The sequence below is a fragment of the Vicia villosa genome, linkage group LG1, assembly GCF_029867415.1.
Source record: "Vicia villosa cultivar HV-30 ecotype Madison, WI linkage group LG1, Vvil1.0, whole genome shotgun sequence".
Taxonomy (NCBI): Eukaryota; Viridiplantae; Streptophyta; class Magnoliopsida; order Fabales; family Fabaceae; genus Vicia; species Vicia villosa.
Genome location: NC_081180.1, coordinates 225,522,338 through 225,594,426, shown reverse-complemented (window position 1 = coordinate 225,594,426; position 72,089 = coordinate 225,522,338). Strand labels below are relative to the sequence as shown.

The 72,089-nt window shown below is 36.9% G+C and overlaps 5 protein-coding genes across 5 annotated transcripts; 1 reads left to right on the top strand and 4 right to left on the bottom strand.

Moving 5' to 3' along the window:
• Positions 1–18,961: 18,961 nt before the first annotated feature.
• Positions 18,962–20,250, bottom strand: LOC131595918 (uncharacterized). The gene is made up of 2 exons (XM_058868451.1): positions 19,629–20,250; positions 18,962–19,545 (listed from the first exon to the last, which is right to left on the bottom strand). The coding sequence occupies exons 1-2, from the start codon at positions 20,248–20,250 to the stop codon at positions 18,962–18,964; spliced, it is 1,206 nt and encodes a 401-aa protein (XP_058724434.1).
• Positions 20,251–35,542: 15,292 nt separating this feature from the next.
• On the bottom strand, positions 35,543–37,039 carry LOC131595911 (uncharacterized). Its single transcript, XM_058868439.1, has 8 exons — positions 37,020–37,039; positions 36,787–36,943; positions 36,638–36,696; positions 36,320–36,440; positions 36,068–36,238; positions 35,930–35,971; positions 35,788–35,847; positions 35,543–35,707 (listed from the first exon to the last, which is right to left on the bottom strand). Exons 1-8 carry the CDS (start codon positions 37,037–37,039, stop codon positions 35,543–35,545), a joined length of 795 nt encoding a protein of 264 aa, XP_058724422.1.
• A 13,477-nt stretch (positions 37,040–50,516) lies between these two features.
• On the top strand, positions 50,517–55,598 carry LOC131644912 (leucine-rich repeat receptor protein kinase HPCA1-like). Its single transcript, XM_058915523.1, has 18 exons — positions 50,517–50,784; positions 50,916–51,036; positions 51,127–51,198; positions 51,307–51,381; positions 51,482–51,553; positions 51,650–51,814; positions 51,910–51,984; positions 52,086–52,157; positions 52,246–52,317; positions 52,415–52,483; positions 52,569–52,649; positions 52,826–52,963; positions 53,045–53,529; positions 53,617–53,763; positions 53,852–53,988; positions 54,143–54,362; positions 54,502–54,737; positions 54,831–55,598. The coding sequence occupies exons 1-18, from the start codon at positions 50,697–50,699 to the stop codon at positions 55,305–55,307; spliced, it is 2,802 nt and encodes a 933-aa protein (XP_058771506.1). The 5' UTR covers positions 50,517–50,696; the 3' UTR covers positions 55,308–55,598.
• Positions 55,599–64,018: 8,420 nt separating this feature from the next.
• LOC131644911 (ras-related protein RABA1f-like) lies at positions 64,019–65,700 on the bottom strand. Its single transcript, XM_058915522.1, has 2 exons — positions 65,216–65,700; positions 64,019–64,625 (listed from the first exon to the last, which is right to left on the bottom strand). Exons 1-2 carry the CDS (start codon positions 65,434–65,436, stop codon positions 64,193–64,195), a joined length of 654 nt encoding a protein of 217 aa, XP_058771505.1. The 5' UTR covers positions 65,437–65,700; the 3' UTR covers positions 64,019–64,192.
• Positions 65,701–69,560: 3,860 nt separating this feature from the next.
• On the bottom strand, positions 69,561–70,772 carry LOC131595888 (uncharacterized). The gene has a single exon (XM_058868413.1). It carries the CDS (start codon positions 70,770–70,772, stop codon positions 69,561–69,563), a length of 1,212 nt encoding a protein of 403 aa, XP_058724396.1.
• Between the last annotated feature and the right edge of the window lie 1,317 nt (positions 70,773–72,089).

Below are 72,089 nucleotides of genomic sequence, written 5' to 3'. Positions count from 1 at the left end.
TGAAAACGAGCAAGCAAAGCAATTAAGAGCCCATGGAAAACCATGGATGCAAAGGGTGCCTTACACCTTCCCTTTGCATAAATTACCCCCCGAACTTAGATTTCTTTAAAAAGGTTTTTTTCTGTTTCTTTTTGCCTTTCCGAATTTGTTTGGATAAAATAAAAGTCGGTGGCGACTCTTGCTTAACCGCGACATTTCGATCGCTAAAAAGTCAGTTCACCGTATTACAACCCTAATCCTAATTTATTATCATAATCCTAATTAAAATAAATAAATTAACTACATTAGCTATAATTGATTAACATTAACAATAATTAAATAATATATTAAATAAAACAATATAGAAAACCTGGGGATAATCTTGTGTGGTACACTCTTGATGGTATACCATGGAGATGCGTTCTGTGAAGCATTAGATCTGCATGTTGGCATGATCCTGTGGATGCGGGTAGAGGGCGTACCCTGGTCACGCATGAGAGAAGTGCATCGGATCCTCAAATAAACTATAACACGAAGTTGTAAAAAAATTAACCGACGCCAGTGGGGTTCGAACCCCTGTCTTTGTAGATGCTCACGCTGCCAATTGCCATGTGAGCGGGAGCTTTTTTAACGTTATGGTATGGATTCTAAACTTAAATATATAAAAAAAACGCGAATTGAAAAATAAAAAATAAAAAAAGAAAAGAAAAGAAGCACGCTCCCAGCTTCTTCATCTTCTTCGTTCTTTTTTCTGAAAAAAACAACAAACAATTGGCCACGGTTCTCCATGGTTTCTAAAGCCCCTGCAAATCCTCAAATTCACCAATACATAGTATCAATCCAAAATAAAGCCACGAATTAAGTCGAAATCATTCCCTAAGCATGAAGGAGCCCCTGGTTTTGTCCAATTTTGTCTAAATCCTAAAGCCCCAATTCGGAAGCTTTAAACCTTAACAATGGCATCGTGGCCTTCCTGCACTCAAAAACTCAATCAAGAAACCCAGATAGCTTCGAAACAACATCATAAACGTTAATTTATAGTCAGAATATGTTAGATATGCGTGAATGTTACAAATCAAAAAAATTGGAAAGAGGCCATAAAACCAGTCATGAGCTTTACGATTCCAAAGGTCATTCTTGTTTGTGAACGTCCGGAATGGTTCAGAGAGCCACGATAAATCGATTGACACCCCTAGAATGGCTTGAATTGATCAAATCCTCGGTCTCTCACTTGCTTGAATGTCGCGGTTTTGTTCTTGAACGAGGCTCCTCCGACTGCAAAAGACCATCCCCCCATGCCTTGCAATAGGTCCCATATATATATATATATATATATATATATATATATATATATATATATAAAAAATAGAACAATTAGGTTTCAAATTTTAATCAGAAATCTTGCTTTTCAATGCCAATATCCTTTGATTTGGAATCAAATCCAATCTTGCTATATTTTGATCCTCCTTCTATTTCTCAAACTCTTTTTCACGTTTCTTTTGGCATCCTTGATTTTTTACAAAGCTCCTTTTTTTATTTTAATAGCTTAATAATAACAATTAATAATAACAAATAATAAAATAATAATTACACTAATATAATATAATTAATAAATCCTAATGATAATCCTAAATGTTAACAATGATTAATTAGTAAAAATAGATAAAATTAATAATAAAAAAACAAATGTTAGTGTAAAAAAAAATGATAAAACCCTTGTTCTAATTGGGCCCAAGTGCTTGGGTCCCAAAATACCTATTATCCACACCTCTATTCCAATTTATAGGAGAATGGGTTTTAACAATAAGAATGTTAAACCCGACGACCCTTAATTTAGTTCCCTTGATAAATTACTTTACCGGAAATGATTGGACAAATTTCGGGGTATGACAGCTGCCCCTGTTCAATCTTCTTAAACCTGAAGAGTCGGATAGGTACGTCTGCCTATCGTGATCTAAAGGTAGAAGATGATTGAACACTGAAATGCCCTGAAATTTGCATTAGTTGAAAAAATTCAGCGGGAGATGGGCTTAAAGATGCCACCCAAGGTAAATACCCATCTCTTTTGAAGAATGTGAAGTAGATGCTTTCGAAAGGAACCACTTGCTTTAATTGCAGCATGGCCTAAAAAGGCAACCTGAATTTTATGCAATGTTATGATGCATGTAATGTATGATGCAGTGAGCTTCTCAAAATAAATGAGAGCGATGTATGTATATGCATTATGTATGAATGAGGTATGTAATTGAATGCTGCATGATTGTTAGTTATGTTAGTTGAAGTATGTTAGTAATTCTGAAAAGAAAGATAAAACCTTTGCGTGTTATTGATGATGTTTTGAAAGATATCACTGCCGAGGGACTAACGTGATAAGAAACCCAATTGAGAAACCCTTTTGTATATCCTTGTTGTAAAAATTCTTTGTAAAACCCTGTTTGCTTGGAAAAGCTCCTAGAAAGGATGGAATACGTCTTAAAGAAGACTGCCTGGAAAGGCTCCTGGAAAGGATGGAATATGTCTCAAGGAAGAATGCCTGGAAAGGTTCCTGAAAAGGATGGAATATGTCTTATAGAAGACTATCTACAAAGATTCCTGAAAAGGACTGATAATATTTATTTGATTGTAGAATGACCACTATGTGGTTGAAATGTGTTGATAACTCCGTGTAGAAAATCCTGATATGGGAAAATAAATCCCTGCACCAATAGGATCATTTGCTATGATTATAGCAAACTTACCTGCACCAATAGGATCATTTGCTAGGGTTATAGCAAACTCACTTGCACCATTAGGATCATTTTCTAGGGTTATAGCAAACTCACCTGCACCAATAGAATCATTTACGAGGGTTATCGCAAACTCACCTGCACCATTAGGATCATTTGCGAGGGTTATCGCAAACTCACCTGCACCAATAGGATCATTTGCGAGGGTTATCGCAAACTCACTTGCACCAATAGGATCACTTGTCCTGGTTCGGACGAGTTCACCTGTATAAGAAGAGATCATTTGCTATAGTTCTAGCAAACTTACCTGTGTGAAAAAGATTCACTTGCTATAGCGCTAGCAAGTTTATGCGCACAAAGTCTTTGACGGCATCCGTAGATGTATGAAGATGATGCTTGCGACTCGAGGGTCGGCAAGGAAATGATATGTTTAGAAACTCACGACTCGAGGGTCGGAAGACACACCTATCACAATACGAGGGTTGGAAACTCACGACACGTGGGTCGAAAACACTCCTATCACAACACGAGGGTTGGAAACTCACCTATTACAACACGAGGGTTGGAAAAATCACGACACGTGGGTCGGAAAATACACCTATCACAACACGAGGGTTGGATACTCATGACACGAGGGTCGGAACAATCACGACACGTGGGTCGGAAAATGGACTTTTGTAGTATTTGAATGTACTAGATGATATGCATGCTAATGCATATGTATAGTTTGTTTATAAGTGAAATGAACAGCAAGGTTGCTATCATCGGTAAGGTTACCGGGAAGCATCAATCAGGTGACTGGAGAGAATATCTCAATAAGGTTACTGGCATCGGTAAGGTTACCGGAAAACATCAATCAGGTGATTGGAAAATAAATCTCAGTAAGGTTACTGGCATCGGTAAGGTTACCGGAAAACATCAATCAGGTGATTGGAAAATAAATCTCAGTAGGGTTACTGGCATCGGTAAGGTTACCGGAAAACATCAATCAGGTGATTGGAAAATAAATCTCAGTAAGGTTACTGGCATCGGTAAGGTTACCGGGAAGCAGGTGGACAATGTAGCTTAGCACCAGAGTTTTGAATTGGATGTTTGGATGTATGGGATAATGCTTATGCTTATGCATATGTTGATTGATGTAATGTATGGAATGAAATAATGTCTTCTATAAGACTACCTGAAAAGGTTTCTGGCATGGATATGAAGATTTGTCTTAAAGAAGACTACCTGAAGAGGTTCTTGGAAAGAGATTGTCTTAAAGAAGCCTACCTAAAAAGGTTCTTAGAAGGGATCGTAAGATTTGTCTTAAAAAATATTACCTGAAAAGGTTCCTGGAAAGGATCGTGAGATTTGTCTTAAAGAAGACTACCTAAAAGGTATGGTGCAATGTATTAACCAATGTATGTAATGCATGACTTATGTATATTTGCATGATGCTCCAATGATAGGTTGTTGGCAACCAAAACGTATATAGCTCGCTGGAGTTGTAGGTTTGTTTGATAAGGTGGGGTGTGATGCTAGCGCGACTTTCCAATCTCTGTTTTTTTTGCATTTTGAAGATCGTGGTTAGGAGAAGATTTGTCCGTTGTTGTAAAGTGCGAGAACGCCTTTTCCTTATGTTGTGCGCCTTGCCCCAGTTTAGCCTTTTGAATTGCTCCACGCCTTTGAATTTTGAAGTTCTCCCCACCTTTAACCTTTCGAGGTTTTCCACACCTTTAACCCTTCGGGGTTCTCCACACCTTTAACCTTTGAATTATTCACCTTATGTAATTCTCCACACCTTCACCTTTTTCCTTTTGAATTTGAATTCTTCCCATGTTTGACATGCCCTTGATTGTGATTGCTTCGAGGTGTGCCCCAAGTCGATTGAACCTTAAGAAGGGTGCCCCTAGTAAATAGGATGTTTGATTGCATGCCCTTGTGATCCTTGAAATCTTGCCCCTGTTTAGGAGAACCCTCTAGATGTGGTTCCCCCATTTCAGAGTCTTTATTCGAAATGATCGCCTTTGATTAAACCAGTTTCGAGATCTCCTCGATGCTAAGTGTATATTCGTAGATGACGTTGTACCCTTTGAGAAGTAAATCCAATGCGATGAGTGTGCAATTTTTGAAATCGAAGTCCGTTATGAATTTAGGACTGGATGAATGCTTGAAGAAGCGTAGTGGTTAGAAATGGTTTCAACAAACTTAGGAGTCAGTGTAACAAATCCTGCTTAATATGCTTTCATAGTTAACCTCGCCTCAATTAGGACTTTTGAATGTTGTATCTTGGCCTGGTTCATGTTTTAAGAAACAATGGATATAAGGCTCAAATTTTATTTACCCCACCCCTTTCTCCTTGATGTTCTCCGAATCCTAAAAATTCGCCTAATCCAATGAATGTGCTTTGTTTGTAAGAGAATCGTTTCAGTTCCGATGTTGAGCAGAAGCCTTAGTAGAGATCCAAGCATTGATGGTAAACGTGTTGTAAAGATCCAAGCATTTATGAGAAGCTTTGATGATTTAGCAGTCACAAGATTATTCTTTGTGTTTCGCCTTTGTTTTGTTTTTATCCCTTATTTTTGCATGAACCAATTCCTTTGAATTTGATCCATCGGGATGCCCTAATTTTTGCCTAAGTCATTTTTCATTTTTACTTAGCGGGCGCTTTTCTCCTTTCTTTTTTTAATGCTCCTTTGGAAATATTGATCCTTGGATATTTGACTGTTGTGACTGCCATGTTGATTTTGAAAGCTTCGACTTTGATACGTCCTCGATCTTGAATGATATATTAAGGAAGAAGATGCTACGAATGTTATCTCCATTGCTTCCTCAATCTTTGATGAATGCGAGGAAGAAGATATGCTTGAACCTTTGCTTGGATTGACTGATTCTCTTGACAACCAAAATACACCATTGAATTAATTGAAATATACCCTGCCCCTGGTTAAAATCAAGGTTTATTTGAAAAGTAGAAACAATCTCCAACTCCTGGCTCGAGGGGGTGACGAGGGATTAACATCCTTATATCTCTATTGTTTGGGAATTGAAACAATGCATGTACATCCTCGGCTCGGTCTTACCTTGAAAGCATATGTTTAGCTGGACTTAGTTATTTGTATTCGTCATTCTCCCTTAAGTTTGTTAATAATCCTAACCGTGAAATTGATAATGGCACAGAAGTGCGTGAGTGGAAACTCATAGTAGTGAGTGAATGAATTGACTCCAAAACCTGCGTGGTCATCCCATTAGAATTGCTAATCCGAAGGTACAACTTTTATCCTGAGTGACACTTAGCGATCGTAGGGGTTGAAATTTTGACATGATAAACACCTATTAGTCCTAGGGACAATCTCCTTTGTAAATCCATTGATCTTGTTTTACTCATTAGCTCTTTAAACTTGTAGAAGTAAGGGCAACCTCGAATTTTCCTTGGGCACGTCGAACCTGTCGGAAATAATTGTAAGCGGTGGGTTTTCGTCGTATCAGAACTTCATGAGTTTCCTTTGACTGAACCTCTTTTTCCTTTTTTTTCTAAGGATAGCACCACACCATTCGTAACCTCCAGAGTTTGTAGATTGATAGAGAGAACTTATGACCCTTTTGCCCCTTGGTGTGGAGTTAACACACGTCGCCTTTTCTCCATCGTAGTTATGCATCTTTGTTCAGGATTTTGCCCCAGTTGGACTAATCCTTGCCCCCAGGCGAGCATCCTTGTAAATTTGATATGTTCTAAGACGAACCCCTTTATGACTAGATACCCCTTGAGTGTATCTAACTCTTTTGTTGAACTAATCCTTGCTCGATGATAACCTTTGTTGTATTTATGATCCTGTTACGACAAGGCATGGACACGTGGCTGGCACGGTGAAAGACATCCTTTTCTTTTCAACCTCATTCCCAATGATTTATCCCCTTTTCTCCATAGTTTATGATCCTTCGGCTAGCACGGTAAGTGTGGGTGCGGGTAAAGATAGAAATGCAAATGTATATGCGAATGTATGAAAGTGCGAATGCGTGGGTATGCGAGAGACTCCTTGTATTGTAACTCCGTGTATGCCATGCAGATATTTGACGTATAATCCTAGGGATAGCCTTCGAGGCAACATTAAACCCTATTGAAATTCTTGCGAGATAGATGTTACGACACGCCAATGGAAATCCCTTAGATTAGGGAATATGCAGAAGGTAGCGGGTGGTGACCGTTCAAGACAGTCACCAAATCTCATGGCCATCGAGAGGCCAATCGACGTGTACTTACGAAGTTGTCCCTCGTGGGAAGGTTCTCTATGCGGAACACAACCTATCTAAGGACGATAACGGACGAAGAGAAATCCCTACAGGCTAGGGACGAGAGATGTATAGATGGAAATCCAAACCCTACAAGTTAGAGGGTGCACGGGAATAAACACGGGTTGACCGTTCAAGACAGTTACCAGCTCTCATGGCCATCGCGAAGCCAATCAACGTGCATTAATGAGGATGTCCTTTAGGGGAAGGACGAAGTCATTGTAAAAACAAATGGACATAGAAGGAAATCCCTACAGGCTAGGGAGTTCGTAGGAGCAAGCACGAGGTGGCCGTTCAAGGCAGTAACTCGGACACATGGCCATCGAGAGGCCAATCGACGTATGCTAACGAATATGTCCTTCGAACGAAGGATGCAATTTTGGAAATAGAATCCTTATAGGCTAGGGACGAAAGATGTAAGCACGGGGTGACCGTTCTAGACAATCACTAGATCTCATGGTCATCGAGAGACCAATCAACGCGCATAAACGAAGATGTCCCTCGTGGGAAGGACACGTAGTTGTAAAAATACAAGGATATAAAAATAAAATCCCTACAAGCTAGGGAATGCATAGGCGGTGATATCCTTCGTGGGAAAGACGTGGTCTTAGAAATTAGAGTCCCTACAGGCTAGGGACCACGTAGGGATACCTGCAAAATTGAAACGCGTAGATATTTGAAGTATATAAATCGCAAACATATAAAGAGCATAGAAGCACAAAAGTCCTAGGTTCATAGGTTCGACGTAGCGGCTTAGGGTGCCTACCCTTCCCATTGGTATGTTCTAGAAGGTCTCATGGGGTCGTTCGTAGCCGCCGAGACTTTTTGTCTCTTTGGATTTTAGAACAACTCATTTATCCATGAGGTTCGAGTTTTAGGGGTAGGTTCCCAGAGAGATCAGCTAAATACCCAGTCCAGCCCTCAACAAGGTCGAGCCTCGTATCAGACCTTTCCGAATATTTAACACACTCTGAGTGGAATTATAATAAGACTCGTAGGCGATGTAGTTCCCCTCTGGTCATTATTATAATTCTCACGCTTAGGCTTAACAGCAATTTATATACAACCCAAAAACGCAATAAAATAACAAATGTTCAAATAATCAAATATTTAATTAAAATTGCTATAAACAAATTAAATTGTAAATAGATAAATAAAATTAAACAATTTAAATATTTATATAAAAACTATAAACCATGGAAATTGCAAATAAACATCTAAATAAAAATTTAAATATTAAATATAAAAGGAAAGAAATAAAACCTAAACCCTAATTTTGGCAAATTAGCCAAACCCTAAAAAAGTTCGCCAAAAACGTAAACCCTGCCAAAACCTAGGAACATAATAATTTACAGTTTTGTTATCACTATTCCCCAGCAGAGTCGCCAGCTGTAGCAACCTGCCCTAAAAATAAAGACTTAGAGTCGCCACCTATTCTGAAGGGCGAATAGGAAACCCTACGCAGTTTAGAGATCGGGGTAAGTTATTATAATCAGGTTGAGGGAAGGTGTTAGGCACCCTCAACCCTTTCATATTGGCTTTGAATCTAAGGGTCAAGTTTTATGGCTAAAAGTTAAGGTTAATAGCTAATGAAATGAAAAGGGTGAACGATATGATTTAAACCTGATTAGGATTTTAAGGGGGGAGACTCGCCTTGTTACCAAGTGCCTACGTACCTCCTTATGGAGGATCAGAGTCAACGCAGTTCGGGCACAGGGTTGTACGCCTTAGAATTGAATTTGATTTGTTATGGTTGGAAATTGTTTTAAAGGCTTTTTGAATGGCCTATCGCAGTTTTGAAATGCGAAGTTCGAAGGTATTTTGAATTACCTTATCGTAGTTTGAACATCGCAGTATTTGAAGAGGTGAATTTCTGTAGTGTCGTGGTTTAGTGTATTTTGAGATTTGGGCGTACAACCCTGATTTAATATGTCACCGTTAGTTGCAGTGATCAATAGGTTTGATCATTATAGTTAACGGATTAATGGGCATTGCTGGTTACTCGGATCGATAGATTGATCATCGTGGACAACAAATTAAATGTATTTTAATTTATGTATATTTTTATCTCTCGTCTAATGCGACTAATAGATTTAGTCGGGTCGAGGAGAGAATTTAAATAAAGGATTAATTAAATTATTTTATTGCTTTTATTCAGATATTTGATCAGTACGACATAGAGAGTCGACTAATTCGAAGGCAGGATGAAATAGATATTCATCTGCCAATTATCGTTAAAGGGGAAGTTAGAATTGATGTTTTTATTATTGGATTTGATTAATTAAATTAATCGATTATTAATCATTGCGACCAATAGGTTTAGTCGTAACGGGTAACAAATTAAATCCTAAAACTTCGGCCAAGTGGCCAATGGGATTGGGCGAACCCTAATGGACGAATAATCCTTTCTAGGGTTTTTGTTGTGATTCAAATAGTTAAAACTAATTAAATAAATTAATCGAATAATCGAATAATCGGGGAAAATAATAAACCTAAAACATAATATGACCCTAATCCTAATTTATTATCATAATCCTAATTAAAATAAATAAATTAACTACATTAGCTATAATTGATTAACATTAACAATAATTAAATAATATATTAAATAAAACAATATAGAAAACCTGGGGATAATCTTGTGTGGTACACTCTTGACGGTATACCATGGAGATGCGTTCTGTGAAGCATTAGATCTGCATGTTGGCATGATCCTGTGGATGCGGGTAGAGGGCGTACCCTGGTCACGCATGAGAGAAGTGCATCGGATCCTCAAATAAACTATAACACGAAGTTGTAAAAAAATTAACCGACGCCAGTGAGGTTCGAACCCCTGTCTTTGTAGATGCTCACGCAGCCAATTGCCATGTGAGCGGGAGCTTTTTTAACGTTATGGTATGGATTCTAAACTTAAATATATAAAAAAAACGCGAATTGAAAAATAAAAAATAAAAAAAGAAAAGAAAAGAAGCACGCTCCCAGCTTCTTCATCTTCTTCGTTCTTTTTTCTGAAAAAAACAACAAACCATTGGCCACGGTTCTCCATGGTTTCTAAAGCCCCTGCAAATCCTCAAATTCACCAATACATAATATCAATCCAAAATAAAGCCACGAATTAAGTCGAAATCATTCCCTAAGCATGAAGGAGCCCCTGGTTTTGTCCAATTTTGTCTAAATCCTAAAGCCCCAATTCGGAAGCTTTAAACCTTAACAATGGCATCGTGGCCTTCCTGCACTCAAAAACTCAATCAAGAAACCCAGATAGCTTCGAAACAACATCATAAACGTTAATTTATAGTCAGAATATGTTAGATATGCGTGAATGTTACAAATCAAAAAAATTGGAAAGAGGCCATAAAACCAGTCATGAGCTTTACGATTCCAAAGGTCATTCTTGTTTGTGAACGTCCGGAATGGTTCAGAGAGCCACGATAAATCGATTGACACCCCTAGAATGGCTTGAATTGATCAAATCCTCGGTCTCTCACTTGCTTGAATGTCGCGGTTTTGTTCTTGAACGAGGCTCCTCCGACTGCAAAAGACCATCCCCCCATGCCTTGCAATAGGTCCCATATATATATATATATATATATATATATATATATATATATAATAGAACAATTAGGTTTCAAATTTTAATCAGAAATCTTGCTTTTCAATGCCAATATCCTTTGATTTGGAATCAAATCCAATCTTGCTATATTTTGATCCTCCTTCTATTTCTCAAACTCTTTTTCACGTTTCTTTTAGCATCCTTGATTTTTTACAAAACTCCTTTTTTTATTTTAATAGCTTAATAATAACAATTAATAATAACAAATAATAAAATAATAATTACACTAATATAATATAATTAATAAATCCTAATGATAATCCTAAATGTTAACAATGATTAATTAGTAAAAATAGATAAAATTAATAATAAAAAAACAAATGTTAGTGTAAAAAAAATGATAAAACCCTTGTTCTAATTGGGCCCAAGTGCTTGGGTCCCAAAATACCTGTTATCCACACCTCTATTCCAATTTATAGGAGAATGGGTTTTAACAATAAGAATGTTAAACCCCACGACCCTTAATTTAGTTCCCTTGATAAATTAATTTACCGGAAATGATTGGACAAATTTCGGGGTATGACAATGATGATTATGCTTTGAGATCAAATCAAAAACTAGGGTTTGAAAAGCAGATGCAACGAAAGGGATGCACAAAAGAGAGAGAGAGAAAAAGAAGGAATGAAGGTGAAGCGGGTTATTTAAAAGATTTGAAAATAAAGAAATCATTATGCATTTGATAAGAAATGACATTAGGAGAGAGAACATGGTGAATGAAATGATTTAACACAGTTACCTAGATCGGCGTCTTTTCAATTGCACGCTTTTTACTAACCGTACATACACGTGTCCACCATCAGATAATAGATGACAGCTGTAAAAAATTTTGAATAGACTTTACGCCTTCTGATTCTGATCACTGCTTCTGATTGTCATTCTTAAGAAATGATCTGGTTCTGATAGGATCATCTTTCTTTCCAAGGATCACATCTTCTGAATGAGCTGAAGCAAGTCTAGGTGATCTTCTGACTGTTGGTTCTTCAGAAATCCTGAGATTCTCTAAAGATGCAGCAACTTGATCTTCTGATCCATTGTTCCGAGACTGCCAGCTTCTGCAGCTTGGCTTCTTGGTTCTACTGCTTCTGATATATCAATATCAAAATCTGCAAAATTCTCAAACTGCTTTGGTTTTTCAAGACCAAGCTTATCATCAAACCTGATATTGATTGATTCTTCTACAATCAATGTTTCAGTATTGTATACTCTGTAGCCTTTAGAGTGTTCAGAATATCCAAGAAGGAAACACTTTTGTGCTTTAGAATCAAACTTACCAAGATGATCTTTAGTATTCAGAATAAAACATACACATCCAAAAGGATGGAAATATGAAATGTTGGGCTTTCTGTTCTTCCACAATTCATAAGGAGTCTTATTTAGAATAGGTCTTATAGAGATTCTATTATGAATATAACATGCAGTGTTTATTGCTTATGCTCAGAAATGCTTAGCCATATTGGTTTCATTGATCATGGTTCTGGCCATTTCTTGTAGAGTCCTATTCTTTCGCTCTACAACTCCATTTTGCTGTGGAGTTCTAGGACAAGAGAAATCATGGGCAATACCATTTTCTTTGAAGAACTCCTCAAAGAATCTGTTCTCAAATTCGCCACCATGATCACTTCTGACCTTTATGATTTTGCACTCTTTCTCAGATTGGATCTGAGTGCAGAATTCAAAGAACACTGAATGAGACTCATCCTTGTGTTTCAAGAACTTTACCCATGTCCAGCGGCTTTAATCATCTACAATGACTAATCCATATTTCTTCCCTCTGACAGATGCTGTTTTGACTGGGCCAAACAAATCAATGTGCAAGAGTTCTAACGGCCTTGAGGAAGAAACAACATTCTTAGACTTGAATGCAGGTCTGGAGAACTTGCCCTTCTGACATGCTTCACAAAGAGCATCTGATTTGTATTTCAGATTTGGGATTCCTCTGACCAGATTTAGTTTGTTAATCTGAGAAATCTTTCTCAAACTAGCATGTCCTAATCTTCTGTGCCAGACCCATTGCTCCTCAGAAACAGACATAAGACAAGTCACCTTCTGCTTCTCAAGATCAGAAAGATCAATCTTATAGATGTTGTTCTTTCTCTTGCCTGTAAATAGGATTGAGCCATCCTTCTGGCTTACAGCCTTGCAAGACTTTTGATTGAAGATTATATCATAACCATTGTCACTTAATTGACTTATGGATAATAAGTTATGCGTTAATCCTTCTACAAGAAGTACATTAGTTATGGAAGGAGAGTTACCAAGACTTATGGTTCCAGAGCCAATGATTTTTCCCTTCTGATCTCCTCCAAACTTGACTTCTCCACCTGGTTTAAGCACCAGGTCTTGGAATGTAGACCTTCTTCCCGTCATGTGTCGCGAGCACCCAGAGTCCAGGTACCATGACATTTTGCTTTTTGTCCTCTTTGCCGCCAAGGATATCTGCAACAGAAATTATCTTCTCCTTAGGTACCCACAATTTCTTGGGTCCTTTCTTGTTAGTTCTCCTCAAGTTCTGATTGAACTTGGGTTTAGCAAAATATTTAACAGGAGGAACAGCATGATATTCTTTAGGTTTGTCAGCATGATATTTCTTAGGATGTGTCACATGCTTCTTGGTGTGAATAGTGTTAAACTTCTGTGCATGTGAAGTGAGCCTAATATCATATGCATGGCCATATTTGAACTGATCATACAATGGCTTGTATGTGATCTTCAGATCATCAATAGGTTCAAATTTATGTGAGGTATCACCCTCATAGCCAAAACCAAACCTTCTGTTTCCAGAAACACCATATATCATAGAAGCAAGATGACTTCTGCCAATACTTCTAGATAAGAACTTTCTGAAGCTCGAGTCATATTCTTTCAGAATATGATTCATGCTAGGAACGGATTTTTCTGTTTTAGAAGGAGATCCACTATCTTTGGATAGATTTAAAATTTTTTCCTTCAGTTCAGAATTTTCCACTTCCAGCTTCTTAGTTTCAAATTCAAACTGCTTCTTCAGCTTTTTGTATTTGATACTAAGATGAGCCTTGAGTTCCAGAAGTTCTGTTAAACTGGAAACTAACTCTTCTCTAGATAGTTCAGAAAATACCTCTTCAGAATCTGATTCTGATGTAGATTCTGATCCATCATCTTCTGTAGCCATCAGCGCGAAGTTGGCCTTCTCTCCTTCAGAGTCTGATTCTGATTCAGAATCATCCCATGTTGCCATAAGACCTTTCTTCTTATGAAACTTCTTCTTGGGATTCTCCTTCTGAAGTTTTGGACACTCGTTCTTGTAATGTCCAGGCTCATTGCACTCATAGCAGACAACCTTCTTCTTGTCAGATCTTCTGTCACCAGAAGATTCTCCTCGTTCAAATCTCTTTGAGCTTCTGAAGCCTCTGAACTTCCTTTGCTTGCTCTTCCAGAGTTGGTTTACCCTTCTGGAGATCATGGACAGTTCATCTTCTTCTTCAGATTCTGATTCTTCAGGATCTTCTTCTCTAGCCTGAAAAGCGTTAGTGCATTTTTTAACATTAGATTTTAATGCAATAGACTTACCTTTCTTCTGAGGATCGTTTGCATCCAGCTCTATTTCATGGCTTCTCAAGGCACTGATAAGCTCTTCCAAAGAAACTTCATTCAGATTCTTGGCAATCTTGAATGCAGTCACCATTGGACCCCATCTTCTGGGTAAGCTTCTGATAATCTTCTTTACATGATCAGCCTTGGTGTAGCCTTTATCCAGAACTCTCAATCCAGCAGTTAGAGTTTGAAATCTTGAGAACATCTTCTCAATATCTTCATCATCCTCCATCAGGCTTCATATTTCTGGATTAGAGCAAGAGCTTTAGTCTCCTTGACTTGAGCATTTCCCTCATGGGTCATTTTCAATGACTCATATATATCATGGGCAGTTTCCCTGTTAGATATCTTCTCATACTCAGCATGAGAGATAGCATTCAGCAAAACAGTCCTACATTTATGATGATTCTTGAAAAGCTTCTTTTGATCATCATCCATTTCTTGCCTGTAAGCCTTACGCCACTGGCTTTCACTGGATGTTTGTAACCATCCATCAGAAGATCCCATAATTCACCATCTAGACCAAGAAAGTAACTTTCCAGTTTATCTTTCCAGTATCCAAAGTTTTCACCATCAAATACTGGTGGTCTAGTATAACCATTGTTACCATTGTATTGCTCAGCAGAGCCAGATGTAAAAGCAGGTGGATCTATTGGAATTTCACCAGCCATCTTTTACTGAAGCGTTTTTCTCTTCCTGAATCTTTTCTAAACACGGTTAAGTGCTTGCACCTTAGAACCGGCGCTCTGATGCTAATTGAAGGATAGAAAAACACTTAGAAAGGGGGGTTTGAATAAGTGTAGTCTTAAAAACTTGAACGATAAAAACAAATTGCACAGTTATTTTTATCCTGGTTCGTTGTTAACTAAACTACTCCAGTCCACCCCCACGGAGTGATTTACCTCACCTGAGGATTTAATCCACTAATCGCAACAGATTACAATGGTTTTCCACTTAGCCCACGACTAAGTCTTCTAGAGTATCCTGATCACAACCTGATCACTCTAGGAACAAATTCTTAAACACAAGCTAAGACTTTCTTAGAGTATCCTGACCACCACGTGATCACTCTAATTACAACTGCTTAGACACAAGCTAAGACTTCCTAGAGTATCCTGATCAACACTTGATCACTCTAGTTACTTACAAATTAATGTAATCAATTCTAAGAGTATTACAAATGTTTCTGAAAAGCTATAATCACAACAGTGATATTTCTCTTAACGTTTAAGCTTATTCTCACTAATATATTACAACAGCAATGTAGTGAGCTTTGATGAAGATGAAGTTTCTGAGCTTTGAGTTGAACAGCGTTTCAGTAAGTTTTTCAGAATAAGTTCTTTCAGAATCGTTAACCTTGCTTCTCATCAGAACTTCATATTTATAGGCACTTGAGAAGATGACCGTTGGGAGCATTTAATGCTTTGCGTATTCCGTACAGCATTGCATTTAATGTTTCACGCTTTTGTCAACTACCTCGAGCCTTGTTCACGCTGTGTCTACTGACGTTGCCTTTAATAGCTTCCAACGTTCCTTTTGTCAGTCAGCGTAGCCTGCCACCTGTACTTTCTTCTGATCTGATGTTTGTGTATACAACGTTTGAATATCATCAGAGTCAAACAGCTTGGTGCAAAGCATCTTCTTGTCTTCTGACCTTGAAGTGCTTCTGAGCGTGATACCATGAGAACTTCAGTGCTTCTGCTTCTGAACTCAAGTTCTTCTGATGCTTCCATAGACCCATGTTCTGATTCTGCCTTGACCATCTTCTGATGTCTTGCCAGACCATGTTCTGATGTTGCATGCTGAACCTTCTGAGACAAAGCTTCTAAGCGCTGATTTGTGCATACTCTTTATATATTTCCTGAAAAGGAAATTGCAATGTATTAGAGTACCACATTATCTCACACAAAATTCATATCCTTGTTATCATCAAAACTAAGAATATTGATCAGAACAAATCTTGTTCTAACAGTTGTAAGAAACGCAGGGTTCGGTGATAAGTTTGAAGAACAAAATGTCACAGCCAAGAAGGTATCCTCTCCGAATGAGGTATGTGCATGTGTTACTGTTTATGTTGTTTGCAGACTTTATTATAAGATATTCATCCATTTAGAGGTCGCAATGTTGTTTTGATTCCAGTTCACCCGATCGGTTGGAGTTGCAAACACCATGGAAGCGGCTCACAGTTGAGAGGATACTGAGTGGGTCACATGAGAATGAGGATGTTATGGAGGAATGGAAGAAACAACATGAAAGATTGAATCGTGTTGAAGATGCTGGTAAAGTTTCTGTAGAGGCTGCTAGTGTTGTCGAAAATAAAGGGTAATCTTATAGTTTTTCTTTTTTTGCATTGAATTCCATTTAACCTCCACAAAATTGAATGTGTTTCCCAAATAATGTGTTACAACTTAGTTTAATGAATAGTTTGTATGTTATTGTGTTGAAGGAATGATGGAGATGGGATAGGAAGTTCTGTGGGATTATCAGATACTGCTGATTTGAATGAATACATAATGATATCTTCTGATAGTGAGAGATAAAGTTTATTTATAAGTGATAGGGAATATATTATAGTTATAGGTATACTGATGTTGTTGTGTTGGCATTGTGCTGTAAATGTGGTGTTAATTTCAGGGAAATGAGTCCTATACAGGAGGAGCTGGAAGAAGCGTACTGGACTCGTGAAGTTCATGATGTAAAGAAGTTTTGCTCAAATGTTATGGTAAGCAGTGTTCAAAGTCTATAGTTGTTGGCACAATGGTGTTATACACAGAAGTAATGTAACTGATATTATCTGTCAATGAGTGCAGCATATTCCTGCAGAAATAGTAGACAAATGTGGACTTGCTGGAATGTCAGAGATTACCCTCAATGATGTGGACAACGGGTACCCATACGAGTGCAATGTGAAGAAGAGGCAAAAAAAAATGAAACATATTTGTATGGAGAATGGTTTGACTATGTAAGGGCAGCTGAATTGAAAGAAGGAGATAAAGTGCACTTTGTGATTTATTACCCGCCAGTGTTAGATATTATGGTAACAGTGGAGCGCAGTGGTGATCATTGATAGAGCTGTTGGTTAGGCAATGTTTGTGGTGGATGTATAAGACCATTTTTTGGCAGTTTGGTTTGTATGGGAATTATCGTTTTGTTTTTTGGTTGTAATGGTGGATGTGAACAAAGATTAACAATTATGGTACTATGTATGGTTTTAAATTAAATATTATCAATTTTGGTTGTAAGTTTCATCGAATGTGCCAAATCTGCCATGGTTTTATATGCAAAATTGATTACCAATCTGTTTTTAAATTAAGTATTGCTTATTATAAGTATTGAACAGGATTTCTATCAAAATTGATCAGAATAGGGTTCCTAATTTCATTATTGTTGGTATAAGTAGGGGTATGGGTTCTGTAAATGGTAGGCTATTAAATCTAAATGGTGAACATACAACAATGGACTTATGAATAGTTGAAACTTCAATTTAATAGTATATGTTAAAGAGTAGTATGATAATATTAATTGGTTATAAAATAGTTGTAATGTGTTATATTATATTGGGATGTGAAAGATCAATTGGGTTATGGGCAGTTAATGTTTTTCGTGAGGAATATAAATAAAATGAAAACTATTTTGAAGTGATGTAAATGCAAAGAAGACTAATTGAACAATTGCATTGAATTCTATTGGACGGTGGAAAAGTTGCAGGTATGTGAAGAGTCCATTTAGAGTGTTATATAAGTAATGTGTAGGAAGTTTGAAAGCACTAAAAACTGAAGTAGTCATCATTACTCTGCAACCAATAGTGTAATCTGCGAACTTCTGAAAAGATGGAAGGAAGAGTTGATCAAGCAATGAGAGGTAAAGGTAAACATATCATTTGAAAGGTTATTCTGTTACATTTTGAATTTAAAAGTTATATATGGTTGCATCCAGGTGAAGAAAACTCGGTGAACCAAATGGCTGTGTGGAAAGCTGTCACTTCTGATGACTCTGTGTATGTTTGAATTAGCTTATGTTGAGTATACATTTTTATGCTTGAATTTAGAATGTTTGATAACACATTTATTTATTGACCATGTTGTTTGTTTGTATTATGTTTCAGATGACAAGAACCGGATGGTGAGGATGTTAGTTGCCATGCAGAGCAGCCTGCTAAGTTACGATATTGTATCTGGAAGCAAGATGTGGCCAATGGGAAGATGGATCAGTCATGTCTTCTTGTAAGTTATTATTCGTTTTAAGCTTATTGTCTTTCCCTATCAGTTAATGGGATAATCTAATGTTGTTTTATATTAATATTGCAGAAAATTCCTGAGCATGTTGTGGCAAGTCGCTGGCTCCATGGAGCAAGGTTTGTAGATTTGGTTGACTGGGAAAGAGAAGTCAGGTATGAATGTGAAGTTCATCATACCGAAAAGGGTCATATGTTCTTAGGGCGTGGTTGGTACAAATTTGCCAAGGAAAGGTGCCTGCTTGATGGAGACTCTATGGGTTTCAGCGTTAAGGATCCCGTCAGTAAGGAGATACTTGTTACAATGTTGAAAAATTGAAAAATGATGTAAAAGTTTGATATAAGTATCTATCTATTTAACATTTTGTAATTCCCTGGTGGACTTAGCTCCACCTTTATATTAATATATGCATGATTTTGGTATTTAGATGTTATGCTATAAATATATTACTTCTGTTACTTGCATTACTAATATGCTGTTAGTAATATATATTACTGTTGTTACTTGCATTACTAATATGCCATTAGTAATATATATTACTGCTGTTACAGATTTACCATGATTAGTTTTTAAAACTTAGACATTGTTAAAAACTTCTTTATACACAACATTTGTAGTTTTCCCCTGAATTTCTTTTCTTCATCATGTATCAGTATTTTGATTCCCTTTTTTATTGTTACTCTTGACAATGCGACATAAATCTGGCCATGTGTGAATACATCTTTTGGTAAGTACAAACCAACGTTATCCAATGACTGTCCCTGTGATTTGTTGATTGTCATAGAATAGGAAACTATAATAGGGAACTGTCTCCTATTCAGTTTGAATGGCCATGGTGATTGGGATGGTGAGATGTCCATTAGAGGTATGTAAACCAAATTTCCCAAACCTTTACCACCCATTATTGAAGCCTCGAGTACATGGGCTGCCATCTTTGTTATACACAGCCTTGTGCCGTTACACAAACCTTCAAATTGATCTATATTCCTCATGAGCATTATAGGTGTCCCAACCTTTAGTTTTAAGTGATGGTTTGGCAAACCTGATGTTCGGAGGGAACTTAGAAATTCTGGCGTGAGGATATCAACTACTGTTGGGTCATGAATCTCAGACTTGTCAACTGAATTTGCGCTGTAGTAGTCACGCATCTCTCCTGCATTGTTGACTGAACAGAATTAGTAAAAGCATAAAATCGATTAAAATAATCCATTAAATTATATTTTTTTGTTGCTTAACCTGGCATTAAGTTAAGTATATGGTCATTGATCTGATCAACAATCTCCAGTGTAGAGGCTAGTATCGCTCGACTTTTAAGGTAATCAACACATTGGAAATTATTTATGAAATCAGGGTATGTGGTATTGACAATGGCCACAATTGGATCATCGAATTTTGTTATCAGAATATCAGGTGGTATGTTGATTTCGGCGGTGCCATCATTAGGCTCATATATTCGGCCCTCTCCTATTCTTAAAAGCCAATCTGAAAACTGTGCTATCTCATTTTTGCCAGTCTGTGTTGATCCTGTTCGTAGCCGCATGTTTCTTGTCAATGTTAATACCTCAACTGAATGCCATATGTAAAATGCATTTATGGCACAGTGTACAATATCGGAACGACTGCCTCTGGGGACGACAGGTAAAATCTGTCTGAAATCGCCACCGAAAACAACAACCTTTCCACCAAATACATCAGTTGAATTTTTGTTTGCACTCATAACATCTTTCAAAGTTCTGTCAAGCAATTCTATTGCATACTTATGCGCCATTGGTGCCTCATCCCATATTACAAGCTTTGTCTGTCGTAACATGTCTGCAACATCATCGTTGAATTCAACCTTGCAAGTAGAATTGTCCATAGTTGGTACCGGTATCCTGAACTTTGAATGTGCAGTTCTACCTCCTGGAAGTAACAATGATGCTATACCGCTAGTTGCAACAGTTAAATGTTAGAACAAGATTTGTTCTGATCAATTATCTTAGTTTTGATGATAACAATAATATGAATTTTGCTTAAGATTATATGGTACTCTAATCCAATGCAATTTCCTTTTCAGGAAATATATAAAGAGTACGCATAATTCAGCGCTCAGAAGCTTTGTCTCAAAGGGTTCAGCATGCAACATCAGAACATGGTCTGGCAAGACATCAGAAGATGGTCGAAGCAGAATCAGAACATGGGTCTATGGAAGGATCAGAAGAACAAGAGAACAGAAGCACTGAAGTTCTGATGGTATCACGCTCAGAAGCACTTCAAGGTCAGAAGATCAGAAGATGCTTTGCACCAAGCTGTTTGACTCTGATGATATTCAAACGTTGTATTCACAAACATCAGATCAGAAGGAAGTACAAGTGGCAAGCTACGCTGACTGACAAAAGGAACGTTAAAAGCTATTAAAGGCTACGTCAGTAGACACAGCGTGAACAAGGCTCGAGGTAGTTGACAAAAGCGTATAACATTAAATGCGATGCTGTACGGAACACGCAAAGCATTAAATGCACTCAACGGTCATCTTCTCCAACGCCTATAAATATGAAGTTCTGATGAGAAGCAAGGTTAACGATTCTGTATCAAAACAACTCAAATTAACTTGCTGAAACGCTGTTCAAATCAAAGCTCAGAATCTTCATCTTCATCAAAGCTCACTACATTGCTGCTGTAATATATTAGTGAGATTAAGCTTAAACGTTAAGAGAAATATCACAGTTTGTGATTATCGCTTTTAAGAAGCATTTGTAATACTCTTAGAATTGATTACATTAAGTTGTAAGGAACTAGAGTGATCGTGTGGATCAGAATACTCTAGGAAGTCTTAGAGGTTATCTAAGCAGGTTGTAACTAGAGTGATCGTGTGGATCAGTATACTCTAGAAAAGTCTTAGAGGGTATCTAAGCAGTTGTTCCTGGAGTGATCAGTGTGTGATCAGAAGACTCTGGAAGACTTAGTTGCTGACTAAGTGGAGAACCATTGTAATCCGTGCGATTAGTGGATTAAATCCTCAGTTGAGGTAAATCATCTCTGCGGGGGTGGACTGGAGTAGTTTAGTTAACAACGAACCAGGATAAAAATAACTGTGCAATTTATTTTTATCTGTCAAGTTTTTTAAAGCTACACTTATTCAAACCCCCCCTTTCTAAGTGTTTTTCTATCCTTCAATTGGCATCAGAGCGCCGGTTCTAAGGTGCAAGCACTTAACCGTGTTTAGAAAAGATTCAGGAAGAGAAAAACGCTTCAGTAAAAGATGGTTGATGAAAGTGAAAAGTCTACACCTGCATCTACATCTGGCTCTGCTGAGCAATACAACGGTAACAATGGTTATACTAGACCGCCGGTATTTGATGGTGAAAACTTTGAATACTGGAAAGATAAACTGGAAAGTTACTTTCTTGGTCTAGACGGTGATCTATGGGATCTTCTGATGGATGGTTACAAACATCCAGTAAATGCCAGTGGCGTAAAGCTGACAAGGCAAGAAATGAATGATGATCAGAAAAAGCTTTTCAGGAATCATCATAAATGCAGAACAGTTTTGCTGAATGCTATCTCTCATGCTGAGTATGAGAAGATATCTAACAGGGAAACGGCCTATGACATATATGAGTCCTTGAAAATGACTCATGAAGGAAATGCTCAAGTCAAGGAGACTAAAGCTCTAGCTTTAATCCAAAAGTATGAAGCCTTCAAGATGGAGGATGATGAAGACATTGAAAAGATGTTTTCAAGATTTCAAACTCTTACTGCTGGATTGAGAGTTCTTGACAAGGGATACACCAAGGCTGATCACGTAAAGAAGATCATCAGAAGCTTACCCAGAAGATGGGGTCCTATGGTGACTGCATTCAAGATTGCAAAGAATCTGAATGAAGTTTCTCTGGAAGAGCTTATCAGTGCCTTGAGAAGTCATGAAATAGAGCTGGACGCAAATGAGCCTCAAAAGAAAGGTAAGTCTATTGCATTAAAATCCAATATCAAGAAATGCACTAACGCTTTTCAGGCTAGAGAAGAAGATCCTGAAGAATCAGAATCTGAAGAAGAAGATGAACTGTCCTTGATCTCCAGAAGGCTAAATCAACTCTGGAAGACCAAGCAAAGGAAGTTCAGAGGCTTCAGAAGTTCAAAGAAATTTGAACGTGGAGAATCTTCTGATGACAGAAGATTTGACAAGAAGAAGGTCATGTGCTATGAATGCAATGAGCCTGGACACTTCAAGAATGAATGTCCAAATCTTCAGAAGGAAAATCCCAAGAAGAAGTTTCATAAGAAGAAAGGTCTTATGGCAACCTGGGATGAGTCAGAAGATGATTCAGACTCTGAAGATGAGCAGGCTAACTGTGCGCTGATGGCGACAGAAGATGATGGATCAGAATCTACATCAGAATCAGATTCTGAAGAGGTATTTTCTGAACTTACTAGAGATGAGTTAGTTTCCGGTCTAACTGAACTTCTGGAACTCAAGTCTCAGATAAGTCTCAAATACAAAAAGCTGAAAAAGCTATTTGAATTTGAAACAAAGAAGCTTGAGATGGAGAATTCTGAATTAAAAGAAAAACTTTTAAAATTATCCAATAATGTTGGATCTCCTTCTGATTCAGAAAAATCCACTCCCAGTCTAAACCATATTCTGAAAGAATATGATTTAAGTTTCAGGAAGTTCTTATCTAGAAGTATTGGCAGAAGTCAGCTAGCTTCTATGATATATGCTGTGTCTGGAAACAAAAGAGTCGGCATTGGTTTTGAGGGTGAAACCCCATACAAACTTGAACCTGTTGATGAAATGAAATTCACATACAAGCCGTTGTATGATCAGTTCAAGTATGGCCACTCCCATGATATTAGGCACACTTCACATGCTCAAAGTTTTCACATAACACACACCAAAAAGCATGTGACACAACCTAGGAAATATCATGAAACTCACATTAAATATTATCATGCTGTTCCTCCTATTGCTTATAATGTTAAACCCAAGTTCAATCAGAACTTGAGGAGAACTAACAAGAAATGACCCAAGAAAATGTGGGTACCAAAGAAAAAGACTATTTCTTTTGCAGATTCTCTTGGTGACAAAGAAGATAAAAGTCAACATGACATGTCATCTGGACTCAAGTTGGTCTCAACACGTGAAGGGAAGAAGGACTGTCTTCCAAGTTCTGGTACTTAAATCTGTTGAAGAAACTTTGTCTGAAGGAGATCAGAAAAGATAGTTTATCAGTCTTGAAATCATTTGTCTTGTTTGTTTCTCGAGCAATGATGTTTCGTTCTTGATTATTCTGAATGCTCTAAATGCTACAGAATATACAAAATTGAAACATTGATTGTGGACGAATCAATAAATATCTGGTTTGATGATAAACTTGTTTCTAATGAAACAAAGAGCTTAAGAATTTCTGCAGATACAGTTTTGTCTTATCAGAAGCTGCAGAACAAAGAAGTGAACCTCCAGAAGCTGTGTATATCAGAAGTAATGGATCAGAAGATCATTCAGATTTATATCAGCACACTTCAGAAGGAGTGTTTCCAGAAGAGAAAGTTGATCAGATCAGAAGCAGTGATCAGAATCTGAAGGCGTAAAGTCTATTCTGAAATTTACAGCTGTCACCTATTATCTGATGGTGAACACGTGTCTGTACGGTTAGTACAAAGCGTGCAGTTGAAAAGACGCCGACCTAGGTAACTGTATTAAATCATTTCATTTACTGTGATTCTCTCTCTCAATGTCATTTCTCATTAAATGCATAATGATTTCTTTTTAAATCCTTTAAATAACTCGCTTCATTTTCATTCCCTCTTTTTCTCTCTCTCTCTCTCTCTTTTGTGCATTCACTTCGTTGCATTCCTCTTCAAACCCTAGTTTTTGATTTGATCTCAAAGCATTATCATCATGAACTCATCTTCTTGTTCATCAAATTCAAAAGAAAGGCTCACTCCTACACAGATCCTTTTAAACAAATATGAGCATGCTCCATTGAAAACATGCTTAATACCCACGAAAGAACTGGAAGTTCTATGTGAATCTGCTGTGGACATCAACAACCTTAAAGCTAATGGCTTTCAGTGTGACGCAAGAATCCTTGAGCAAGGATGGTCTAAATATCTTGATAGATTGGTTGGTCCAATTTATCCTGATCTTGTGAAGGATTTTTGGATACATGCAACGGTTACTCCAACTGCCATCATTTCATTCGTGCTAGGGCATGAAGTGGTTATCACTGAAAAGCTCATCAGGAAGCTGTACAATCTTGATGATGAAGAAGGTTGGTCTGGTCTTCAACCCAATACAGTTGACTGGACTCCAGTTGAAAAACAAATCTCTACGGTTTTTGGAATTGATTCTCATAACACGGGCACCTTAAGGCCTTTTTATAAAGTATGGGCTGAGATTATTCTGGGTTCTCTTCACCATAGAAAAAGGATGCTCTCCTCCTCCTACATCAGTCCGACTCACAAGTATACTCTTTTCTGCATTGGCAAAAAGATAGAGATCAACATCTCTCATATTCTGTTTGAGAATCTGAAAACTTCTATCTTTGAGTCAAGAGAAGATGAAAGGGCGAAGTACCCTCATATTCCAAGAACAACCATTCCATTCGGAAGAATGATTTCAGACATTCTGATTGAAAGCAAAGTGGTGGACTCCATCAGAAATCTGAATGCATCTCATTTTCTTGGAGTAATTCAAGGTCCCATCTTCAATGGTGTTGATTTGTTCAGACTGGAACTCATTAAGAATGTACCTTTTGTGTGCACAAGCTTTCCTGACATTCTGTCAAGAAGAATTGCTGTTGAAGGATTCATCTCCTTGTTTCATAAAGAACTTGATCAAGTTGTCAAGCTTTACTTGGAAGATTGTGTTAGGAAGCAATCAGACGTTGATCCTGCTTGGATCCGTGGCAGAGTACTCCCGTCCAAAGATGATATTCTGAAGAAGGATAAGAAGGAACGACAGGCAAGGCTAAAAAGAAAGGCACAAGAAGATGAGGCTGAGAGAGCCAAGAAGTTGAGGGTCACCTATGATCCTGACAAGGTAGGCTCTTCTGAACGAAGAAATAAAAGGATCAGAGACTCCTTCCACAAAACCAGATCTTCACATGCTTCTTCTGAACACTTCTCCAGGCAGGTTTTTACTCCACCTCCTTCTGTCCCTAAACCTTCTCCCCAATCACCTCCTTCTAAACCAAAAGTAAACTTCACCTTACCAAATCCTTCTCCATCATCTTTCTCCTCTCCCATTCTAAATCCCACACCTTTAAGTATTCTTCCCCCAACTCCTTCTGATAAATCCTTCTCACCAATTCCCTTTACAAACACTCCATCCTCGTCTCAATCTATCATTTCTGATATTCCATCCTCATCAATCATTCTCTCAGATATCCCTTCTTCCTCATCCACTGCACCTCCACCTTCTATATCCCATCTCTTACCTACCAGAAAATCCAAACCTTACTGTCTTCTCTACCCTGACTACAAATTCACCTTCAATCCGCCTGAACCTGAACCCTATACCTACCTGGAACTTTTCAGACATAAGGTGATTAGCAGTCTAGACCTTCTGAAGGATGCGTTTCTAAATGGTCTGGATGATGTTTCTACAAGAAAACTCTGGAGAAGATTTCGCAAGGATTTTCAAGTAGAAGCAATGGGAGTACAGAAAAGACAAGTGGCTGCTGCCCCTGGTTACCCTGGTTACCTTCTGGAAGAAGATAATGGTATATACTACCATCCTCTCAAAAATTGTGTTACTGCTGAGGAGAAGCCCTTTGTGGATGAATTGGAAGTAGCAAGACTGGCTGCTGAAATGGAAGCCAATCCTTGCAGGGAGATTGTGGTCTGGATACCTCAATATCCTGTTCTACTTGGGGATTTCAATACTCTCTTTGACTTTCTGAGGGAAAACCCTTCTAAGGAAGACCCAAGCTTGGTCATTCCAGAAGTTGTTGACCCACCAGAAGTTGAAGGTCCTTCTGCTCCCAGGAATCTAGCTGCCATTCTTCAGGCACTTGAGAATGGAGACTCGGAAATTCCTACTGCAGAATATGGAGATGCTTCTATGCAAGAAGCAGATGCTGAAGATCATGTTGCTAAAACTGTTCCTGTTGAGGAAATCCCTGCAAATGATCTATCTATGGAAGCTGCAGATCAACATGTCATCCCTATGGACAGAAGCTGTGAAGCTTCTTCTGATGAATCTTCTCGTCTTGCAAGGACTCTGGAAGAAATTCAGAAGAGACAGGATGAGCAAAGCTCACTCAATGATAAGTATAACGCTTTCATGGTGAGGCAAGAAAGTCACAACAATACGGTTCAAGAGATGCTGACCAAGATCTTGTCAAGACTAGGGCCATCTTAGACTGAGTCTGTGCTGTTTCTTTCTTTTCGTTGCATCTGTTTTGTTTCGTGCATCTGATCTTTCTTATCTTCATGTACTTCTGTACCTGCTGTTTGAACTTAAATGAAATCATCTCTTTCCTCCGTGTGTTTGTTTGCATCTGTTTTGTTTATCTCTGAATCTTTTTTGCTTTTTAATGATATGACAAAAAGGGGGAGAAGATAAATGATAAATGATTTGATTAATCTATCAGTTGCTGGGTAAAGCTCCCACACATTTACTAACAAGAACTGCAAGTTCTATATGGTTTAAGTGTTTTGCAGGTATAAAGAAGTGAAGAGAATCTTCAAAGCAAACACAAGAAGCAAAACCATGGAAACTGAAGCAAGCTGAGTGCTGTCAAGCTTCAGAAATCAGAAGCAAGAAAGAAGAATGAATCAGAAGCACTGATAATAGAATTTGATCCATATTTGTCTATTTGATCTGACAAAATTCTATTTGCTCTGATACATTATTTTTAGCCTATATGGCTCTGATACATATAATGTGTTCTAATATACATTTTTATGTTCTGACTCGTTCATGCTGACTTTTGTCGTTTAGTTTTTGTTCTGTAACATTTCAGGATGTAGAGATGCTCAGATGATGCTCTGGTACATTCAACAATGTTCTGATACAAATCTAGCATGAAGTGATGCTGGTAGAAATTCAAAGCTCTGAAGCTATCCGAGGGAAGCAGAAATCAGAAGCTGTGAATGTTCTAAAAGATCCAGAAAACTCAAGTTCTGAAGCTGTCCTAAATGGAAGCAGAAATCAGAAGCTGTGAATGTTCAGAAGATCAAAGAAATTCAAGTTCTGAAGCTGTCCTAGATGGAAGCAGAAGTCAGAAGCTGTGAATGTTCAGAAGATTAAAGAAATTCAAGTTCTGAAGCTGTCCTAGATGGAAGCAGGAATCAGAAGCTGTGAGTGTTCTAGGGATCAAAAGAAATTCCAGTTCTGAAGCTGTCCAATGGAAGCAGAAGTCAGAAGCTAGGAATTCTCTAAAGACAAGAAGCTTATATGATCGTCTCTACCGAAATAATCAGGGAAGTCTTTTATTAAAGTTCTTCGAGTATTTATTTCAGGGGGAGATTATTTATCTCAGGGGGAGATTGTTAATCTCAGGGGGAGACATATTCATATGCTTATGCTATAGCTGTGTAATTTGTCTTTTGCCGTCTGTTCTTTCTGATCGCAAATTCATATCATTTATATATGTTTTTGTCATCATCAAAAAGGGGGAGATTGTTAGAACAAGATTTGTTCTGATCAATTATCTTAGTTTTGATGATAACAATAATATGAATTTTGCTTAAGATTATATGGTACTCTAATCCAATGCAATTTCCTTTTCAGGAAATATATAAAGAGTACGCATAATTCAGCGCTCAGAAGCTTTGTCTCAAAGGGTTCAGCATGCAACATCAGAACATGGTCTGGCAAGACATCAGAAGATGGTCGAAGCAGAATCAGAACATGGGTCTATGGAAGCATCAGAAGAACAAGAGAACAGAAGCACTGAAGTTCTGATGGTATCACGCTCAGAAGCACTTCAAGGTCAGAAGATCAGAAGATGCTTTGCACCAAGCTGTTTGACTCTGATGATATTCAAACGTTGTATTCACAAACATCAGATCAGAAGGAAGTACAAGTGGCAAGCTACGCTGACTGGCAAAAGGAACGTTAAAAGCTATTAAGGCTACGTCAGTAGACACAGCGTGAACAAGGCTCGAGGTAGTTGACAAAAGCGTATAACATTAAATGCGATGCTGTACGGAACACGCAAAGCATTAAATGCACTCAACGGTCATCTTCTCCAACGCCTATAAATATGAAGTTCTGATGAGAAGCAAGGTTAACGATTCTGTATCAAAACAACTCAAATTAACTTGCTGAAACGCTGTTCAAATCAAAGCTCAGAATCTTCATCTTCATCAAAGCTCACTACATTGCTGCTGTAATATATTAGTGAGATTAAGCTTAAACGTTAAGAGAAATATCACAGTTTGTGATTATCGCTTTTAAGAAGCATTTGTAATACTCTTAGAATTGATTACATTAAGTTGTAAGGAACTAGAGTGATCGTGTGGATCAGAATACTCTAGGAAGTCTTAGAGGTTATCTAAGCAGGTTGTAACTAGAGTGATCGTGTGGATCAGTATACTCTAGAAAAGTCTTAGAGGGTATCTAAGCAGTTGTTCCTGGAGTGATCAGTGTGTGATCAGAAGACTCTGGAAGACTTAGTTGCTGACTAAGTGGAGAACCATTGTAATCCGTGCGATTAGTGGATTAAATCCTCAGTTGAGGTAAATCATCTCTCCGGGGGTGGACTGGAGTAGTTTAGTTAACAACGAACCAGGATAAAAATAACTGTGCAATTTATTTTTATCTGTCAAGTTTTTTAAAGCTACACTTATTCAAATCCCCCCTTTCTAAGTGTTTTTCTATCCTTCATTAAACATATATCGTGTTTTGATCTTAAAGCTGGTGCGAGTGTTCTCTACATATATGTCTTTCCGGTACCACCATAACCATGAAGGAAGAAAACGGCAGGTTTCTGAGACTCCATAGCGTGGATGATTTTTTCATAAATACCTCTTTGCTCATCTTAGGAACATAATATTGAGGGTAGAATAGTGTTAAAATAATTGATTCATAGAATTTCAAAGCGTAAAATAAAATGAATTTAATTGACACAATAGTTACCTGTAAGAGCAGCAAACAGATTTTCAAATTCCGAGTTCATTGACACTGTATCATAATTACGCTCATCATATATGAGCCTGTTTCCCAACTGTTCAAGAACATAAGCATCCGGATATGGAATAGGACTAAAATCCTTTAGTGTCCTTATATTTGCTTGAAGCAGTTTCTCAATTTCTATTAAAGTCAAATTTTGTAACTCTTCTTGTGTGAGGACCAATTCTGCATTGATATGAGAAATTGAGTTATAATACTGTTGGTAAGTCATCTGTAGGTTGTTATTAAGAAATTGTTTTGTTTGCTATTTTATTATGTCTAACAAACCTGGATTTGCAGCCAATGTTCTTTGTGTATGTAAGACACCATCAGATAATAGGAGCCAAGTTTGTTCCCAAACATGTGCAGGGCGATTAACAGCACCAGACAAAAGCATGATAACAAACAGTTTTTGAAGAAAATGACCAGTCCCCCAATGACTTGCCTCCTTTATAGCAGCTATGTATTCTTTGTCGTCTTCAAGAAATCCCATTGCAAAGCATGCATCTCTGAATGTATCATACTGGATGTTATCCACGGTCCTGATTTCCTCATAAGTTGTTGGTCCTTTTGCCACCGTCAACATCATGCGTAGGTAAAACAGTTCACCAGTTGTTGGCGGAACCCATATGAGACGTCCAATGGTGAAGCCTTTTTTCCGCGGTTTCCATTCTCTCTGTTTTTTGTGATAAACAAACTTTGAGACAAATTGACCATAAGTTAATGTTTGTGCCTCTTCATATTTAGCATTTGCCACCAGCCATGCAGTAAACATTGATTCAGTCACACTTGCAGTTTCCAGCACATTTTCCATGCGTGCATAATCTGTATAGTATATAGGTTTCTCCCCAACCAAATGATAGAACATACGTTCCACAGCTGGTTTTCTGCCATGAATATTGTAAGAGTAAATGCGCCAGCACGCTTCACTGGGAGAGACATACCTGCAGTCGAGATATTGTTGGATTTCATCAACAGGTTGATTGCTATTTGTTGAAACTGCTGCTGTTATTCTGTCATAGCCTTTATTGATATATTTGAAAAGATATTTTATGGAAGTACTCTGATTACACCATTCCATGTTTATATGTGCCTGGTATTTCATAAGAAATCTGGTGTTATATGGAACCACATGTCTGTTGTCCAAGGTGATACCATTTTTTTCAATAGTGAAGGTTTTTGATCTTCTCCTATACAGTGGATATCCCTCTGCATCAACAATAGTGTGTTCAATAAACTTTTTGGGATAGTATTTAGAACATCATCCATTCTTCATACATGTGAGGTCACGCGCGCAAGGCCACAGGGTCCATGCATCATATGTGCCTTAACCAATTTGTATAAATTGGGATGAACAGTCAGGTCGGGAATTTCAGCAGAAATGATCTTGTCTATGTCAGATGGTGTTGGGTATTTGCTCTGAGGGTGTAGGAATATCAATATGTGAGCATGTGGCAATCCCCGCTTTTGGAATTCAATGGTGTACATATCTATTAAATTGAAAGTTAGTTTGATGTAATATTTTGGTACTACACAGACACATGATTGAAAAGTAGTATAATTAAATGAAACAACTTACATGCAATCACTTTTCCAACGACATGGTGTTTTGTAATATCATCCATGAGGGTATCAAACTTTATTTTGAAAACTTTTGAAATGATATCTGGCCTATCATGGGATTGTAGACCTGTTCCTGACAATGCTCTTTTAATTTCAGGCCAATTTGGGTTGCAGGTAAAAGTAACAAATAAATCAGGGAATCCCAATCGACTTGAAATGGCCATACTGTCAAAATATAGTTGATCCATATATCTCTTGCTACCAACAAATGTTGATGGCAGAACAACTCGTTTCCCTCGCTTTTGGTGTTCATTTCTTCTATCGCCATCAGTTTGAGCGGTCAAATTATTATATTTGCCTACTCTTAACTTCGATTGATTATCTCTCAACCAATTCAGTCGTTCGAATTCCATCATAGCATAGCCGTCGACTAAGAATTGTTGAAATAGGCGTCTTGAGTAAAGTAGTGTTTTTGCCTCTTTGCGACGTTGTTGTAACCGGTAAGAAAACCAATCCTTAATGCTTTGACGGTTTCTCCTAGTGACCTCAGTTTCATGGCGATATCTGTGCAATATATTTTTCCTGTAACCATCTTCCCCATAAGGAAATATAAGAGGATACTGATAAGCCAAATATGCTGGGTGAAACTCATCTATTCGTTGCAAACCACCATTGCGACGCTGAATTAAGATGTCCCTTTTATCAGCAGAATCAATGTCTCCCACAATGAGCGCAGCCACTTCTGAGACAGTAGGTTTGTTGTAAACACGGCCATCTTCGGATCTATCAGAAATAAGCCTGAGTTTTAAATCTGTGAAAGAATTTGTCCTTAAAACATCCCTTTCCATTCTAAAAGCTTTGGAATGAACATTGTGCTCATCTAACATCATCTTGAGCTTATTGACAACCGGGCGCTCGATGCCTTTGTTGTCCCTGTTTATTTTTCGCAGTCATGAATAAATAGTTTAACAAAATATTTTTTTAAAACAATTGTGTAATTATGTCTGAGCAAGCTTACTTGAAACATTTTATTCTGTGTTCAACTTCATTGTCCGTGTCATAGATGTATAATTGAGCATATTGCGGAGGTTGCCCGGTTTCTGGCAGTAGTGTACCAATTCGATGACAGGTCTGACCCTGCAGTCTCAAAGTAGGGGGTCCTCCTCTTTTAGAGTATGTTGTGTCGAACTTCATTCCAGGGGAAGTGAAGGAGAACATTGCGTTGTATGTTCGTATGTTAGCCTGGTAGTTTTTACTATCTGAATATGTTTTATTAAATAGAAGATCTTGCAACACCTGTGGAGGTTGTTCAAGGAACAGGAGAACAATTTTTCCTCCACGGCAGCAACGATAAAAGCGAGGAGTTACTGTAATTTTGTGTCTATTCACTTTTTCTTGGTACCACATACATGCTTGGCAGTGTGCGCATTCATAATTTTGGTCGCCAATATCGTAATATTCTGAAAGAAGAAAGCACAATACTGAATATGTCTATTAACAGAAGAAGTGTACATCATTTGGTTATCAGTGTATGATATGGAAATACCTTGAAGATGGGCCTCCTGTAATTGTGCCGGGACTGAATCTTCGTCAGAGTCGGAACTATTAGAAGAATTTAAATTATTGTCAGAGTTGGAGTCATCATTGTCTTGATAATGAAATCCAATAGACATATTATGATTTGAGGTAGATGGATGATCCATGGACTGACTTGACATTATAATTTGAAGTAGATGCATGATCTATGTTCTGACTTTGACTAACAATGTTGTTTGTATTTTGAACCCTACTAACTTCAGTATTGAACAAATTTCTCAATCTTTTTCTGTTATCCAAGATTATCTTCCTTCTCTTTCTAGCCATAGCCGTTTCAATAGTGGTTTCATATGTTGCAGAGGATGTAAAATTATGATTTAAATGGGAAGTGAGGTTGCTTGATCTGACATGGTTTCGATAATCCCTCTTTTCTTTAAGAATAAGCTTTCTCTTCTTTCTTGCAATGGATGTTTGAGGAGCAGTGTTTTTAACAACATCTGTTACCATCACAAACACAAAAGTAGGATGAATAATAATACTACAAATAAGATTGATTTGTACAGATTTATGCATACAATATGAGATGTATAGCATGCTACTTCATGGCTTTGAATACTAAAAGTTTACAGTTTCTAATTGAAGGGGAATTGGTGGGTTAAAATGTCATGAATGCAGTGTTGATTTTAATTTTTCTTTCATACTTGAATATATATGAAGTTGGAACTGAATATGAATAGAATGATAGTTATAGATTTAAATTACCACTTATCCCTCCCTTATAACTGTTGTGTGTGTTAAATGTATTTAATTTAATCTATACAGGTTATTTATAATATTTTATTTGATGGATGTGTTACTATTTTAAAAAGACTTTAAGTAAAAACTAATATTATAAGTAAATAGAAACTGAACAGTTAACCCACTCTCTGCATGTACCAAGTACTTGTTTCCTATTGCACTGAATAGAAGTTTAGCATTACAACTGCTTGCGGTTAGGGTTTTCGACAATGGCATCTTCACACGGTGGTCCTTCTGTGCGGATTCCCTCTGATGATGAAAATGATTTCAGGTATGAGCAGTTAATTTTATTTCACCTTTGCTTTGCCGTACAAAATAGGGTATATTGGTATACAAAATATGGTAATGTGGTAATAACACTTAACAGCATTTAGTGATGGGTGTAGTATCAATAATACTTTAATGTTGTATTATGTGTGATATTTGTCAAGAAATCAAATGCGACTGAATGACTATTGTGGTTTTTTATTGTTGGATTGTATAGCCCGTGGTTGCTCGGTATATGACTATTGCTTAGTAAAGAATGCTTCATATGCGGTTCGTTTTTAATCCATATTTGATGTTGGAACAGCGATGATCAGGCAATGGAAATCATAGAAGAATTGGTAAAGGAAACAGGGTACGATCCTAAGGTGGAAAGAAAACGCAGGAATAAACAGTGCAATGTCATCCCTGGTCGTGTTGTGTCGAATGTTGATGTTGGCACACAAAATAGCGCAAGTGTTAAAAGCAATCCCAATGCAGGACCTATAAAGGTAAAAGAGGAATCAACAGACATTGACACAAATGAAATCAAAGTTTCAGAAGTTGGTGAAGCAAGTGGATCAAAAGAGGGTAAGAAACAAAAGGGTAAAGTGGTGAAAAAAGCAAAGGTGGGTACAGACATTACTGTAGACAGTTCTACAGGGGCTCAAAATTTTTTCTGGAACACCCATGTTACAAATGCTAAATCTACACAGCAGAATGTAATGGTAAGGAGATATTTGAATATGAGCATCATGTTATTGAAAATGTAAATAGTATATAATGTCAATAGTTCCCTTATTTCCTGTATGCAGCATTTCCCTAAGGAAATCGCCAAAAGATGCCTTCGTCGCTTTCAAGATGAAATTAACCTGCTGGATGTGAGGACGAAGAACATTGTTACCTGTCAGGTTCACAAAGCTAACAGAAAGGGAATACCCCAGCCATATGAAAAGTACATGGCCCTGGGATGGTACGAATTCGCCAAATCTCTTAACCTGCGTAATGGGGATACAATAGCGTGGAGTATGTTGCGATGCTCTCCGTATATCTATGTGAAGGTTGAAAGACAATGAAGAAACTGCTGCTATTAGCTAACCCTGTACTATACCTGAATTTTAATGGTTATATTATATGTTGGGAATGTTATTTTGGTACATTGTGTTATATATATTCTGCTACATGTTATTTTGTAAGCACTTTATCAAAAATGGGAACACAGTAATATTGTGACCATTAGAAGATCTAATGTATAATCGTTTTCGGGACAAATTTTTGAAGTTCTCCTATTATATTCTATTAATCCGCTCTGATATGCTGTTAGTTAAAATGAAATCTGTCCCATAATATTGTATCAACATTATACTAAGATCAGACATAAAATTATTTATTGATAGTTAACATAGTCAAATGTTAAAAGTTCTGGTGTTTGTTTGTGAGGCACAATCAATGTTTTAGTTTACAATGTAATGACAGAAAGCTTAGGTTTTGCTAATCCAAACAAACCGTTCTTTGCGACATGATTATCGTAACTACATGCAGTAGAATATTCATTAGTATATCAGGGTCAACTTCGGATCGATATGAAATAATAAAAAGAATCAAAAAGGTTTATATTGTAAGGTACAGTTAAAATGGAATGTTCGATATATGTTCAAAAAGAATCAAAATAATTAATAATAGTATATATAATATGTAGTTGAATTTGAATCATTTGAATATAATAAGACACACAAACCATAAATAATTCTTAAATCAAAATGAACATAACAGAAACACATAGCCAGCATTCATGCACTAATTATTACAGAAAACGAAATCACACACATGATTAAAAGCAAAGGAAACTAACATCCAGTTTTTATAACAAACACCTAAGCAAAACACACACGAAATAATAATAGATCTAATCAATCTTCTCCATTTTAATTATCTTCTTCAGCTTGTTTGATGACAGTTCTCCATCATGTAATCCGTCCAAATCAGTGGATTCACTTGATGCAGCAGGAAGATGCCTCTTACCACCAGGTGTGACAGCATCAGGCTTGTGCTCAGATGTAATTTCCAGGTCCTGCAAGGCCACGATGAAGACTATTAGTTAGGAATATTGATATAAATGTAAGTAGGTAAGTGTCTTGCAGTGAAACTTACTGTAACCAATTCACAGTCTTCATTGGCATCTGTTTTATCCTCATCAACACTCTCTTTAATCTATATATAGTTAAACACAGTTTTCAGTATAATATAATCATAGGAAAAGTAAAAAAATGCATACACAGTTTAAAATTTCTACCTCCAGAGTCTCAGGTATGACAGTTTGGATTGGAATAGGTTCCTTGAGAATTTACCAAAGAAAATCAAAATCAGGCAAAAAATTGTTATAATATGAAGTCCTCTTTTATAAAACAAATGTCAGTTTATAAGAGCTGACCTCATCTGTTCCCCATTTTTCCTTAAGTTGCTGGATAATAGGATCATTTTTTATAATCATAACGACAGAACAGTTCTTCCAGCGTGGATGCCACTTAACCTTCATAGCCATTTCCAACTTCAACAACTGATCAAGTGCTAACGGAAAGTCCAATGGATCAGTAATTCCACCCTATTTAAACAACTGGCCATATTAGTGTACACAGAGTATCGGAAAGTACATTCTAATTCGTCTGCACAATATAAATATAACCTGAATCATAGTGTTACGAAGTTGGGATGCAGATAAACCCAACAACATTTCACATTCTCTGTTCCAGAAGACAAAATTGCAGCTTTTGCCCCCATGAGTAACCTCAATCTCAATCTTATACCTGAACATCATAAGAAGTCGTTCCGTTAAAAAAGCAGACAACATAGAAACATCACAAACATGACAGAAACAACATATATTAGGTGAGAACAACTAAAACCTAAGGACTTCAGCCATGGTTTCATAACCAGCTTCACACTCAAAGGGGGGCTGTCCCCACGCGCTATAGATTGACACATATGACAGGCACGATAGTACCATCCAAACGGAGACGCTACTAATAATTTTGTTGTAGCGACAGTAGCACAAAATGTAACCTGGACAAATAGCAGCCAAAATCTGAAATAAGTGACGCACTAAATGATGAGGTTATAATTATGATAATATAGGAAAATAGAAAGACATACATCCGTAAGTTGAATAATCTCAGCAATAGGTAAAACAACAGCCTTTGAGAACAATTTTTGCACAGGAGTCAGCTGTTGATTTTCAGAACTTTGGGAGGAATATTGGGAATTCCCTCCAAGTTGTTCAGACAGGGTTACCCTGCTCTCCTCAGGCATTCTGCAGAGCATGGATCATTATCAAATTCATACATGAAAAAAATAATTGCACATAATGGATGACACTATCAACATACCTATCAATAAAGTCTTTCATGACAGGAAAATTAGCATCAACACATAAAAGGGTCACATTGTAGGTGTTTGTCACAGACAGAGGATACTTTCCTGCAAATTCAAATTATACCTTGTCAATATATTTATCACAGATTTTGTAGTTTTAGTATTAATTTAAAAAATAAGTCATGGAATAACCTTCTTCCTTCACTTTGGCATACTGAAGCAACACAACTGTAGGGAGTGATGCAGCAACCCTAACTTTGTTAAACTTGATGAACTGATCCGCGTATGATTCCCACAGAGTACAGTTCAACATGTTGTTGCTAAACCATGATCACAACACATTAAGATATATAACATGATTCATATATCAGAGAGTCTAATGTATAAAAAAACAAACCTGTGGTCACGCAACATCATGCTAATTTGCTGCTTCTTTGCGCCCGACTCAGTCTGTGCATAACCAATACTATCCACCATTCCAACGACATATGAAATAAATTTATTAATTTCACACGGCTAAAATGCATCAAAACATGAGATAATAAAACAGCCAAAAACTATACTCACGAATCAGAACATGTTTGTCAAACCTCCCTGTTATGATGTCCGAAAAACTTGTAAATAAAATCGATTTCGGGGGTATCTCATGTTTGTCTTCATCAAGAACAGACGTTCTAGCAGTAAACTTGATCATATATTTGTGTCCTGATGCCCTGAACGCCAGGACATAAGGCACCACCTTAAAATTAGATACAGTATAAGTATGCCCTAATAAGCATTTTTCGGTGAACACCGACACATGTGGTGCTGGAACAACAGCATGAATATCATCTCCCTGCGCCAGAAACCAAAAAATGATTCAAACTATACAAACATAGGTAAATGATAAACATACTGAAACATAAACAGGGTAATCACCAATTTGTCAACAAAGATCATTTCAAAATGTTCCTTGTTGTTGGAGACAACATTTCATCTGTGGTGAATTCTAACAACAATCTTCCAAAGCTCTTTTCCATCATTGATCTCTGCTATTCTCTCAACAGGCCTTGACATGATAATGCAAATTCACACTGCACTGAATGATAAACGCAGAAGTTAGCAAGCATGGAAAGAGAAGAACGAAATCACTGATAAATAGGCAAGCCATTTAAACAGGTAATTACTGCCATTGTGCAGTTTGGAACGTGGATAGGCACACAATGATGGACCTTACGTAACTGCAACAGCATGAGAAGCTGGGAGGGTGAAACTCCCACAGCAATAACTGCCGCAGCCCACCATGCAGATGAATGATCAGAAAATCAGTATTAACCGCCAAAGCTGATGTGGATTAACCATGGAACAGATGCTGATGTGGATAGCCTAAGAATTGCTCAAATGGTAGAGTTTTCTTATATGATAGATTTTAAAAAAAATTTAAAAAAAAACTTTTTATAAAAATTTTAAATAAAAATTTTAAATAATTTTTTTGTTTAAATAGTTATTTTTAAAATGTGATTTTAGGCATTTCATTTATTTATAGAAAAAAAATTTGAATATCAAAATTTTAAACAATCACTTAATTTTGAAGCTATTTCAAATAGATTTTCATAAAAATCATTTTTAAAATATAACTTTTTTTTTTTAAAATTATGATTTTGAATAAGTTTTGATCTTAATGTATGTTTATGTCACGAGATTTCAAAATTAGAATTTCATTTTTAAAAAAAGGAAAAATAAAAAAATTATAATATTTTGAAGAATAATTTTGAAAAATTTATTTTAAAAAATATAAAAAAAATCAATTTTTTAAAGTTGAAACAAATAGATCATTTATTTCTCTAAAAATCAGAGTGTAAAAAGTAAAAAAAAAAAAAAAAAAAAACTAGCCACCCTCTATCATTGAATTCATTGACAATATCTGTCTCTCAATCATGAGAGTAACATAAACTATAAAACCCATACAAAAATAAAATAAAATGAAACGTTCATATTTTTTTTTCGTGCTTATGAAACGTTCATATTTTATTCTTTCTTAAGTTATTATTATGAGACTTTTATATAATAACCATATTGAAATTAGAATTATTCTTTTTAATATTATCATTTTTTAACAGCTACCTAATGACAGAGACTCATTCTCTAGGTCGTCTTCATCTCTATGTAAAGCATTACAAATACATTTTTTAATAATAGAAAAAGTACGAATAATATTATAACGCATAGAAATTAAATTAATCACACGATCTAATATCTTTACCACTAACAATGACACGTATGTCACGATCAATATTAGGATTTGAGAAATCTACTTCAGAATTATTTCAACTTTTTACATTACATGTTTCATCAATATTATCCCTTAAAATCAAAGGATTTTTTTTGAAAATTTCTTTGGCCACCTCCCTATGGGGGTCACCCCCAGCGAAAATCCCAAAATATCCCTGCTTCGGAAATGAACTTCCGAAGCGCTTTCTTTTTAAAAAAATTTCCTTAATTCGGAAGTGCATCTCCGAAAACACCTCATGGGGGTGTCTGCGGAGATGAACTTCCGAAAACACCTTTGTTCAGATTTTGGGGGGTTTCGGAAGTTCATTTCCGAATTATGCAGAAACTGTGTTTTTTTTTATGTTTTATCTAAAACAGTCTCGCATTTTAATTAAACGTAAACGCCAAATAAAATAAGCAATAGATAAACTGAAAATACTAATATGATAAATAAACAAAAAAAAAATACTAATCCGATGAAAATAATATATACAAACCGAAAAAAATAAAAATAGTGTGCTAAAGATACAATCCGATAACAAAAAATATATAAACCCGACCACTACTGGGTGTACCTAAACCTCTCGCCCTGAGACCTCCTCTGCCGCGTGTATGTCGCCGCACGGTCCGCATCAGTGACGATCATCTCCATCACGGCGACTGCCTCTGGACCGCCCCGCTCCACGATACCTCGATCCAACGCGTCCTGCCCAATCATCGATATCCGCTGGCAAATCGGCATGAGATCAATGGCGTGATCATCCTCGGCCTGCTGGTTCTCCAAGATCTCCTCGTGTGCTGGCCTAGGAGCGCCGGGAATGTCGGGTCTCAGAAGAGGATGTGACACCCGGTAGAACCATGTGACGTATCCCTCCTCACTGTGCCAGTCCTGGGTGACCCGAGTGAGACGGTACTCCAGCGGTACCACATAATCCTCCCAATGCTCCCATATGGCAGTGAGCTGCACTCCGGTCACAGTGTCGGGAGCAGCCTCAAAGGGTGACCTGGGTATCCGCTGCACGAATCCGAACTGACGCATGCACCGCTCAGGGAGATATCGAACCATGACGCCGGTCCCGCAAGCCAACCAGCCAGAATAAAGTGCAATGCCATCAAAGGGGACAATCTGAGCGTAGTCGATGAACGGCCTCCAGGTGACGTCGTCGTGCAGAGTGCGGTCCAGGTATCCACGGTATAGTCCCACCGTATCGTTCCCCCTCTGGAGATCGTATCTGGCGGCCCTGGGCAAGGCGTCCACGTACGCAGGATCGAGGTGGTAGCCGTGGATGCGGGAGAAGTAGGAGATGATCCAGCTCTGAAACAGAAACAAGATAATGTATTAAAATTAAATACGAAACATATATAAATAAATAAATACGATAATGTATTAAAATAAAACGTACCGTAAGCAGTATGCAGGATCCGACGAACTGCCTCGTCCTCTAGTTGGAGGCCTCATTCAGCTTCTAGTAGAGATATGCCAGAGTAGCTGACCCCCAGTTCCACTGGTGAACGGTATCCAGGTCCATGAAATAGCGGAGGTAGGCCACGTCGACGTACCTGGCACTCTTGTCCACAAAGCATGCAGCGCCTACCACATGCATGTACCAGCACCGGAGAGCGCATCCGCGGTGGTACTCCCTGAATAGGTCGTTACCCTCCTGCTCGGCCTCGGCCGCCGCGTCCAGGTGAAACTCAAAATAGAGGCTCAGTGTGTTGAACCGGACATGACACCCAGAAGTCGAGACGCACTCCAGGTGAGCAACCTCGTGCGGCATGCCCAAATAGTGCATCATCCACTCAATGGCCTCGACCCTCTGGATCCTGGAGTGGTCCAACAGCCACCCCCTGATGGGCAGGTGGAGAAGACACTGGACGTCATGCAAGGTGATCGTCAACTCCCCCACCGGCAAGTGGAAATAATACGTCTCCTTGTGCTAGCGCTCCACGAATGCCCCCTGCATGCCGGTGCTGATGGTGGTGTACCCGGTCATGCAGAGCCCGCTAAGCCCTGAACCTCGCACATGGTCGTTAAACCACTGAGCTGCTGGTTTAAACAGACCGAAAATCTTCCTGGAGTGATTCACCATTTTCAATGGCTCTCTCTCCTGTTACAAAAAAAACAAATAAGCGAGAAATACACGGTAAAATTATAAAAAATGGTGACAAATAAACGGCTAAGTTAAAAAAAATACCTCTCCCTCCCAGATCCGCCGAGCGACGTGATCCTGGTAGTGAATCAACAGGGAAGTGTCAAAAGGCCCTCCCGGATAGCTATCCACCTCCTGCTCCTCCTCCTCCCCGACTGGAGGGTCAACATCCGGTATCACCTCCTCCTCATCCTCATCCTCTCGCTGGCGGGAAGAAGATACCCGAGCCAGCCTACTCCTAGAGCCTGAAGCAGATGAACTTTCCACCAAGTCCTGTGGAACACGCACACGGCGTCCCCGGCCCCGCCCGCGTGTCGACGCCAGCTGCGCCGCCGCCCGCTCGCGTCTAGCCGACGCAGTCTGGGACTCCCTGCCCTGTCTGATGCGTGCTGGCTGGTTGCCTGACATGTTCCTGTAAACAATCGAAATCGATTAATATGCGAGACAAATGAAAAAACAAAAAAAAAATGCACTTCTGATACAGTTCGGAAGTTCATTTTCGAAACTGGGATGGAGGTGTTTTCGGAAATGAACTTCCGAAACACCCCTGCGCAGAGCTTTTCTGCAACCTACAATGGCAGACCCCAAAATCAAAATTCAAACCTATGTATACACATTCTAAACATCCTAAATATCACTATAAACCTAACCTAATACATTTTTTGCTATTTGTAAACACCCTAATATACATTTTAATCATAGATCTTAAAATCAAAATGCTTACCTATTGAATAGATTGGAGGACTTTAGAATGTAATAGAGCAAGTAGATGGAGCCTTTGAGGTAGCTTGGAACTGGTTTGCACAAAAATCTCTTTGGGGTTGAATTTGAAGAAGATTAGGGTAAATGATTTGGGGGAGGGGGCTGTTTTGCTTAATCTGCAAAACGCGCAGTATTTCGGAAATGAACTTCCGAAAATGTGTTTTCGGAAATGCATTTCCGAAATAAGTTAAATTTTTCAAAAAAAATGCGCTTTCGGAGATGCATCTCCGAAAACACCTTTTTCTTACATTTCGGAAATGCATTTCCGAAGCCAGGGGTAGTTTGGGTTTTTCACCAGAGGTGGACTAGAAGGTAGGGAGGTGGCCAAAGAAATTTTTTTTTTTTTTTAATATTGACCTAAATATAAACACTTATTTTAACATGAAACAAAAGTACATTTATTCCTAAAAATATTGATAAATAGTATTAATCTTATTGTATACATATCCTGATTTCTGATCAATGGAGTTGCAAATAGATGAAATTAATTCAAAGAAATTTGATAAAAATATGAGATGGTCCTTTCATGCTAAAAGATATTCTAAATGATGTGTTTAAGAACGAGACTATTTCTCACAAAAACATATCAATCAACACAAAAAGTGATATGTATATATAATCACAACTTACACATACAAGTAGTCTTGTACTAATTAAATGTTTGAGTTTTTCTCATAAAAATTAGTAGGTTTGACCCCATCCATTTATTTGCTAACATCTTTTGAACAAAGTTAAAAAAATGGCCACTTAGATTATTAGTGTTCACATTACAAGTTTCAACAAAAAAGATATCCAACATGTTCCACTTGAGTGGCTTTAATTTTCTTAGAATATAATTTGTCTTTGTCAACATAGCCATCCTATATAGACATTACATAAAGTCAATGTTCCAATTTTATTTCCTCAATTACCAACTCTGTTGTTATTGGCAAATTTTTTATGAAATAAATAAAATAAGATAGTTTAATTAAATATGATAGGTGTGGACAAATTTTATCCGTCTGATTTAAATCAACCGATTTGTTGGTTATTTTGTACAAGCGAATCAGATCGGATTGAGTGTCAGGTTGATTTAATTGTTTAATTTGGATATTATCGAGTTGTTTCGGTCGGATTCAGATGATTATTTTGGATCTGTCAAAAACCAAATCCAACCGAACTCAATCAAAATTTATTTTATATATTTTTATTTCTATAAGGCTAAGTTATTATCATTTTTATAGTTGTTATCACAATAATATAAAAATACGTACTATAAAATTTTGAATATTATTTAATTTTTAATTTAAATTTTTTTGATTATTATTTAGTTTGTAGTTTAAAGTGGGATAATGTCAATAATATCAAAAATGTTATCACAATCAATAATAAAAATAGTTATTCTTTAATTATTCTAAAGTTTTATTTATTTAAAAAAAATGAAAATGTGAAATTTTATTAAAAAATAATCATTGTAATGAGTTTATTCTAATAAATATTAAATCAATATAAAACTCACTCGATTTATCTGCTTAACAGACTTAACTGAATCTGACGAAAACAAAAAAATTTCGATCGAAATTGGATCATAAATGAAACCGCGGTTTACGTTGAATTTAAGTTTTAGGTCCGATACCGACCCAAATTGACCGATTATCCCCTAAAATATGTATGTCTTTATTTTTAAATATTGTGTAGAATATGAAAATTTATTATATAATTTTTTTTCTGAAATTTTAAAGAAAAACTATATAAGTTATATTTCACTAAAAAATAATTACATCATCTATTTTCATTTTAAATAAGTGAGAACGAGACAAAAAAAAGTTTTTGTGGACCTTTAAAATAGATTATATATCTAAAATACATAAATACCATTGTTAACCCTCTCTAACTTTTTGGATTTTTTCATAACTCTGGTGGCCTTGAAATTCAATTGAGTTAAACTTTTTAGTATTTCTTAAAGAAAAGAATAAAATTGGACCGCCTAAATGTACTATAGTCTGCCCCCTTTGCATAATTAAATTCTTTCAACAATAATAACATTAGCAAGAGATATAAATGAACTCCTAAACCTAAACACATGGTTAGATTTTTATTCAAGAGGCAAAAGGAACAATAGCATTAAAATTGGAGACATAGGCACAAGAAATCACATGGTTAGATTATTGAGTACGAGAGAAATGACTTTTTCCTAAAATGTTCTAGGGAGAATGAAACAAAATACAAGAATAAGAAAAAAAAAAAGATAATGTGTATTTATTGAAATAATTGAATAAAATGTGTTAGATGTGTGTGTCTGTACACCTTTATAATTTCCGTTTGTTGTTAGTATGTTCTAGGAGCCTAATTCGAAGTTGCATGATATTATTTTAATTTTTTTTATATTTATCATCGAATTATATTTATATTTAAATTGTTTAAAATCAAACACACTAAAGAATAATAGTAATTAGAGGTGTTGCGGTGCGGTTTTAACTTAAAAAATCATTTAAACCACAAGAGAAAAAAGTGTGCGCTTCAGTTTGGTTCGGTTAGCTTTTAGAAATAAAACTGAACCAAATCAAATCAATGCGGTTTGGAATAGTTCGATTGGTTCGATTTTTTTACAAAAATTTATTGAGCCATACATACACATATAGATGACAACATAACTTTGTATTTTGTCATTTATGCGTTATCAATTGACAACGAAATTCATCATATTTGAATAACAACTTTCAATTTAATATAAAAAAATAAGATTAGATAAAAGTGGAATAAAAAACATAAAATAGTAGCATAAAACAATATCAAAAACATTATGATGAAATAGAAAAAAACATGAGATGAAAAAGAAAGAGCAAAAGAGAGGAGAGATTATATAAGAAAAGGAACATTAAAAACGTAATTGGAAGAGAGAACAATAGATAAAAATAATAAGATGAAAAAGAAAGAACTTAAGAGATGAAAGATTAGAAAAGAAGAGGTGATATGTAGTTGGAAAAGAAGATGAGAAGAATGCGCAATGTAACACCCCAAATCTACCCCGAAATAAGCAGGAAAATCAGAGTGCAAAAATCTTAAAAACAATTCAAGCATCATGATTCGAGGCGTCACATCTAATCGACTAATAACACATTCGCATATCATGTTCATCAACATAGATACATAACATATATAAAAGACGGCAATGACCAATGCATTAATCATCAATGCCAAAAAGTAACCACATCGCAGCAGAAATCAAATATCAACATCAATCTAAGTCATAACATCATGTCCAACATGGCGCAATATATCCAACAAGTCTCAGCATAAAATAATGATGAAAGGCAACAAAAGGTAAACAACAAGAAGCAAGACATAAGCAAGTAATCCGGCATCCCCCCGAGTGCTACGTATCAGAGCATCGACACACCGACTCGAGCTATAAGGTACACGACTACTCTGCGTCATCACCTGCACGTTACCAACGAAGGGTAACATTCAAACAGAAGGAGTGAGATATCATTCCCGATAAAGAAACGTATGATAATATTCAAAGCATAGTAAGGATCATATCATACATATATCACCACTTCTCATCACATAACATGTTATACAGTTCAATTCGCTAAACATCTAGCAATACAGTAAGATTATCAAGTAACAAGTATAACATCATATTTCATTCACAAGTATAATACGAATACATCAAACAAGCATCTCATCGCTACGTCTCAACAATGTCTCATCACCACATCATATAAACACATATTGAGTATGACATCACATGCCATTTCAATGCGACTCGACTTATGTAAATGCATGTGGTACCAATTTGAAGTAAAACTCCCACCGTCTCAATTTTGCCATTGGGCACACCGTTACTATTTGCCAATAAGGCCACCGTCACTTTTGTCAAAAGGCCACCGTCGCTTATGCAAATGAATGGGACACAATGAATGCAACATCCACACCAACACAACACATACAACACGGACAATACATCACAACATCACTCAAAATCACCGTCGAACATCATCAATATAATGTCGAACTTCAACAACAACAAAATCACCAACATTCATAAGAATGCATCACGTCATTATCAAGTCATTAGGTTACATCATCATACAACAACAATTCATCTCACAACAACAATTCAATTCAAGAAAAAGATTCACAAGATTTTCCAAAGATATTCAAAACGTATTGAATGGAAAGACATCAATCAGAGCTTCCCGAAGTTTCAAACGACATACGAAAAGGAGTTACGAATCAAAAGTTACACATATTTGAATTTTCCCAAATCTGCCTTCAGTTCGCGGCGCCATCCATGTTTGCGGCGCGATGACAGAAATTTTCCCAAATATGCCTACAATTCGCGGCGCCATCCATGTTCGCGACGCGATGACAGAAGTTCTGCTGTTCGCGGGGCGAACTGAACAAAAATCAGAATCTCAGTTCAGCTAACAGCTACAGGTTCCAATAAAAAATCACCCAAAATCTCATTCTAGACCAAATCCAACACATATTAGTGATACCTAGCATGTTACTACTCATGGGCAATCATTATAACATCATTCAACACAACAATTCACAAAAATCCAATTGATTTCACTCAAAACCTAACATTTATCAAGAAAATGATTCAATACATATAACCCTTAAATCCCACCATGAACTATCATCATACATCCCTTTAGAATGAAAGAACCCCACCCTTACCTTAGGTTTTGGATTGAAGCCAACTCTATCTTCAACCTTGAGATTCTCCTCTTCTCTCCTCTCTTCTCTTCTTTCACCAAAAACCCCAAATGAGCTTCTAACTTCTATTTCTCTAAAACCCTTATTTTGTGAAACTCATACTAACTTCCTAATTGCTATTGGGCTCTAATTAACACTCCCCACTTACTAATGCCAACTTAGGCCCAATAACTCTTCTAACTCGTGTTATTTACTATAAAAACTCAATGGATAACACAAAGAGCACAATTAAATAAAATACTTAAATGAAAAACGGGTGTTACACGCAATATCGCTATGAGAGATTTGAGAAGACTTAAACTGAAACCTTAAGTGTAAGGAAGAGAAAATCATTTGTAATTGTAAGGTTAAGGCATAATAGATTTCAATTTGGGTTGGATATAGGTTAAGTGAAGTTTGGGGGTTGTAACATAATGCAGTTTGGTTTGGTTTGTAAAATTCAAACCGCAAACCGAACCGAACTGCGCGGTTTGTTAATAAATGGCCCAAACACATTCAAACCAAATGAGATTTTTTGCTGTTTTGGTTTGGTTTAGTTTGCGGTTTTTTATTGGGCCGGTTTGGTTTTGAACACTCATAGTAACTAACATTAAACAGTTTCAAACAAAATTAATCGACCAACTAAATGCAAGTAAAATCTCAACAGCAAAAATAAGATAAAGAAAAAAACACGTATTAATCCAATTCAATTTACAATGATCTATTATAAGAGAAAGAAAGATTTTTTTATCACTACAATTCAAACTTTTCAATGAGAGATTGTGAGAACTGGGTCTAACTCTAGTGGGTCGAAGAGTAGCTTCTGCTTCGACAGAGATTGTGTCAAAGACCTACATACTATAGTCGAAGTGTGTTCTAGTATGTGGGTGTCGAAATGTTAGGGTTATTAGTATTTCGAATTGGGTCTGTTTGTTATGTCCAATTGTTTAAGTTAGATTATACCCTAAGTTGGTTTGTAATGGGTATTTGTGGAAAAGCCCATTAATTTAGTATGTTAGGTTTATTATAAATAGCATACTAGTCTCTCATCATTGCATACTGCAAATCCTAATTTAGGGTGAGCGGGTTATTTGTTATTCTTGTAACCTGTAATCTTGATTGAAAGAGAAAGGAAACAATAGTAGTTATAACCAATCCTTGTTGTTCTTCTTGTTTATCATCTTTTCTACCCTTGTGTGTTTCTTGATCACAAAGAAACAACTTATCCTTTGTTCATCGAGGCATCCATTTCACAAAAAATTGGTGCGGTGAGCGTGGAGAAGATGCCTTTAACAAAGTATGAGATTGAAAAGTTCATCGCAGTGAACGATTTTGGCCTAGGGCGCTTGAAGATGAAAGCCCTACTGGTTCAACAGGGTTGTTTGGAAGCATTAAGAGAGCGGCAACTATGGATGTTGCGTTAACGGAAAAAGAAAAGACGACCATGATAGAGAAATACCACAGTGCAATTTTGTTGAGCCTTGGTGATAAAGTTCTTCGACATGTATCAAAGGAGACGACGTCATCAGGATTATAGGTGAAAATTAAAAGTTTGTACATGACCAAATCGCTGGTGAATCGACTCTACCTGAAGCAAGCTTTGTAATCATTCAAGATGATTGAAGACAAAGTACTGGCTGAGTGTTGGATATGTTCAACAAGCTGATTCTTGATCTTGAAAATATTGATGTGAAGATCGATGATGAAGATCAAGCTCTATTACTGTTGTGTGCTTTGCCTCGATCATATGTTCACTTCAAAGATACTCTCTTGTATGGAAGGGAGTCTCTGACCTTTGAAGAAGTTCAATCGGCTCTGTATTCTAAGGACTTGGAACATAACCTAACTTATGTTCCAAGGACTTGGTCATATACAATGATTCTAACTTAACTCATATCTTTGATGAAATCTTCTCCCTTAAAACTCCTCTAAAATAATTTCTAAGATACAAGTTAATGATACTTTTGATCTTATTCACCATCTCGGTGTTCTCCATTTGTGTTAGATTTACCGACACTAATGCATGATCTTCCAATGCTTCCACACACTTTTGTTAAATCGAGACTACTTGAATATTTAATTTTCACAACCCATGATGTCCACCTATAAATTTAAATCCTTTGTTCCACGATATGCGCCGCTTGTTTTAAATAAAATCAAACAAATCAAAAACTACAAATTGTGTGACAACCAATAATGACAACCAATATTAAATAGTCTCGAGAAAAACTAATCTACTTACTAAGTGCAAACAAAACCACAATAACAAGAACAAGATAAAAAGCAAGAACACACATAAATTATTCATCAAGTTTATTCCAAAAAGATCTACTTTGAAGAAGAGGATAGTTCTCATATCAGCTACAAACCAAAAGTCTTCAATGAGACATTACAAACAAATTACAAGAAAATAGATCTTCAAATTTATAAACATATAATATTTTCTATGTAATTTATGATTCAATCTCTTTTTCTTATACATGAATCACACATATTCTCAACGTGTTAAGAAGAGTTTCCAAAAGTTTAGAACACAACCAACGATAACTCAATCCGTAGAATGATAAACCCTACAAAATCTCTCTTTGTTTCTCTTTAAATTTGTATTCTTTTTATACCAGAAAAAACGACAAAATAAATCGCTTAAAACTAACACGTGATGCATGAGGCTCGCGTGCCAGACAGAGGTAAAAAGTCAAAAAAAATATTAAATCACCTTCCTCACGTGCACTCCTGCGCACGTCCGTCGGTTTCTAACCGGCGAAACTAACTTTTAGTATTATTTAGAACTGAGTTCTTTTAAACACGCTCCACATAAATTCAAAAAGGGATATTCTTTCACAGTTAATACAAAACAAACGAGGAAAATCTACCACCATTTATGTCTTGTTTCTTTGTTTTTGTCTTGTACAAAACATGATGTCTCCTTAACATCCACTTCGGTTTCCACTCCAAGCTACTCTAATACAAAAGCCTGTCCAAACAACTATGCAATTGTTCTTTCAAGCTTTGAATATCACAAAAACCAACACTTTTTAATTAAGCTTATTCCTCATTGACACTTGTGCATAATACGAATATTTGACACCAACTTATTCTTAATTTCTGTCACCAACCTATTGTACGTATTAGCCTATGTATGTGCTTTGTTGATCATGGTGTTAATTAATAATAATATAAATTGTGATTTTTTTTACTACTTTATTTGGGACGGCAAAATAGTTGTTCCATTGTATCATTTCATTTTGTAATATCCAAAGAGCACAAGTAAATTTTGTAATCAATTAATGTATGACATTTACTCTAAGAAGATACCAGAATCTACGTAGTATATCGCAGACAATTCTGAATAAAAGTGTCTGTGTCCAGACATCTGCATTGATATTTGTGATTATATTTAGTTTTTTTTTTTTTTTTTAAAATTATTACCGGTATAATCATATCTCTGTCAGAGTCATGTTCGAAGTATCTGTGCTTTGTAGATCAGAATTACAAACACTAATAAATATTAGACTAGCCCCTATTATTGAAAGAGATTTCTAGTTGGAATATATTAATTAAGTTAGTGGCAATATTTTGGAACTAAAATTAAAATCCATACTAATTCTAATAGTTGAAAATTGAATGTAAAAGCCATTGACTTAGTAAAATGAATTAGTTAGCATACCATGTCTTTAAGACGCGTCTGCTCTAAATTTTTTTGTTTTCTTAATTTCCATACCAAGGTGGCTTTGTTTTTTTCCTTGTTAAAACATTCTTGTTATTCACATCTTTGAAAAAAAATTTATTATTTCATTCTTGATTGTATTCAATATCAAGAAAAAAAAAGTGTTTTGAGTAATGGAACATGATCATAAACTGTTTCCTCTTCTGGTGTTACTTCTGTTCCAAGTTTCGATTGTTGCATCACAGACAGATAGTGGAGATTGTAAGTTTAATCCAAATTTTTGTGATGTTTTTATGACATAAGAATGTGAAAATCTATGTTTGTGCATGGAAAGTGTTTATGTGCAACATTATTGGAGAGTTTAGTTTCTAATAGAGATTGTGTTGATGCAGTTACGGCTCTTTCGTCTCTCATACAATCGTGGAAAAACAAACCGTTAAGTTGGGTTGGTTCTGATCCTTGTGGAAGTGATTGGGATGGAATTCGTTGCGCCAATTCAAGAATCACCGAACTGTTAGTTCTTGGTTTCTTTGTACGTTTGTCTGTTATTTCTGTATAATCTTGATTATGTATAATTTTAATAAGAGTGCTAATTTTTTTCAGGAAACTACCTGGCTTGAATTTGGAGGGTCAACTATCTTCAGCAATTCAGTCCTTATCTCAACTTGATACACTGTAAATTTTCTACTTCTCGTTTGAATTAATGTTTCTGTTATTCGGTTATTTTTTGTTGCCATATTTGGTTGTAGCGAAACTAATAACATGTTGTTTTTGTTCATATAGTGATCTTTCGTACAACGTAGGCATGACAGGATCGATTCCGAAAGAAATCGGGAATTTGAAAAACCTCAAATCCTTGTAAGTAAAGCAATCTATAAATTTCAATACAAACTGAATTTCTTCATTGAATTAGTATGATTTTGTTATTTATATGTTTTCTTTTAACTTTTTTTTCCAGGGCATTGGTTAACTGCGGTTTCTCGGGGCCTATTCCAGACTCAATAGGATCTTTAAAGAAGCTGACCTTTTTGTAAGGATTCCAACTTCATAGTTCTGCTATATCGTGTTCGCGTCCTTAGATAACACATTTACGTGCCACTTATCATCTTATTGATTTTTCATGCAGAGCGTTGAATTCGAATAAGTTCAATGGAAACATTCCGCGAACTCTCGGAAATCTAGCCGTCCTTGATTGGCTAGATCTTGATGATAACCAGCTGGAAGGGTCTATTCCGGTCTCTGATGATCAAGGGCAACCAGGTTTTGACATGCTCCTTATGACCCAGCACTTGTATGTCTATTCTCATTTTTCGATTTCCACTTGATATTTTCGACACTAACATTTCATTTCAGTGAATGATCGATTATCATGTCTACTTCTTGCAGTCATTTGGGGAATAATAGACTCTCGGGTCCGATACCGTCTAAACTTTTTAACTCCAGCATGATTCTAAAACATGTGTAAGTCGAAAATAGTTTCTCTATTTCGCAATTTTCAAAACATTCTATATAAATTTTTCATAAACGCCGATAAATTTATAAGGACTATTTGCATTTGGCAGGCTTTTCGACCACAATCAGCTAACAGGCAGTATTCCTAGCAGCCTTAGCTCTCTGAGCAAAGTTCAAGTGGTGTAAGTATATTGCGGCTTCACTTACGCTCACAATTTATGTTATCTCTGAATTCTTTTGGCTGAATTGAATATTCTCTCTTGTATACAGGCGTTTTGACAAGAACCGATTAAGCGGGAGAGTGCCTTCCAGCTTAAGCCAGCTCGAAACACTTAGCGAGATGTAAGAAAATCAAAGAAACGCGACTTGTTAAGCTTCATATTTACCACTAACACTTTTCCTAAAGAATCGGTTTTTCTTATCGAATATATTTTTGCAGCTATTTATCTCACAACGAACTGAATGGCTCTCTGCCGGATTTGACTGGAATGACTAGTCTCACCTATGTGTAAGTAGTATAACACGGACGTTACGTCGTACTTTACAATACAATGATTTTAACTTGCATGTTATGATATAAAAACTGTTTGCAGGGATCTGAGTGACAATAACTTCAATTCTTCTGATATTCCTTCATGGGTTTATGCTTCTAGTCTTCCCGATCTGACGACAGTGTATGTTTCTCCATCCTTCTCGCATTAGTCCAGTTTCTAGCTACTCTCTTTTTTAGAGCTTATTTGAAACTATCTTATCATATAGTATGTAGTTAAGTAGTTAATATTTTGAGCTTGTTTCGATAAGCTTTTCGTGAAAATCAGCTTATGCATAGTTACTGAAATTTGTCTAACAGAATACTCAAGGACAACCAGCTCAGTGGCACATTAAATCTCAGCACTGGCTACAGAAGAAGTCTGCAACTCATTGATTTGCAAAACAATGGCGTTACCGAACTCGAGATGGGAAGCCAAAAACTGAATTTCGACTTGAGGTAAGCTTCACTGTATTTGCATGGACTCGAACTACTTGACACTGGTTTTTGTTCTGAGAATTTTATCGAATGTTTATGCAGACTCGGCCAAAACAAGATTTGTCTTGAAAATGGAGTTTCTAACGAGGTTTACTGCAAAGCTCCTCAAGTCATTCCCTCGTATTCGACACCAACTAATGGTTGCCCGACTCCTTCATGCAGTAACAATCAAGTCGCCAGCCCAAACTGTCAATGCGCATTTCCCTACATGGGAAACCTATCATCCAGGGCTTTTAGTGTCTCGAATTATAGTAACACGAGTTACTACACGGAAATTGAGCAGTCTTTGTTGGATACTTTTCGGAAACAAAATGTTCCAGTGGATTCGGTTTCTCTTAGTAATCCTACCAAGGATACAGTTACTGATAACTTTCAGTTGACTCTTAACGTCTTTCCATCTCAAGCCGATCGTTTCAATACCACTGGAGTTTCAACCGCTGCTTTTGTCCTTAGCAACCAAATTTACGAGCCTCCAGCGTTTTTCTCCCCTTACGTCTTCAATGGTTTTAGCTATTCATATTATGGAGGTGATTTTCCGAATTAACTACAAATTCTGAATTATTTGTCTATTCTGTCTTATTTCTCTCTAACTATATCATTTTTATGCTACTTAGGAGAACCTACGGGATCAAAGTCATCGAATACAGGCGCGATAATTGGTGCAGTAGTTGGTATATTGGTCTTTCTTGTAGTAGCGATCCTTATAGGACTATATATTATTCGTAAAAAAAGAACAAGATCGTCCGAGTTGAACCCTTTTGGTAAGAATTGATACTCCAAGCTTGGCCTAGTTTGTACTCGCGATCCTTGTAGTGTTGTTTATTGATTCGACTATCATTTTTAATGCAGTAAACTGGGAACAGAACAAGAATAGTGGAGCTGCTCCTCAGTTGAAAGGAGCGCGATGGTTTTCATTCGATGAGATGAGGAAATTCACCAACAATTTCGCAGAAGCCAACACTATTGGATCGGGCGGCTATGGACAGGTTGTTATTAATGACATCACAATCCTATGTCTTCTTTTATATCTATAGAGTTTCATTGATATCGTTTATGCCAGAAACATTCACCACAAGTATTTTTCCAAATTGTTCGCTTTTTGTTTACTACAAAATCTAATTAGTCATCCTCATTTACAAGGTTTACCAAGGTGCTCTTCCCACCGGAGAATTGGTTGCAATCAAAAGGGCTGGAAAAGAATCTATGCAGGGTGCTGTTGAGTTTAAAACTGAGATTGAACTTCTATCAAGGGTCCATCATAAGAATCTCGTTAGTCTTGTTGGCTTCTGTTATGAGAAAGGCGAACAAATGCTCGTCTATGAGTACGTTCCAAATGGCACTTTAATGGACAGTCTTACAGGTACTTCAACTACTTCAACAATCCGCATTTACCATATTGTATCATAGGTTCATAATAGACTCAAATATGGCCATTTTTTCGTAAATCACAGCGTGATCGGTCTAAGTACTAAAATATGCGTTCGGCTTTGTCACTGCAGGAAAATCTGGGATATGGATGGATTGGATAAGGAGGCTCAAAGTTACATTGGGTGCTGCCAGGGGTCTGACCTATCTACACGAACTTGCAGATCCGCCTATCATACACAGAGACATAAAATCAAGCAATATCCTACTTGATAATCATCTTGTCGCTAAAGTGGCTGATTTCGGTCTCTCCAAACTTCTCGTTGATAGTGATAGAGGCCATGTTACTACTCAAGTCAAAGGGACCATGGTTTGTATAATATGATTTTCACTTTCATCTTTAAATAGCCTTAAAAGCTGAAATTGTAGCTAATGAAAACATGTTTCCTTTTACTCTATGAAGGGATACTTGGATCCTGAATACTACATGACCCAGCAACTGACGGAAAAGAGTGACGTATATAGCTTCGGAGTACTAATGCTGGAACTAGCAACATCAAGGAAGCCAATAGAGCAAGGAAAATACATTGTAAGAGAGGTAATGAGGGTAATGGACACATCAAAAGACTTATACAACCTTCATTCGGTTCTCGACCAAACCATACTCAAAGGGACAAGGCCAAAAGGTTTAGAAAGGTATGTGGAACTTGCATTGAGGTGTGTCAAAGAATATGCAGCTGATAGACCTTCAATGGCCGAGGTTGCAAAAGAGATCGAGAGCATAATCGAGCTTGTTGGAGTGAACCCGAATTCTGAATCAACTTCAACAACAGAAACTTATGAGGAAGCGGGTGCGGGGGATGGGAAGCATCCTTATGTGAATGACGATGAATTTGAATATAGTGGAATGTTTCCAACAATAAGGGTAGATCCTCAATGAGTTTTGGTATGTTTTGTTTTGTAAAGGTTTTTTCCTATTGAAGTGAAATCATTGAGGTCTAGGTGTGTCAATTTTGGATTGAATTCCCATAGGGGGTGCTTTAGGAAAGTACATTCATAGCATGGAAAGTGTATATTGTTAACATCAACTGAAGGGGAAGAAGGAAAATGGTTTCCAGATTGTAATTTGTACTCTAGACATGAAAATATTCTTGTGAATTTTTTATTTGTATGTAATATATTTGAATTTGAAGATTGGATTTTCAAAAGAGAGCATATCTATTTAATTTTTCTTCTTTTTTCATAAACAACTCTTGGCTATTTGACCCAAGATATTACAACAAAATTAAGTAGGAGGAAAAACGTTAAAGGTATGAATTCAAACCTGCATACTCTGCAGTCAAATATCTCTGCATAACTACCAACTAAGTTAACTCTGTGTTCTACAGTCAAATTTCTCTCTATAACTATCGACTAAATTAGTTTAATGTAAAAATGATTTATCCTACTTTATGTAATTTTTTTTATTTATTTCTCATTTAAGACATTTAAAATATATTAAAGGCACCTTGTCTTATTTTATTTTTAATCTTTTGAAAAGGTTGTGATCGTAATTTGCAAATGAAGTCACATAGAAAGCAAAGAATCAGCAACTTCGATTTCCATTTCCAGCATGAGCGACAACAATCCCAAAACCCCTCTTCCACCGTCTTCAACCGGAGATCATCCCTCAACCAAATATTCACGAAACAAAACCCACATCAACCCACCAGAAACCACAATTCCAGACACCGCAACCCTAAGAGATCAATGGAAGTTCGCCGTCAGACAGTACAGTAAATGGTACTCTCACGCTTGGGGAACCGCCATTCTTGCTGGGACCGCTTTCTTCGCCCTTGGTTGGTTCATTAAGGGTGAAAATCCCATTCCCTCTTTCAACTCTAATAGCAACAAACCTTCTTCGTCGAATGAAGACAAGGATAAACCTCCCAAACCCCAGTGATTTCAACCTTTCTACTGTTCTTGTCCTGCTATTTCGTTCCCTTCTTTTGGGTATGTTTCTTTCATTTTAAATTGGGGATTTTTCTATTTTCATTGTGGTTATGTGTAAGTATAGACAGAGCTTGAATTGAGTTGTTGGGAGTCAGAAAATGTAATAAAGTTTGGATTTTTGATATGTTTGGGTCATTTGACTTTATGTATAGATAGATAAGTAGGTAGATCAACGAGAGTGTTCCATGGTGGAAACTAGGGTATTTCGGTGAACGGTGAAGTAGGGCTTTAGCTACGGTGGACTTGAGCTTCTGATGCGGTAGTGAGAGAATGAAAAGTGATGTGAGAGTGAGAATGAATTTGAATTATATGTTTTCCTTTACGTGAGATTTTTTATATATGGGGTTGGATAGGGCACTCTGGACCTGGATCACGTGTGGACCTTTGATCGGTCCAAAACAATGACTAATAAAATAGCTTTTGGGATATGTTATAGGAAATGAGAATGAGAAGTAGCTTGTTTGTTGTGCTAAAGAATATGAACAAACAAGATGAAGATCAAAAATGGTGTTGAAAGCATCATTGTGTTGGAACATTCAATCACAAGATTGGTAAACAATGGAGGGTTTGAGTGTGTGGAGAAAGAGAGAATGAGAAAGAGGAGAGAGTTGGGGAGAGAGATAATTGAGGGTGAGAATATTAATTTTGCATTAACAATAATGAGGATGCTTCCAAGGCATTTATACAAACATTACAAAGTGATTGGGATACAAAACACACAATCCAACAATCCAAAAACCAGAAAAAGCTAAAAATCGGGCCTGTTACTGGTTACACAAAATCGGTAACCATTTACAGCTGACAAATACTCAAAAAATACAATCAGGTGTAACTAGTTATTGTGAATGTGTAACCGGTTACGCCAACTCAAAAAGTGTGTTTTCCTTCTTCCAGAAGTGATTTTCTCCAGGCTGTAACCGGTTACACCCCCGTAATAACTAGTTACAGCACTTGAATTACTTAGTTTTCACATAACACGTTGTTCACCGTTTTATCGGTTGATAGATTTTGATTTGGAACTCCTCACGTGGCTTGTAAATGATGTATGCATCTGTGATTTCTGTTGATGTTGCAATTCAATTATATAAGGTGGTTTTTGGTTACGAAGAAAACTTTGTATGTAAAATAGGGTAACTTCTTCCCGCTATAATGGAGTCTTGGGAATGGTTGATTCAGCTGTGAATCTATGGTGTCTGGATTGATGCATCAGTCACAATAACATTGTTGTATAAAAATATATCCTTGAAGAACTATAGAATTGTTATTCCTTTTGCTGCGTTAACTAAATTACTGTGAAGTATGCCACTTGCGTGCTCATGGCCTTCAAAAAATTTCTTAACTTGCTATATTGGGTTTATTGCATACATGTAGTTTTGGTGCTTTCGTTATCTTGTCGTATAAGGAGTAAATCAATCTCAAAGTTTAGTGTTTGACGCACACAATTAGTTTGTCTGATAAGGGAATAAGCTTAAATTCAATGAGCCTGAACTATAGTAAATAAGCTTTCGATTGATAAAACGATGATATCTGATACGAGATAAATCGCCAGAAAAATTGGTTTGCCTTCATATTATTATGATAATATTCATGTTTTTTCATTAACTCACATCCTTTAGTTATTCATATGATTAAACTGCAGGCCCCATTCACCACAATGAAGCCACATCAGAGCTGTCTTTTGTTGAAAGTACCCTGAAGCCTCACCTTGTCTGCAATGCTCTATGGTTTAAGAACTTCTTGTTTTGAGAAAACAAACTATGTTTTTATTTTCTGTTATGCAAGATGTAACTTTACATTCACTTTGTTTTATTGTACATAAAACTGTAATGATTACAGTAAGAGTTGTTTTCGCTGTTTTTTTATGAAAAATAATTTGAAAACTGAAAATAAGTCCTATTGTTCATAATAGAGTTTTTGTGATACAGGTGTTATCTCGTATTTCTTATATTAGTTTGTCACTATTTGATATATTTGCAACTTGCATTTCTTGAGCCATAGTAATGCTATTAGATTTTTTAAGTCGAAATTATATTTAAGCGATTTTTTTTCTAGTGTATGAGAATAAATGACAGAATTTTATTCTGTAAAACACCGTTGATGATATACTTGATGTGAATGTATTAGAGAAAATAGAAAGGTAGAGAGAGAGTTTCATTTTCTGTTATAACAGAATTGATATTTTTCATTCATTGATTTCAGTTACAAAGAGCACTTGTGCATTATATAGCACAAGTGAGAAACCTGTGATAGCAGGTAATATCCTATTGAGACTGACAGCTGTCAGTTACAAAGATAGGCTAATACTAATACAGCTTATACCTTCAATACCCCCCCCCCCCCCCCCCCCCACACAAACTAAGGGGGGCTTGCAACCCTAAGTTTGTGAACTAATTCAAGAAATTTAGTAGAGGCTAGGGGCTTTGTAAGAGCATCAGCAAGTTGATCAGTACCAGGAATGTGCACCACTTGAATTTGCTTGGCCAGAACTTTTTCTCTAACAAAAAATAGGTCAATTTCCATATGTTTAGTTCTAGAGTGAAGAACAGGATTGTGAGCCAAAAGCACAGCAGACTGATTGTCACATAACACAACTGGAGGTTTGGTAGTGATGCAGAGTTCAAGAAGTAATGTCTGAATCCAGAGCAGGTCAGCAGTAGCTTGAGCTAGACTTCTGTATTCTGACTCAGTACTAGATCTAGCCACAACAGGCTGCTTTTTAGACCACCAGGAGATAAGATTGGGCCCAAAAAAGATGGCAGCACCAGAAGTACTGCGCCTATCATCAGGGTCAGAGGCCCAATCTGCATCACAGAAAACATGGAGTGTAGGAGGAGCTTTAGGAGACAAGGGACTAAGAGCCAAGCCATGATGCAGAGTGCCCTTGATGTACCTGAGAATTCTCTTGACTGCAACCCAGTGAGTGTCAAGAGGGTGGGACATAAACTGACATACTTTGTTAACAGAGTAGGTTAGATCAGGTCTAGTAATAGTGGCATACTGCAAGGCACCAACCACAGACCTGTACATGAAAGGGTCAGAGAAAGCTGCAGAACCAGTTTTAGTCAGCTTGCAAGTAGACTGCATGGGAGTAGAAACAGGGCTAGACTCAAGCATATGAGTTTTCTGCAATAAATCCCTAAGATATTTAGTTTGAGTCAGCAAAAGAGACCCCTGAGCAGTATGTTTAACCTCTATTCCAAGGAAGTAATCAAGCTCACCAAGGTGTTTAAGAGAGAATGCAGAATTCAGTTTGGAGATAACTTCCTTGAGGAGAGCAGGAGAGCTGCCAGTGAGAATAATGTCATCAACATAGACAAGAAGATAAAGAGAATGGCCTTTGGAGAAATAGGTAAAAAGAGATGGATCACATTTGCTAGGCCTGAAATGGAGCTGAATAAGAGCTGTCTGCAACCTTTCAAACCATTGCCTAGGGGCCTGTTTAAGGCCATAGAGTGCTTTATTGAGCTTGCACACAAGAGATGAGTCAGAATGAAGGAAACCTTGAGGCTGTTCCATGTACACTTCTTCAGACAGCAAGCCATTTAAGAAGGCATTGTTGACATCAAGCTGGTGAAGTGGCCACCTGTGAGTAATGGCAATGGTAAGGATTACCCTGATAGTTATAGGCTTAACCACAGGGGAGAACGTTTCAGTAAAATCCAGACCATGCCTCTGATGAAACCCCTTAGCAACAAGGCGTGCCTTGTACCTACTAATAGAGCCATCAGGATTCTCTTTAAGCCTAAATACCCACTTGCAGCCTATAACATTTTTGTGGGAAGGCAAAGGCACTAGAGACCAAGTATTGTTCTTTTGGAGAGCATCAAACTCCTCTTGCATAGCTGACTTCCAATAAGGGTCAGCAAGAGCCTGTTTTACAGTCCTAGGCTCAGTGTGAGCAAGCAGTAATTTAGGTTCCAATCTAGGCTGAATGAAGCCAGATTTAGCTCTAGTCTGCATGGGATGATTGTTGACAGGGATTTGAGACACAGGAATAGCATGAGGAGGAATAGAAGGAGCAGAAGTAGAGGACTGGGAGAGGGTGGGACTGCTGGAACCAGCAGCAGAAGGAACTGATTCAGGACTAGAGGTAGAAATACCAGAATTAGGTTGAGGAATAGAACTATCAGAAAGGGAATTAGAGGGAGGAGAGGAAGAGGGACTAGGTGGAACTCTATTAAGTTGTGGAGTAAGAGGACTGAGAATAGGACTAGAACAGCTGGGAGCCAAAGAGGTAGAAGGAGATTCAGTAGCCACAGAATTTGAGAAAAGGTCAGGGAAGGGAAATTTAGATTCATTAAAGACCACATCCTTAGAGATGTACAGTCTACCATTTGGAGCTAAGCATCTATACCCCTTATGAGAGGTAGAGTAACCCAAAAACAAACACTCTTGAGACCTAAAGGCCAACTTATGAGTGTTATATGGTCTTAAGAGAGGAAAACAGGAACAACCAAACACTTTAAGAAAGCCATAATCAGGCTGCTGATGAAACAAAAGTGTAAAGGGAATGGCAAACTGTACTGAAGCAGATGGCAGCCTGTTAATAAGGTAGACTGCAGTGGAGAAGGCATAGTCCCAATAAGAGAGGGGAAGAGATGCTTGACTGAGTAAAGTAAGCCCTAAATCAACAATATGCCTATGTTTTCTTTCAACCACACCATTCTGATGGTGTGTATGAGGACAAATCAGTCTATGAACTATTCCTGAGGCAGACAAATAGTTAGCAAAAGGTCTAAACTCCCCACCCCAGTCAGATTGAACAGCTTTGATGGGAAGACTGAGCTGCAGTTCAACCATAGCCTTAAATTTCTGAAACACAGACAGAGCCTCAGACTTATTCTTAATGAGATACAGCCAAGTGAACTTGGAGTAAGCATCTACAAAGGAGATATAATAGAAATAGCCAGAAGTGGACTTAAAAGGGGATGGACCCCAAAGGTCAGTGTAAATCAACTCAAGAGGTTGAGTGTACACAGTGTGTGAAGTAGGTGAGTGAATTCTATGTGATTTACCAACACAACAAGCTGAACAAAAAAGATCATTGGCTTTATTAGTAAAAGGAATATTACATTGTTGTAAAACAAGTCTAAGAGCATGTGTATTAGGATGCCCAAGCCTAAGATGCCACATGTAGGGCAAACTAGAATTTACAGAAACAGAATAAGCACTATGTGCAACATTATTGGAAGACTTGGAAATGGGAGCCAAAGGAGACTTGGCAGGCTTGGAGACATTGATGGAGGGAAACTCATACAGACCATCAGCACCCACATGACCTTCTAGTAAAGTAGCATTAGACACCTGACATTTAACAAGACAGTGATTAGCAGAAAAGATAAAATAGACATTATTATCTTTAGTAAACTGACTGACACTGAGCAGATTTTTGGTTATAGAGGGAACATGAAGAAGGTTCTTAAGTGTGAGATGTGTGGGAGGATGTAAAGGAGAGGGAAAAGAACTAGAGCCAGCAGTGTGAATAGGCAGACCTTGTCCATTGCCTACATAAATCTGATCATGTCCCTCAAAAGGAGTTAACTGCTGCAAGTTGGAAGCATCATTGGTAACATGATATGATGCTCCTGAGTCAGGAAACCAGGAACCTGAAGATGAGGGCCCTGAACTGGCCACAAAGGCACTTGGAGCCTGAGCAATGGCTGTAGGAACAGCAGCAGAAGCTGCAGGAACTGAAGCTGGAACACCAGTCACAGGAACACGAGCCCACACATAAGGAGAAGGTTGAGGTGCAGCTTGAGGAGCTTGAGTGTAATAGACACCAGCACCAGGCCACTGAGGTTGCACATAGGGAGTAGATGCTTGTGGAGCAGAAGCCTGAAACTGATGATTAAACCTGTGCCAGCATTGCAACGCAGTATGACCAGGTTTGGAGCAAACCTGACACTGAATTTGAGAGGTAGAGCCTCTACCACCTCTGCCTCTATAGAATCTGCCACCACGAGCACTCCTACCACCTCGAAATGAAGAAGAATCCTGCTCAGGCTGAGAGGAAGCAACAGGAGCAGAGGAAGCAACTGTAGGTGAGGGAGGCTCTTCAGGAGGAGTGGAGGGAGCAACAGAATGAGTGAGGTTGAGTGATACCAGATCTGGAGGAGATTGTTTCTTGAATTTGTTGAGACGAAGTTCATGAGCTAACAACAGAATTTCAACTTCATCCAGATCCATAACACCAAATTTGCTCTCAACAACAGATACAACAGGAGCAAATTCAACTGGCAAACCTTCCAAAATAACGTCAATGTGATGAGATAGAGGAATAGGATCTCCAATGGACGCTAAGGCATCAACAATTGTGCGAATCTTCAGGAGATATTCCTGAACAGAGAGAGTATCAAGTGTAAGAGCACGCAATTCAACACGAAGATGACGCGCTCTGGCACGCGTTTGCTTCTGGAAGTAGCTGAATAAACGATCCTAAAGTTCGTGCGAATGCGAGCATCCAAGCACGCGTGAGAGGATCTCGCTCGATAACGTGGACTGAAGCCACGAGAGAAGCATCTGATCCTTGTGGATCCACGCGGAGTACGCCGGATTGAACGAACCGGCACGGCGAGCAGCTTCAGAAAGAAATTTAGGAGGAACACGAGCACAGACCACCAGATCGGTGAGATCATGAGCATTGATATACGGCTCCACCTGTTGGCGCCATAGATGAAAGTTCTTTTCATCTAGCTTCTGCGCGATCTTGAGCGAGAAGTGAAGACGACGAGAATCGTCAGAAACCGGTGGCACCACCGGCGGATCGTCCGGTGAACCAAGGTTAGAGTGCGGCGGCGATGACGGCGGAGTGACGAAAGCCATGGACCAATTCAGAAATCTGATACCATATTAGAGAAAATAGAAAGGTAGAGAGAGAGTTTCATTTTCTGTTATAACAGAATTGATATTTTTCATTCATTGATTTCAGTTACAAAGAGCACTTGTGCATTATATAGCACAAGTGAGAAACCTGTGATAGCAGGTAATATCCTATTGAGACTGACAGCTGTCAGTTACAAAGATAGGCTAATACTAATACAGCTTATACCTTCAATAGAATGTGTGTCACGTTCAAGTTTTCAAGTATTTTGAAAATGATTAGTCAATTTATCTATTTACATTCAATTTGTGTAAATTGATAGAGCCAGATCAAATCTAAAGCATAATGTGAACCTACCCTATTTTCATTTTCACCTTGATTATGTTTTGTAGCATACCTTCAACACATCATCTAACAAAGACAAAATCATGTTTAAAATTGGCAAAATGTTTAAAATTGGCAAAATTCCTTTCCCAACTCTAAAAATAATATTTCCATACCACAAGAAAGTTTTTAACTTCTCAAAATAATTAACAAACAGCTTTGTCCTTCTGTTTTTGGAGTACATAGTCAGAAGCTATTTTTACCAAATTGTGTTTTGCAACTTCTAAAGATAGCATGCAAAAATCAAATTACTGCTTGCTTAGACAGGAACAAACAAAATGAAAAAGCCTTTGAACAAATTTACACAACACTCTCAGCAAATACTTGTAAAACAAGAAAAATCAAAATGATCATATACTATAAGGACGACTCTTTTAATCTCCACAGAAGTTGAAACCGACTTCCGTGACTCGAGTCACTTAAATATTCAATAAACCTGAAATTAGATAAATGAATAGCTTCAACAGAAAGATGAACCAAGAAAAATGAAAGTGCCTGTTTCCTGAACATCTAACTAATATTGAACAGATTTTACTACAGACCAATGCCGAAAAGTTAGCATCACTCCTAAGAATATAAACATGGCATAGGTTTACAGTAAAAAAAATACAGAAAATTTTACTGCAAGCTCAAGAAGAGCAGCATCCAGATTTCTTCACAGCGGACACATCATCCCGAGATCCAACATCAATCGTCTGTCCTTTCGGTAGCGCTGCTGGATCATCACCAATCTCAAGGGCTTTCTTGCTCACAACACGGTAGATCTGTGTCAGCACTTCAGTGAAAGCATTTTCAACGTTCAACGACTCAAGCGCAGATGTTTCCATGAAAAACGTGTTCTCCCTCTCTGCAAAAGCTGTTGAATCTTCAGTTGAAACCGCTCGCAAATGACGCAAGTCAGCTTTGTTACCAACAAGCATCACGACAATGTTGGCGTCCGTGTGGTCTCTCAGCTCCTTTAACCATCTCTCCACATTCTCAAATGTAACATGGCGTGTAACATCATAGACTAGTAATGCACCAACAGCTCCTCTATAGTATGCACTCGTAATCGCTCGATACCTTTATACAAATTCCATAATCAACAAGAAATAACCGCATAAATGTTAGGATCTAGAATAAATTAAGCTATCACAATCAAATCATCGAAATTCATACATTTATCTATCTGCATTAAGGTCCAATATCAACATTAAACGTAATCACAACTGTCACACAGACACAATCACATGTATTACACACAAACACAGCTTTTTCAAAGGTGTCGGTGCTACGGAAATAATGCATCTTCTAAGTTATCACAATAAAATCATAAAAATTCATACATTTATCTATAAGCATTGAGGTCCAATATCAATATTAAACGCAATCACATGCATTACACACAAACACAGCTTTTTCAGAGGCGTCGGTGCTATCTTCTAAGTTATCACAATCAAATCATAGAAATTCATACATTTATCTATCTGCATTGAGGTCCAATATCAATATTAAACAATCAGAAGTGTCAGACACAGACACGGAGACAATTGTTTTCAGAGGTGTCGGTGCTACAGAGATAATTCGTCTTATAAGCAATCACAATAAAAATTATAGAAATTCATACATTTAAAAAACCTAATGTAGAACAAGAGGAAAAGAATGTTGTTAACCTTTCTTGGCCAGCAGTATCCCAAATCTGAGCCTTGATAACCTTATCATCAACCTTAATGCTTCTGGTAGCAAACTCAACACCAATGGTGGATTTAGATTCAAGGCTAAATTCATTTTTGGTGAATCTAGACAAAAGGTTGGATTTTCCAACACCAGAATCACCAATCAGAACAACCTTAAACAGATAATCATAATCATCATCAGCTCTATACGCCCCCATTTGCCACACACCCTTTTTTTCTCAATGGTGTTTGGCCAGAGAGAATGAAAAAAAAAAAGATTTTGATCTTTGAGATTCAATTGGGTTGCTGAGATTTGAATATGTTAATAATCATCAGATTTGGAATAACGTTAAGAGAGAAAAAGGAAAAACAGAGCGTGAAGGTAATAATTGAATGAAACAGCAATGTGTGTGTTTTGTTATGCGGAAGGTTTTTTGTTGGTAGTTTTTGTGTTTGGTTTTGGGAATTGTCGCAAGGGTAACCTAATTGCCAAACAAATTATTACTAGTAAATCACCAATTATTCATTTTAATCCTTTAAATATTAATCATTGTAAATTATGATTAATTTTCCTAAAATTGTGAGATTATGATAATATTACTATTATTTAATATTTAATATTTCTTTTAAAAAATTACTTCACATACAATATTGTAATAAAGTTTAATTATACTTCGAGTATAAAATATTTTACGTAAAATAAAAAGGATTAGATATAAAAATAGATTTTTTTATTTAAATTTGAATTTTTTGTTCAGATTTGTTTAATATGTATATAAGATTATTCATCTATATTAATTTTTTTTTCAAACATGTTAAGGTGATGTCAAAGAAAAGTTGAGTAATGCTAATGCTAACATTTGTTCTAAGGCTGCTCACTTTCTTTTCTTGGCAGATAGGATAAAATTGAAGCTGACAGCTTGGAAGGGCAGCCTCTTGTCCATGGCTGAGAGAGTTCAACTTGTCAAAGCAGTAATACACAGTATGCTGATTCATTGTATGACAATTTATTGTTGACCTTCTAGTATCATCAAGCTTATGGAGAAGTGGATGAGGAACTTTATATAGAGCGGGAGTATGGACAAGAAAAAGAAAAAGATGATCACTGTCAATTGGAAAACTTGCTGCACTGGTTACAAGGAGGGGGGTCTTGGTCTGAAGTCCGTTCAAGTGTTCAATGAGGCTACCAACATGACTCTTTGCTGGAATTTTCTTCAAGAGCAAAATACCTGGGCCACGGTTCTTGCTGCTAGAGTGAAGAGAAAAAACAGATTCATTGGTTACTCTATAAAATCTTCAATTTAGAGCAGCATCAAGGGGAAGATCTCCATGGTTAAGGATAATTGTCAATGGATGATTGGAAATGGAAGCAAAATCAACTTTTGGATGGACAATTGGCTAGGGAAATCTCTTGTAGATGTTTTTAAAATCCCTACGGTTTTTCATAATTCTCTTACGGTGAAGATGGAGGATTGGCTGATCAATGGAAGATGGGAGATCCCTGAGAATGTGCTTACAGCCTACCCTAACCTTATCAACATCATCTCCAATTCTATTATTTCTCCAGATGTCGTGGACACCTTGGTTTGGATTGCAGCAGAGGATGGTATTTTAACTGTCAAACGGGCATACGAATTTATTTTGAAACCTCACCATAATGCTGCTTGGGTCTCCTTTCCTTGGCATAATAATATTCCTCCAACACACTCCATGATTGTTTGGAGATATATCCACAAGAAGATGCCTTCGGATGAGAACCTCAAGATTCGAGGCCTCTCTTTTCCGTCCATGTGTTCCATTTGTAAGACATCGGATGAAAGTGCCCAACACATCTTTTTTTACTGCATATTTGCGAAGAAATTATGGAACTGGATAGCTGGAAAATTGCAGTGCAAAAGCTTATGTAATTTAGAAGATTGTTTGCGTTTTGTTTAATAGAGCTGATCGGATTAAGCCAAAGTTGTGATCTATGCTACTGTTGCCAACACGTTTTATCAATTGTGGAGAGCTAGGAACACTGCCAGATTTGAAGATGCCTTGATAACATGGGAAAACTGTTGTTCTAATATTGCTACTGGTGTGAGAATGGTGGGAAACTGGTGTCCTCCTCCCTTCGGTTGGATAAAGTGTAACATAGACGGCGTGGCCAAGGGTTCCCCCATGATAAGCTCTTGTGGCGGTATTTTTCGCAATTACAAAGCGGATCATTTGGGAAGCTTCTGTGACATCTTAGACGAAGGAAATTCGGTGACTGCTGGGCTATGGGCAGCAATGCTGGCAATTGAAAAAGCATTGGAGTTAAATTGGAAGAAGTTGTGGATTGAAACGGACTGCATTCTCGTGGTAAAGGATTTTTCCAATCCTAAGATTGTCCCGTGGAAAATCAAGGCTCGTTGGCTAAAGTGTTGTGTGTATACATTAGAGATGGACTTCATGATCACGCACATCTACCGTGAAGCCAATTTTTGTGCCGATTTTATGGCTAACCTTGGTTTTCATTATAAGCACTTCACTTGGTTTTCTTTTTTACATTATGACTTAACTAGGCATTTTTTGTTGGACAAAGAAGGCACCCCTAGGATTAGGCTTTGTAACTAAGGGGCCTTCTCTTTGTTGTCTTTTGTATCTTCTTCTTTTTTAATATATTTCTCTTTATCTAAAAAAAACATTTGTTCTAAGGGTACATGTTAAAAAATTTCTATTTAAGAATTTGTCTTGAATAAAATATAAAATAAAATTAATTATGTATTTGTAATTAATTCAATACACATTTCTAAAATAAAGTTTCTTTATTTGGTTCTTAACATGTGTCGGCACATGTTATCATTACCCATAAAAGTTTCACTTTTTCATTATGAAGAAAAAAGAATTAATAACATGTGGTGGATCCAATGGAAGATAAATATAATTGAAGATTAAGATGATGGATGATGGATGATGGATGATTGATGATGAAAGATGAAGAATATTTTTAGATTTGAATTTTTTTAATCTGAGTTTTTTCTTCTTATTTTTACCTTTAAAAATCTAGATTTCTTTTCACTATTCATCATTATCAATTTTTCTTTTTAGATTTGGATTTGTTTTCGAAAGTTGGGTTTTGAAGATGTTTTGAAGAAGAAGATGGAGAATATTTTCTCTTTTCCACCCTAAACGCTGCATAAGTTTCGGACTAACCCTTGGACACATTTTGAATTCATGATAGGGTAATTATTTTACAACTCAGCGGATATTATGGAAGTTAATTTTCGTATTAACCCTCGTAATAGCAAATTTCTCTTTTGGGCAGTATTTTTGTTATAAATTTGACAAATTTTAATAAATCTTATATTTAAAGCCATTTGTAGTGTTATATTAGGTAAATCCTAGATTAGGGCGTCGTCGCCCAACAATTGTATCACCCATACGCGATCTAAGATACTTGCCCACTAGGCTCCTTGAATGTGGAAGGCAAGTAAGAAAGAGTCACCACTGACTCCTAGAAGATAGAAGTTCAATAACCCCTAGTAAGAAGTGAGCGGTTAAGATCATGTAAAAGGGGAAAAGCCCTAGATGCTGAAACTCCTATATATATTATTCCTCAAGTGGGAAAGGATTGAATCTAAGTCATACATATCTTCTACTATGATTAACCTAACCACCTCGCCCGATTCAATGAAGCTACCATCAAGGTTGGAATTTTTTATGGTCCTACCATCTTTTTAGAAAATAATACCCAATATGCCATACTTTTCACACTTTTTCCCAATATGCCATGTTTTAAAAAAAAAAAAAACTGATTTATAGAGCATCCGCCCTTTGAATGGGCGGAGCCTCTCATTTTTTAGGAACATCCGCCCTTTGAATGGGCGGAGCAGTGTATTTCGTTTTTTTTTTTGAAATTTTTAATTAAATTAAAAACAAATTTAAATAATATAATAAATATTATAATTAATAATAAACCAATAATATATATTAAAAATATTATAATAAAATATAATATTAATTTCATATTAATTTCACAACTTGTTTATAATTTTTTTGATTATTTAATTAAATTATTTTATTATATATTAATCATATTATTGAATTAATATATGTTATATATTTTTTGTTTTAAATATAAAAAATAATACAATTAATTTTTTTAATTTTAATATAAATTGAATTAAAATATATTAAATCATGCATCCATAATTAAAATATATCAGTACCGCTACTGCAATGGGCGGAGTTTTTAAATATTTTATTATTTAATTTCAGTACCGCTACTGCAATGGGCGGAGTTTTTAAATATTTTATTATTTAATTTCAGATCCGCCACTGTAATGGGCGGAGCTTTTAAATATTTTATTTTTTAATTTCAGGTACCATCAACCTGAAGTATAGGTTTGCAATATGCAAACCCTCTAATGCTTGGTTGGAATGCCCAGAAAAGTCGATGAAAAATTTGTTTTCCATTGACAACAGTTCTGTCATCTGTATATACGGGAAGTGTTTGCATTTCTACCACTGTACCAGGAACAAATTTCTTGAGAGCTAACAAGTAGTGTGGCAACTCATTGTATGAGTTCTCCCAGTTACCGTATACCTGTTCGATAGCCTTATTCCTTGCAATCCATGTTTTCTTGTACGACGGAGTAAATTTGAACTCAGACACAATCTCACTAATACATACGCTCACCTTAGTTGAAGGGTCCTTATCAACAAGGGGCATTAAATGTTGACACATTATCTGAGAGCTAAGTTGCCTATGATCTTGATTGAACATAGTTGTTGAACAACTATGTGGTGGGTTCATAATGCCTATCTCCCATAGGTCGCTCCTCTTTCTAAAGGACGCCAAAAGTCGAAACTTGCATGTAGCGTTTCTACAACCTATTTCATATCTTTTTTTGTCAGAAAAATTCACCTTGAAATCAATACATTGTTTCATATGATATTTTGAGATGGCACGAACACAATCGGCTTTTGTTTTAAACTGGTTACCCACAGCTATGTCACCCTCCATCGGAAGACGAGGATTCCGTGGCCATGCAAACGAAGGTTGGTCTTCAGTTAGTTGCAACGTTGTAAGGTGGGGCGGTGGACAATACACATTTTCAACTGGAATTTGTTGCTCCTCTTCATTGATTGCATCTGTTTCGAACAGAGTGGTAAACAGATCATCAACTTGTGCTTCAGTTTCTTCATCATCGTCTTCTTCAACATTTTCATTAGGAATTATTGCTGCATTTTCTTGTTCAACTCTTTGAAATTTTATGTAGAGATCAATGTAATCAAAGCCAGTAATTTCATGATTCGCAAACATTGTTTCGACATCATCGTCGTCTCGGACCTTCAGAGGAACAAATTTCACATTATCATTACCGAAAAAAATTACATTTCGATAAATAATTTGTGAAATCGAACCAGCTTGCAGCTTTGATTCCAACCTACTCCGCAGGTAATTAAAATTAGGATTTCTGCTTATCTTCAAACGACAAATTTCTGTGTTTGCAAAAATAATCCCAACAGCATCAGATGACTGAATTTCTCCTTTGTAATGAGCATTCACAATATATTGTGTAGACATAATTTTATGTGAAAAATTTAGATACAAGAGTGTGGACTAGAAGCAAGAGTGTGGACAATATACATGCAAGAGTGTGATAAATAATGGTTGAACTATTTTTAATACCAGACTTTAATTCTCGTTGGCTGAATAAATGCAATTAACACACATCCGCCCAATGGATCTGCGGATGTCAGGAAAAAGATACAGCTCCGCCCAATGAATCTGCGGAAGTCAACAAAATTAAATGGGGTCCGCCCATTCCAGATGCGGACAGCATTAATTGGTCAGAAAATTAATACAGGTCCGCCCATTCCAGATGCGGAAGTCAGAGCAAATTAATACAGGTCCGCCCATTCCAGATGCGAAAGTCAACGAAAATAAATTGTTCCGCCCATTTGATCTGCGGAACTTATTGAATTCAACGAAAATTTTGAATTTTCTGTCCCAAATTAAATTACATTGAATTAATATTTACTATCTAACACCAACTACTCTAAATTTTTACTATATTTCTCAATTCAAATTTCATTCTCATTCAAATACCTTTCTCAATTCAAATTTCATTCTCATTCAAATACCTTTCACAATACAATTTCACTCTCACTTTATTTCTTCTCATACATTTTTCAAGTATTTCTATCCTACAATTTCTTACCCTCATAACAAAAAAATGTCTTTGTTAACGCTCGGAGAAGAACATCGAGGCACACCGAACAACATTATGGCATATGTAAGTATCTTTATAATTTTTTTTATTCGCTTGATATAATTTTTAGTTAAATTAATTATTTGTTGTTATTATTGTATTTCAGGATATAAACAAATTTCGTCCTCGGTCACATAGTTTTGTTGAAGTCGACGATATGATACGCCCGTATTTGCAACAAGCGGGATTTGGCCATGTCATAAACATTACCTCTTATGGCGTAGATAGAAAATTCCTCCTAGCCTTATGCGAAAAATGGCGACCAGAAACCCACACTTTCCATCTACCAACCGGTGAATGCACCATTACGCTTGAAGATGTTCATATGTTGATGGGTTTACGTATCAATGGTTTCGCAGTAGCTGGATCTACATCTGTGTCTTATTCTATCGCTGAAGAACTACTGGGTGAACCATTAACAAACACAAGTAGAAAAGGCCAATTTATTAAAATGACTTGGCTCAAAGAAAAATATGAAAACCAAATGACATTAACCGATGCTTCCACCATCGAAGAAATTTTACAAAAAGCTAGAGTTTATATTTTGTTGCTTTTTGGTGGTCTATTATTTCCTGATACTAATGGTAACACTATACATCTGCAGTATTTACCATTATTATCTGATTTTA

What these genes read in the sequence shown, in the direction of transcription:
- LOC131595918 (XM_058868451.1), bottom strand. Translation starts at nt 20,250, where the DNA reads ATGGACAATTCTACTTGCAAGGTTGAATTCAACGATGATGTTGCAGAC. An exon ending in TATACTTAACTTAATGCCAG is followed by an intron (nt 19,546 to 19,628) that starts GTTAAGCAACAA and finishes TCAACAATGCAG; the next exon opens with GAGAGATGCGTGACTACTAC.
- LOC131644912 (XM_058915523.1), top strand. Translation starts at nt 50,697, where the DNA reads ATGGAACATGATCATAAACTGTTTCCTCTTCTGGTGTTACTTCTGTTC. An exon ending in TAGCTATTCATATTATGGAG is followed by an intron (nt 53,530 to 53,616) that starts GTGATTTTCCGA and finishes TATGCTACTTAG; the next exon opens with GAGAACCTACGGGATCAAAG. An exon ending in CTCAAGTCAAAGGGACCATG is followed by an intron (nt 54,738 to 54,830) that starts GTTTGTATAATA and finishes TACTCTATGAAG; the next exon opens with GGATACTTGGATCCTGAATA.
- LOC131644911 (XM_058915522.1), bottom strand. Translation starts at nt 65,436, where the DNA reads ATGGGGGCGTATAGAGCTGATGATGATTATGATTATCTGTTTAAGGTT. An exon ending in GATACTGCTGGCCAAGAAAG is followed by an intron (nt 64,626 to 65,215) that starts GTTAACAACATT and finishes ATTTGTATAAAG; the next exon opens with GTATCGAGCGATTACGAGTG.
- LOC131595911 (XM_058868439.1), bottom strand. Translation starts at nt 37,039, where the DNA reads ATGAAAGACTTTATTGATAG. An exon ending in ATGAAAGACTTTATTGATAG is followed by an intron (nt 36,944 to 37,019) that starts GTATGTTGATAG and finishes CATGCTCTGCAG; the next exon opens with AATGCCTGAGGAGAGCAGGG. An exon ending in AAAAATGGGGAACAGATGAG is followed by an intron (nt 35,972 to 36,067) that starts GTCAGCTCTTAT and finishes TAAATTCTCAAG; the next exon opens with GAACCTATTCCAATCCAAAC.
- LOC131595888 (XM_058868413.1), bottom strand. Translation starts at nt 70,772, where the DNA reads ATGTCTACACAATATATTGTGAATGCTCATTACAAAGGAGAAATTCAG.